The sequence below is a fragment of the Salmo salar genome, chromosome ssa14, assembly GCF_905237065.1.
Source record: "Salmo salar chromosome ssa14, Ssal_v3.1, whole genome shotgun sequence".
Taxonomy (NCBI): Eukaryota; Metazoa; Chordata; class Actinopteri; order Salmoniformes; family Salmonidae; genus Salmo; species Salmo salar.
Genome location: NC_059455.1, coordinates 4,045,763 through 4,117,851, shown reverse-complemented (window position 1 = coordinate 4,117,851; position 72,089 = coordinate 4,045,763). Strand labels below are relative to the sequence as shown.

At 41.0% G+C, this 72,089-nt stretch overlaps 3 protein-coding genes across 5 annotated transcripts in view; 2 read left to right on the top strand and 1 right to left on the bottom strand.

Moving 5' to 3' along the window:
• The window catches only part of ift57 (intraflagellar transport 57 homolog (Chlamydomonas)), a 12,385-nt gene extending 10,986 nt beyond the window's left edge, over positions 1 to 1,399 (top strand). The window contains exons 10-11 of the mRNA XM_014139136.2: positions 1 to 13; positions 779 to 1,399. The exon at positions 1 to 13 is cut by the window's left edge and continues 54 nt beyond it. Coding sequence (XP_013994611.1) covers positions 1 to 13; positions 779 to 957 — 192 coding nt within the window. The 3' untranslated portion in view covers positions 958 to 1,399. The remainder of the gene's footprint in view (positions 14 to 778) is intronic.
• Positions 1,400 to 29,878: 28,479 nt separating this feature from the next.
• Positions 29,879 to 56,424, top strand: tmem71 (transmembrane protein 71). 2 transcript variants are annotated; one of them, XM_014139088.2, is made up of 10 exons: positions 29,879 to 30,045; positions 41,529 to 41,629; positions 49,058 to 49,112; positions 49,502 to 49,717; positions 51,518 to 51,702; positions 52,945 to 53,130; positions 53,313 to 53,379; positions 53,581 to 53,642; positions 53,743 to 53,792; positions 53,897 to 56,072. In XM_014139088.2, the coding sequence occupies exons 2-10, from the start codon at positions 41,599 to 41,601 to the stop codon at positions 53,918 to 53,920; spliced, it is 876 nt and encodes a 291-aa protein (XP_013994563.1). In that variant the 5' UTR covers positions 29,879 to 30,045; positions 41,529 to 41,598; the 3' UTR covers positions 53,921 to 56,072.
• LOC106568640 (zinc finger protein 135) lies at positions 55,563 to 59,794 on the bottom strand. Of its 2 annotated transcripts, none has more exons than XM_014139130.2 (4): positions 59,318 to 59,794; positions 59,084 to 59,187; positions 58,677 to 58,779; positions 55,563 to 58,279 (listed from the first exon to the last, which is right to left on the bottom strand). In XM_014139130.2, exons 1-4 carry the CDS (start codon positions 59,661 to 59,663, stop codon positions 57,372 to 57,374), a joined length of 1,461 nt encoding a protein of 486 aa, XP_013994605.1. In that variant the 5' UTR covers positions 59,664 to 59,794; the 3' UTR covers positions 55,563 to 57,371. The 2 variants fall into 2 exon arrangements, with proteins under 2 accessions (XP_013994605.1, XP_013994604.1); XM_014139129.2 differs by having other exon boundaries at positions 59,306 to 59,792.
• Between the last annotated feature and the right edge of the window lie 12,295 nt (positions 59,795 to 72,089).

Below are 72,089 nucleotides of genomic sequence, written 5' to 3'. Positions count from 1 at the left end.
ATGTCTGATGGAGGTGAGTCTGTAAATGAAAACATACCAGATTAGGGAATCTACACAGCACTATAGCTTTAAGCCTTTTCCACTGCAAGCTGGACAAAATAGTGAATATGACGCAATTCCCACACTAAAAAGTCAGAGGGGACGTCACATCCTATTGCGTTACATGCGTCATTAGGTTGGGCACCTTGCTGTGGCCTGGCTGGTCTAGTAGTAATGCCACAGTCTCCGGCACACACGTCTACGGTGTCGGTATATGTTAGAATCTGGCCTACTGCCCTTTATCTTTCCCCACTGTCATCCTCTGTCATTCAATATAATCGGAAAGTACCTTAAATGTATATTTTTTAAATTGGGCACTTTGCAAACCCATGCATTTTTTGGGGTCTTGATGGGTGAAGCAACAGTTCTTGATTTAAAATACATTATATAGTGACGGTTCTTTTATCATTGAATCTATTGAAGAAAGGTTATAAATCAAGTTGTTAGATCATTAAAAACATGATTTATTTTGGAATCTATTCATGTATAATGATTATGACAAATTGTTTTGAAAATGTTTGATATTATTACTGGTCTCGTGTGGCTCAGTTGGTAGAGCATGGTGTTTGCAACGCCAGGGTTGTGGGTTCGATTCCCATGGGGGACCAGTACAGAGAAAAAATGTATGAAATGTATCCATGCACTACTGTAAGTCGCTCTGGATAAGAGCGTCTGCTAAATGACTAAAATGTCAAATTTAAATTAGTTTTCTTAACCTTTTGAGCTTTTTGAATTACAGCCCCGGTGGTGAAAATCAAGCAGAGTCTGACCAAGCTCAAGCAGGAGATTGTTCAGATGGACATTCGGATAGGAGTGGTGGAGCACACACTACTGCAGGCCAAGCTAAAGGAGAAGTCCAACATGACTCGAGACATGCACGCCACCAATATCCCAGAGCCTGCCATCGGCGCATACTGAGATATACACAGTATGGCATTATCTATCATTAGCTTACTGAACTTTATATACCGATACATTATGCCTGTACAATTATATTATTTACATGGTATGGCACCTGCTATGAGAAGGCAAGCAGTGGATTACATCCTGACTACAGCCAATTTACCAAAGTCCTTAAATTATTCTAAATGGTCTGTTTAAGCAGACACATAGAGAGACATCTGTGTTGTTCTGACTTCAACTGTCATATATTTCGTATCATATTTGATTGCATTCTAAGGCTTTGTTGGTGTGGTTGAATTAAAGTTTCTCAGTATTTACATACATTGGAATTATAAAACACAGATTTGAATGCCCATATGTTTTACATGCAGGGTTAAGTTTTCTAATTGCCATATTTGTAATGGAGATAATTAAACTGAGATTTTTTTTTTTACAAATAAGAAGTTGTATAATACTACTGATGATTATGTGTATTTGATGGGGACATTTATTTAGACTTTTTGATCTGGTATGACTCATGAAATGTCTGGAAAGGTGAAATTAAACATCCATCCAGCCATTTGTAACTAAAAGAATTGTACCATATAGAAAAGTGGAAATACTTAAAGTCTGCTGAGATTGATTGCCAGCAATGTTTGCTATGTCAGGGTACATTATGAAACATTAATATAAACATCCAAAAGTAACTTTGGAATTCATAACTTTGAAGCAGGTTTATTCAGAGGGGTTGGGTTAAATGCAGAAGACACAAACTGTTAGGGCCTACATAAAGCTGTCCCAACAGCAGTCCCAACATCTTACCACTGCTACACCTGCTATCAGCGGAGCCTTGTCTGGCAGCGAAACAGTTAATTCAGCCTAATTTACTGCCTTTAAAAAAACATAGCTGATATGGCTGATTTGCTTAAACAAATGTGGTTTCTACTGACAATTGAGATGTACAAGCTATGGCATAAGGGAACGACAAGCGGATAAGAGGCAATCCGTAATTTTGATTAAGACAATGAGCGAGCTAGGACAGACATTGTATAACTATTTGTTCAGCACTTTTGAAATGTACAGCGACAGAATTCAGAACAGGGGCCATCTTACAGTGTTCTCCCTGTACACCAAGTCAGAACCGTAGGATAAATAAAGGGGATGTATAAGCAGACAATGAATGCTTTTACAATTTTCAATGATTACATTTCTCAAAAACAGGTTTAAGGCTACATGTGTACCACCAAGTCAGAACAGTAGGCGAAATGAAGAGGTGAAAATAGACCAAATTATTAGGGTGATGCACATGGGCTACTAACAGCTTAATACACAACATACACATATGACTTTCTTAGCTACAGTATACGTATTTGCCTGGTATATTACATAATTTATGCAGCAGCATACAAGACATTTTTGGACTGTGCTCACTTGAACAGGAAGGTGGGGCGGCGGTCCTTCATGGGGAAATTTTGTCATCAAAGTCTGGCATTCTCTGGATTTACTGGGAACTCCAACAACAACAAAAAAAGGTTGAATCATGATGACTTCATTGATCTTCAGGTCGTAGGTCTAGAAAGAGGCTCGAGTTCCCGATTTACAATTCCAAGTTGGATGAAGGTTCAAAACGTATTTTCCCAGTCGTAGCTCATTTTTCCCGTGTTCCCAGTTGTCTTGAACTCACAAAAGTCTGATTTTGCAGTTCCGATTTAACAGTTGTTTTGAGCGCGGCACAAATCATGGTTCATTGGCGGCATGGCCAACTCCAATGTATAGCTAATGATTGCTTTGCAAACCACTCATTGTGGAATTTGCGATTTCCAACTTGTTGTGTAATGTTTATGTCCAATGGCTGATGAGCACCGATACGTTTTATCTATAATTTATCGTAATTATTTATCTTCATATGACAAGGATTAAAAAGGATTTGCCAGTAGATTGTCGAGTTGATTCATGATGATGACTGCTAGCTAAGATTTTGAAAGTATGCTGTTGACATGATCAGTCCAATCGAAGCTACTGTAGATATAACGTGATTTGATTTAATTTTATCTGTGTCAAATGACCTGGAGCCTTCTTGGAAGGGCACTTCTAATGTAACTTTATGGCAGCACCCAAGGGGCTACAATTTTAGAGCTCTACCTTTAGAATTGGCGGTGACGTAGTGTTCCCATGAGTGACAGAACACTGAGCCAATCACAGCGCAACGCTCCTTCATTTCTGCTGGCTTGCCCCACCACCACAGAAAGCACTGAGCTAGGCTGAAAAACCTGCATTTTGGAGCTGACTTACTCAGGAAAACAAAACAGAGACCATATTTGTATACGGGATTATTAACTCAATGACAATGGCGGTTCTAGCTTGTATGGCTCCCTGGGTGAACCCCCCCTTCAGACTCCCCGCCCCCCCAAAAATATCACCATTCTGCACTAACTAATTTTTATTCAGACATTTGGAACAACACAAATAAATAATCATAACATTTAAAACTATATAAATGTAAAAACAAATACAAAAATTTGACTCATAAATATCAAAAAGTAACAAATTTGTGTTGATTTGGCACTCGAGCATCAATACATTACCCATTAGTATGATTTGATATGTTTTCTTATTTTTCTTAAAATTTTTATCCTGTTTTAGCATATAAAAAATGCTTGGAAAGATCAGAGGTTGGACCTAAGCAAGTGTTTAAATACTTCCCAGTCCAGGAAACAATTCTATGGTGAAGTGAATATTCAAAATATTCAAAACTCCTTGCACACAGAACACCCAGCTGGTGATGGTGATTTAACTGAGTAGAACAATCCTTCTACACCAGACACTGTCAACCAAGAGTCAAGACTAAACCAATTCACCTTGGTGGTGTGCAAACTGGTTTTATATTATTCTTAACGATTTCTCACAAACCAGAAAAAAATGCAACAATATGTCTGTGAAACTATATGTTCACAGTATTATGAATAAATTGTGGTTTATTTGGTAACATTTCGTAGTGTGACATTTTACTAATTGCACTTGTACTGTACAAAGTTAGAGGTGAGCTATTTGATAGATTGCCCTGCTCCTCCTACCTCGGGCTTCCAGTGGGGAGACCAGTCATTCTTTCCCAATTTGTTCACGGAATTATTTTACACCAACATCATGATATAGTCCTTAATGGCCATATATGGTATATTACCTATCTCTTATCCTCTGTCAATACGCTCATTTGCATGTCACGTCAATGATATCATGTCACCGTGTGGGACTGTGGGTTGGAGTGGGCGCCCTGGGCGGCTGCCCATGTTGCCGATACCTAAATCCGCCACTGCAAATGATATATATTTTTTGTACGTTGTTTGCAAACTGATATGTGGCACGTATTAATGCCAAAATAACATGCAAAAAAGATATATATAATAATTAGTTTGCCTCACCTTGGGCAAATGTAGTGGGTGTTCATGGTGAGTGTCTTTTAGGTTCCAGTTGTTGTAGCTAGTCAACTTTCAGTAGACACCCCCATGAGTGTCTTTCAGAACCCCTCCTAAAACCCCACCTGTTTTCTTGCTGGGGAACATAACAAAATGGGGGCTCGTCCGGGATATTGTTTCCCATGGTAGTCGCTCTAGTCACCTACTCTGAAGCTGCTGTGCCCAGATATTTGAGTGTTGAAAATACACTTTTATCGTAGAGTTTCTGTCACTGACATCCACCTTGAGGGGTTATAACATTGGGGGAATAATTTTGAAAGTTGCAAAAACATTAGATTAAACCCATGGACTTTAATTTGGAAGAATTTGTGGGAATCCTTGCATGGGAGATGCTCGATAAATGTACAAAGGCGAATCTGCTCGTCGTTGCAAAGAATTATGACACCAAGGTGGCATCTGGCGATCCAAAAGCAGTAGTCAAAGAGTTGATCGGTACTGCTTTGGTGGAGGAGGAAATCCTTCCAGAGATGGAGGTTGATGAAAAGGGTCCTACGGGTAGTAGGGTGAGTCCTGTAGACGCGCAACTGCGCGAGTTAGAACTAAAGGCAAAATTGGAGCAACAGAAATTAGAGCTCGAGCACAGGGAGAGAGAACGTGATGAGAGATTGGAGCAACAGAAATTTGAGTTTGAGCACAAGGAAAGGGAACAGGAATGTGAGCCTCCCATTCGATGAAGAGAGATATATCTGGAAGCACTCTGAATCCAGTCAGGCCATCCTGCACCCTCAACCGAGTTTGATCTTGCTCGAAACAGCCGACTTGTACCACCTTTTAATGAAAAAGAGGTGGATGTATATTTTACTCTGTTTGAGCAGATTGCCATATCCATAAAATGGCCACGAGATATTTGGTCACTGCTCCTCCAAAGTGTTCTGTTGGGAAAAGCTTAGAAAGTCTACGCTGCTTTATCTCTTGACCAGAGCTCAAATTATGACACTGTTAAAGCTTCTATCCTTCGGACTTACGAGTTGGTCCCAGAGGCATACAGACAGCAGTTTCATAAATTACAAAAGGCAGAATCACAAAGTCATGTTGAGTTCGCAAGGGAACAAGTATGTATTTTTGATCTGTGCTATGGTTCTCAAGAGGTCAAGGACCTTGAGGATTTAAAGACTTGCTTTCACAAAGGAATTGCAACCTACATTGATGAGCACAAGGATCTCACTCTTGAAAGCTGCAGTTCTTGCAGATGAGTTTGTGTTGACACATAAAACTATCTTCACAGTAGTTATCCTTACGTAAAAAGCAATCCAGAAAAGTCACCTCCTTCTGTGAGGTTTCAGTCCATTTCTACAGCGCCCAAAGATAAAGATCGGGAGAAAACAGTTTTTTCGTATCCACCAGTTTGTCATTACTGCTGTGAAAAAGGACACGTCTTTCAGTGTCCTAAGTTGAAACAGAAACATTTGAGAGAGAAAAAGCTGTTTCTTCTTGTGGGAGCACTCCAGCCCATTAAGTCTCTGGTTGGGACTGGTGTATCTCCTAAACCAGATTTTTGTATCAGATGTGTATGAACCCTTTGTGTATTCCCAGCGTGTGCCGGTACATGTGCTGTGTCTAAGAAGGTTGCTGGGAGCAAGTCTATTGTTGAGGATGTCAGCGATACTACCATGGTCGATCTGAGGTTGGCTCACGATGGTAGTATAGCAGGCCATCTTGGGGTCAACAAGAAGCATGACCATATCTTGATTAACTTATTCTGGCTTGGTCTGAAACAGGATGTTGTGGCTTACTGTATATTTTTTTGCGTTTGCCAGCGGACAGGGTAAACCGAACCAATCTGTACTGGTTGCACCTTTGCAGTTTATTCCTGCTTTTGACTAACCTTTCAGCAGGGTTCTGGTGGACTGTGTTGGTCCTTTGCCCACAGCCAAGAGTGGTAACCAGTTTCTCTTAACCATAATGTGTGCTGCCACTCGTTTCCCTGAGGCCATTCCACTGAGGAAAATCACGGCTCCCAGTATTGTTAAGGTCCTGGTGAAATAATTTTCAACGTTTGGACTTTCGCAGGTAGTGCAGTCGAACCAAGGATCAAATTTCATGTTAAAGGTCTTCCAGCACGTGCTACAACCGTTTGGTGTATCCCATTGCCCCTCTAGTGCCTACCACCCAGAGTTTCTGTGTGCCACTGCCTGTAACACTTTATCAGAAGCACTTGATCAATGATGTCTGAAGCTTTGTTTCGTCAAACAAGCGCCTGATGGGTTTAGTGTTGCTTTGGTAGGAGATAAAAATGCTTTGCTGCGCACGCGGTCCGGGGTGTGGTACATCATCTATAATAATTTGGCTGCTCTAAATCATTTTTACCAGCAGGTGCCACTGTGTTGATCAAAGCCTTGAGTAATTAATCTATAATTTCAACACAGTTGGCTGGAAAACCTCAACGCTTCCATCACTAGTTTAAACTCAAGGTACTCCAGGTGTGCATATTTGTATTCTTTGCTCTCTTTATTAGTGATGGGACGATTGATACTGGAGCTCCGATGCAGTTTTCAAAGCTCTACTTATCCTACACAATGTACCGACGCTTGTTTCAAAGTAACATCATGTGATCAATTACGTCTGAAGCTTCGTTTGATGACTCGGTTTTTCAAACCATGAGTTGCAAAATGCAAGATCCCACTGATTTCGCCTTGGTGCTTTCTTAGATTCCAAATTGCTTTCAAACACCAACCTTTACTGGACACCGTACTTACAATGTAATTAGGATTCTTTTTTCATGTAGCGTCTTCTAATTAACTAAACCTGAATGGTAGCTCAGCAGGTAGAGTCGGGGGTCTCGGGCACCAGAAAACTCAGACAGGGAATGGGGTGGAATCCCGGCGAAGGCATATTATTTAGAAAATCATTTTGACACCACACTTTTTACACATTGTTGTTTAAATAATTATTTTTGAGCAGTATAAGTATAAGCTTCTGTCTTAAGCATCCTAAATAATACCATAGATTCCATTTTGACAGCAAAAAAAAAGGGAAGCATGATGGAAGGTGCGTACCTGCAATGGTAGCTGATTGTAGGCTATGAAGACTTGCAACAAACCACTGTGCCATGGAGAATTGCTGAAAAGTGTGGAAAAAGCATATATTGCAACATCAAAGGCTTTGTTTTATTCCTGTCCAGCAGATGTCACTATTGTGCATTGTGTTAAAAGCTCAGCGTAATGAACTGTTTTTCAGCACAATTTGGTAAAAGTCCGAAAGGCTTCGGTTTCCCATCACTACTCTTCATCACACTTCATCTTCACCAGATATGGAGCTCCTTTTGCTAAATAATATTTGATAGCCTATAGTTCTATTCTATTATAATGATGTAGGTTACAAATCTGTTTTATAATTTGTTGAATAATGAAAATCAAGTAAATGGTCGTGTCCGAATACCCATACTTGCGTCCTAAATAATAGGCTGTTTGAGTATGCGAAAAATTAAGTTTAATAGTTTTGTTAATCAGGCCTTTTGATTAAAACATATGGATTATTTTACTTTTGTAGGCTAGGCTATTTAATTATTTAATTTGTGGATCAAGCCATAGCATTCATTCTGATCTCGTTCCCAATGATCAGTGCTTTGGTTTTTTACACTGAACAAAATATAAACACAACATGTAAAGTGTTTGTCCCATGTTTCATGAGCTGAAATAAAATATCCCAGAAGATTTCCATATGCACAAAAATGTTATTTCTCTCAAATATTGTGCACAAATTTATTTTAATCCCTGTTGGTCAGCATTTCTCCTTTGCCAAGATAATCCATCCACCTGACAGTTGTGGCATATCAAGAAGCTGATTAAACAGCATGATCATTACTCAGGTGCACCTTGTGATGGGGACAATAAAAGGCCACTCTAAAATGTGCAGTTTTGTCACACAACACAATACCACAGATGTATCAAGTTTTGAGGTAGTGTGCAATTGGCATGTTGACTGCAGGAATGTCCACCAGAACTGTTGCCAGAGAACTGAATGTTCATTTCTCTACAGCGTCATTTTAGAGAATTTGGCAGTACGTCCAACCGGCCTCACAACCGCAGACCACGTGTATGGTGTCGTGTGGGTGAGCGGTTCGCTGATGTCAACGTTGTGAACAGAGTACCCCATGGTGGCGGTGGGGTTATGGTATGGGCAAGCATAAGCTACGGACAACAAACACAATTGCATTTTATCAAATCAAATTTTATTGGTCACATATACATATTTAGCAGATGTTATTGCGGGTGTAGCGAAATGCTTGTGTTCCTAACTCCAACAGTGCAGTAATATCTAACAATACACACAAATCTAAAAGTAAAAGAATGGAATTAAGAAATATATAAATATTAGGACGAGCAATGTCTGAGTGGTATTGACTAAAATACAGTAGAATAGAATACAGTATATACATATGAGATGAGTAAAGCAGTATGTAAACATTATTAACGTGACTAGTGTTCCATTATTAAAGTGACCAGTGATTCCATGTCTATGGATATTGGCCAGCAGCCTCTAAGGGGCAGGGTTAAATAACCGGGTGGTAGCCGGCTAGTGATGGCTATTTAACAGTCTGATGGTCTTGAGATAGAAGCTGTTTTTCAGTCTCTCCGTCCCAGCTTTGATGCACCTGTACTGACCTCGCCTTCTGGATGATAGTGGGGTGAACAGGACGTGGTTCAGGTGGTTGATGTCCTTGATGATCTTTTTGGCCTTCCTGTGACATCGGGTACTGTAGGTGTCCTGGAGGGCAGGCAGTGTGTTGTGAATGTATTGTAATGTTTTTAAAATTGTATAAACTGCCTTAATTTTGCTGGACCCCAGGAAGTGTAAATACAAATACTGTCCGCGACGTGGCAGTTTCCCTTTGTAATCCGTGATTGCCTGCAACATACATCTCGTGTCTGAGCCATTGAATTGCGACTCCACTTTGTCTCTGTACTGACGTTTCGCCTGTTTGCTTGCCTTACGGAGGGAATAACTACACTGTTTGTATTCGACCATATTTCCAGTCACTCCGAAGTCCAGCCAGTGGCGTCTTGGAGCAGGCTCTGGGATTAGTTAAATTTCCCTGGGGGGTACGAACTAAGTATCCAATTCGGGAAAGTAGTATTCCTGGTCGTAATGCTGGTGAGTTACCACCGCCCTTATTCCAAAAGTTCTGTATGTAACAACACAAAAAAACATTCTGGGATAATAATGTAAGAAATAACACACAAAAAAACGAAATAATGCAAAGGAGCTACTAGCAGAGCTGCCATGTCTTTCGGCACCTTGCTGCCTGGCAATTTGAATGCACAGAGATACCGTGACAAGAACCTTAGGCCCATTGTTGTGCCATTCATCAACCACCATCACCTCATGTTTCAGCATGTTCATGTTTTTTTGTGGAATTGCCTTTTGATTTGAACATTTGAAAAATGTACTAGGCTATTTGATTGATTTATATACACCCCTTCAAATTAGTGGATTAGACTATTTCAGCCCCCAGCCATGCAATCTCCATAGACAACTATTGGTAGTAGAATGGCCTTACTGAAGAGCTCAGTGACTTTCAACGTGGCGCCGTCACAGGATGCCACCTTTCCAACAAGTCAGTTTGTCAAATTTCTGCCCTGCTTGAGCTGCCCCAGTCAACTGTAAGTGCTGTTATTGTGAAGTGGAAACGTCTAGGAGCAACAACGGCTCAGCCACGAAGTGGTAGGCCACACAAGCTCATAGAATGGGACCACTGAGTGCTGAAGCGCGTAGCGTGTATAAATGGTCTGTGCTCATTTGCAACACTCACACCAAGTTCCAAACTGCCTCTGGAAACAATGTCAGCACAAGAACTGTTTGTCGGGAGCTTCATGGTTTCCATGGCCGAGCAGCCGCACACAAGCCTAAGATCACCATGTGCAATGCCAAGCGTCGGCTGGAGTGGTGTAAAGCTCGCCGCCATTGGACTCTGGAGCAGTGGAAATGCGTTCTCTGGAGTGATGAATCACGCTTCACCATCTGGCAGTCCAAAGAACGAATCTGGGTTTGGAGGATGCCAGGAGAACGCTACCTGCCCGAATGCATAGTGCCAACTTTGAAGTTTAGTGGAGGAGGAATTTACTTCACCTTTATTTAACCAGGTAGGCTAGTTGAGAACAACTTCTTATTTACAACTGCGACCTGGCCAAGATAAAGCAAAGCAGTGCAACACAAACAACAACACAGAATAAACAAACATACAGTCAATATCACAATAGAAAAAGTCTATATACAATATGTGCAAATGAGGTAAGATAAGGGAGGTAAGGCAATAAATAGGCCATACTGTCGAAATAATTACAATTTAGAAATTAAACACTGGAGTGATTAGATGTGCAGAAGATGAATGTGTAAGTAGAGATACTAGGGCGCAAAATAAATAAATAACAGTATGGGGATGAGGTAGTTGGATGGGCTATTTACAGATTGGCTATGTACAGGTGCAGTGATCTGTGAGCTGCTCTGACAGCTGGTGCTTATAGTTAGTGAGGGAGATATGAGTCTCCAGCTTCAGTGATATTTGCAATTAGTCAATCCAGTCATTGGCAACAGAGAACTGGAAGGAAAGGCGGAATTGGCTTTGGGTGCAACCAGTGAAATATACCTGCGTGCTACGGGTGGGTGCTGCTATGGTGACCAGTGAGCTAGCAAAGACTTATAGATGACCTGGAGCCAGTGGGTTTGGCGACGAATATGAAGTGAGGGCCAGCCAACGAGAGAATACAGGTCGCAGTGGTGGATAGTATATGGGGCTTTGGTGACAAAATGGATGGCACTGTGATAGACTACATCCAATTTGCTGAGTAGAGTGTTGGAGGCTATTTTGTAAATGACATTGCCGAAGTCAAGGATCGGTAGGATAGTCAGTTTTACGAGGGTATGTTTGGCAGCATGAGTGAAGGAGGTTTTGTTGCAAAATAGGAAGCTGATTCTAGATTTAATTTTGGATTGGAGATGCTTAATGTGAGTCTGGAAGGAGAGTTTACAGTCTAACCAGACACCTAGGTATTTGTAGTTGTCCACATATTCTAAGTCAGAACCATCCAGAGTAGTGATGCTGGACGGGCGGGCAGGTGCGCGTAACGATCGGTTGAAGAGCATGCATTTAGTTTTACTTGCATTTAAGAGCAGTTAGAGGCCACGGAAGGAGGGATGTATGGCACGGTCCATAGAAGGGCCAGAAGTACACAGAATGGTGTCGTCTGCGTAGAGGTGGATCATAGAATCACCAGCAGCAAGAGCGACATCATTGATGTATACAGAGAAAAGAGTCGGCCCGAGAACTGAACCCTGTGGCACCCCATAGAGACTGCGAGAGGTCCAGACAACAGGCCCTCCGATTTGACACACTGAACTCTGTCTGAGAAGTAGTTGGTGAACCAGGCGAGGCAGTCAATTGAAAAACCAAGGCGGTTGAGTGTGCCGATAAGAATGTGGTGATTGACATAGTCGAAAGCATTGGACTGGACGATGAATACAGCTGCACAGTATCGTCTCTTATCAATGGCGGTTATGATATCGTTTAGGACCTTGAGCGTGGCTGAGGTGCACCCATGACCAGCTCGGAAACCAGATTGCATAGCGGAGAAGGTATGGTGGGATTCTAAATGGTCGGTAATCTGTTTGTTAACTTGGCTTTCGAAGACCTTAGAAAGGCAGGGTAGGATAGATATAGGTCTGTAGCAGTTTGGGTCTAGAGTGTCTCCCCCTTTGAAGAGGGGGATGACCGCGGTAGCTTTCCAATCTTTGGGGATCTCAGACGATACGAAAGAGAGGTTGAACAGGCTAGTAATAGGGGTTGCAACAATTTCGGCGGATAATTTTAGAAAGAGAGGGTCCAGATTGTCTAGCCCGGCTGATTTTGTAGGGATCCAGATTTTGCAGCTCTTTCAGAACATTAGCTATCTGGATTTGGGTGAAGGAGAAATGGGGGAGGCTTGGGCAAGTTGCTGTAGGGGGTGCAGGGCTGTTGACCGAGGTGGAAAGCATGGCCAGCCGTAGAAAAATGCTTATTGAAATTCTCAATTATCACGGATTAATCGGTGGTAACAGTGTTTCCTAGCCTCAGTGCAGTGGGCAGCTGGGAGGAGGTGCTCTTATTCTCCATGGACTTTACAGTGTACCAGAACTTTTTAGAGTTTGTGCTACAGGATGCAAATTTCTGTTTGAAAAAGCTAGCCTTTCCTTTCCTAACTGCCTGTGTATGTTGGTTCCTAGCTTCCCTGAAAAGTTGCATATCGCGGGGGCTATTCGATGCTAATGCAGTATGCCACAGGATGTTTTTGTGCTGGTCAAGGGCAGTCAAGTCTGGAGTGAACCAAAGGCTATATCTGTTCCTAGTTCTGTTTTTTTGAATGGGGCATGCTTATTTAAGATAGTGAGGTAAGCACTTTTAAAGAATAACCTGGCATCCTCTACTGACGGAATGAGGTCTATATCCTTCCAGGATACCCGGGCCAGGTCGATTAGAAAGGCCTGCTTACTGAAGTGTTTTAGGGAGCGTTTGACAGTGATGAGGGGTGGTCGTTTGACCGCAGACCCATTACGGATGCAGGCAATGAGGCCGTGATCGCTGAGATCCTGGTTGAAGACAACAGAGTTGTATTTGGAGGGCAGGTTGGTTAGGATGATATCTATGAGGGTGCCCGTGTTTACGGATTTGGGGTTGTACCTGGTAGGTTCATTGATAATTTGTGTGAGATTGAGGGCATCAAGCTTAGATTATAGGATGGCTGGGGTGTTAAGCATGTCCCAGTTTAGGTCACCTAACAGCACGGGCTCTGAAGATAGATGGGGGGAAATCAATTTACATATAGTGTCCAGGGCACAGCTGGGGGCAGAAGGTGGTCTATAGCAAGCGACAATGGTGAGAAACTTGTTTCTGGAAAGGTGGATTTTTAAAAGTAGAAGCTCGAATTGTTTGGGCACAGACCTGGATAGTAATACAGAACTCTGCAGGCTATCTCTGCAGTAGATTGCAACTCCGCCCCTTTTGGCAGTTCTATCTTGGCGGAATATGTTATAGTTAGGGATGGAAATTTCAGGGGTTTTGGTGGCCTTTCTAAGCCAGGATTCAGACATGGCTAGGACGTCCAGGTTGGCAGAGTGTGCTAAAGCAGTGAATAAAACAAACTTAGGGAGGAGGCTTCTAATGTTAACATGCATGAAACCAAGGCTTTTATGGTTACAGAAGTCAACAAATGAGAACGCTTGGGGAATGGGAGTGGAGCTAGGCACTGCAGGGCCTGGATTAACCTCTACATCACCAGAGGAACAGAGGAGGAGTAGGAGAAGGGTACGATCCAGTGAGTAGCTAGGAGGTCTGGAGACACGGCGATTCAGACAGCTAGCGGGCCGGGGCTAACAGGCTAGCAGAAGGGCCTCAGAGTGACGTCGCGACGGAAGAATTCTGTTGTAGCCTCCTCGTGCGGTTACGTCAGCAGACCAGTCGTGATGGATCAGCAGGGCTCCGTGTAGTAAAAGGGTCCAGGCCAATTGGCAAAACAGGTATAGTAGCCCAAGAAATTGGCTGATGGACATCTTCAGCTAACAGTCCGATATGCTCTAGACAGCTAGCGGGCCGTGGCAGGCAGGCTAGCAGATGGGAATTCAGGGGACGTCGCTACGGAGGAGCCTGTTGAAAAGAAAACCCTCGGACGAATTATGTCTGTAGTCCAGTCATGATGAATCAGCGGGGCTCTGTGTCGGCAGTAAAAAGGGTCCAGGCCAATTGGCAAAATAGGTATTGTAGCCCAAGGAGTGGCTCATGGACCTCTTCAGCTAGCTGGAAGATGGGCCTAACATAGGCTAGCTCACAGCTAATTGGTGCTCGCTTCGGGACAGAGACGTTAGCCAGGAGTAGCCACTCGGATAGCAGCTAGCTAGCTGCAATGATCCAGGTGAAAAGTTCCAGAGCTTGCGGTAGGATTCCGGAGATATGGAGAGAAAGAAGTCCGATATGCTCTGGGTTGAATCACGCTGAGCAGACTGGCAGGTGTTGTCCGGGCTAAAGGTTAGCTGATGACTGCTAGCAGTGGCTAGCTGACTACTAGCTAGTAGCTAGTTAGCTGGCTAGCTTCTGTTGGGGGTTCCGTGTTCTAAAGTAAAGAAAATAGCAGATCCATACCACATTGGGTGAGGAGGGTTGCAGGAGAGTATGTTGAAGTTGAGGCTAATATTTAAAAAATACATGCGAAGAAAAAGATATGAAAAGATATATACACAGGACACGACAAGACGAATAATGGTCTGGGGCTGTTTTTCATGGTTCGGGCTAGGCCCATAAGTTCCAATGAAGGGAAATCTTAACGCTATAGAATACATTGAAATTCTAGATGATTCTGTCTTTCCAACTTTGTGGCAACAGTTTGGGGAAGGCCCTTTCCTGTTTCAGCATGACAATGCCCCTGTGCGCAAAGCAAGGTGCATACAGAAATGGTTTGTCCAGATCGGTGTGGAAGAAGTTGACTGGCCTGCACAGAGCCCTGACGTCAACCCCATCGGAAACCTTTGGGATGAATTGGAACATCGACTGCAAGCCCGACCTCGCTAATGCTCTTGTGGCTGAATGGAAGCAAGTCCCCGCAGCAATGTTCCAACATCTAGTGGAAAGCCTTCCCAGAAGAATAGAGGCTGTTATAGCAGCAAAGGGGATGTTCGACGAGCAGGTGTCCACATACTCTTGGTCATGTAGTGTATGTTGTCAAGGGGGAAGGATAATGACGATAAAAAAATTACATGTACAGAAATATATTAAAAACACTGTCCAGGCTCTGTCCCACTCCCAAAATAATACCACCCAGGAATAAACTGGGTACATACGACACCTCTCCTTCAGCTCTTCTCTCCTTTCCTTCCCTCTCTTATCCTTTCTCAGCTCATCCTCCACTCTTACCCCAATCTAGGTCAACTGACGTTCTTCATTGGCAATGGCATCATCGAATGACCTCTTTCCTCCTTCTGGGTTCTTAACATGCCTGCCTCATCTGGTGTTCGGGGTGCTGGAACAACAACTCTGCGTTCCGGGCCAGACTGGGGAGTTTCTCTGGAATCCACCGGTCAATCTTGGGAAAGTCATTTGTTGCAGCTGGTTGGATGGCAGCAGTAGGTACAGTTGGCCAGGGGGACTTGTTCTGCCCCACCGGTCCGCACTCTGGGAGCACTCCTCCTCAACTGGAGACTCTGAAATAGAGAGACAGGGAGAGTTCAGGACTAGACTTATTGTGATATTGTAAATCAAGGCTCTTTACAAAAATGTTACTAATTTTAGTGTATGAGAACTATCATAGTTCTAGTACCGTAAATTCCGGACTATAAGCCGCAACTTTTTTCCCAGCTTTGAACCTCGCGGCTTAAACAATGACACGGCTAATATATGGATTTTTCCCGCTTTCAATTTTTTTTTCTCCAAAAAAACACATTCTGTGACGTGCTCAGTTTTTTGGCGGCATGAAGCTTTCATTAGACCAATGAAATTGCCGAACGGGTTAACCTCTCTGGGCTAGGCGGGACGAATTCGTCCCACCTACGCAACAGCCAGTCTAATCCAGTGGCGCGATTTTCAAATACCTTAAAAATCCTATTACTTCAATTTCTCAAACATATGACTATTTTACAGCTATTTAAAGACAAGACTCTCGTTAATCTAACCACACTGTCCGATTTCAAAAAGGCTTTACAACGAAAGCAAAACATTAGATTATGTCAGCAGAGTACCCAGCCAGAAATAATCAGACACCCATTTTTCAAGCTAGCATATAATGTCACAAAAACCCAGAAGAAAGCTAAATGCAGCACTAACCTTTGATGATCTTCATCTGATGACAACCCTAGGACATTATGTTATACAATACATGCATGTTTTGTTCAATCAAGTTCATATTTATATCAAAAAACAGCTTTTTACATTAGCATGTGACGTTCAGAACTAGCACTTCCGGGGAATTTACTAACAATTTACTAAATTACTCACGATAAACGTTCACAAAAAGCATAACAATTATTTTAAGAATTATAGATACAGAACTCCTCTATGCACTCGATATGTCCGATTTAAAAATAGCTTTTTGGTGAAAGCACATTTTGCAATATTCTAAGTACATAGCCCAGCCATCACGGGCTAGCTATTTAGACACCCGGCAAGTTTAGCCTTCACCAAAATCAGATTTACAAAAATTTTATTACCTTTGTTGTCTTCGTCAGAATGCACTCCCAGGACTTCTACTTCAATAACAAATGTTGGTTTGGTCCAAAATAATCCATCGTTATATCCGAATAGCGGCGTTTTGTTCGTGTGTTCCAGAAACTATCCGAAATGGTAGATCAGGGTCGTGCGCATGGCGCAATTCGTGACAAAAAAATTCTAAATATTCCATTATCGTACCTCGAAGCATGTCAACCGCTGTTTAAAATCAATTTTTATGCAATTTATCTCGTAAAAAAGCGATAATATTCCGACCGGGAATCTCCTTTTCAGTAAACAAAGGAAAAATCACAAAGACGGGGGCGGCCAGTGCACGCGCCTAAGCCCACAGTCCCTTGATCGGCCACTTGAGAAAGGCGATAATGTGTTTCAGCCTGGGGCTGGAATGACGACATTCAGGTTTTTCCCGGGCTCTGAGAGCCTATTGGAGCCGTGGGAAGTGTCACGTTACCGCAGAGATCCTTTGTAATGGAATGAGATGTCAAAGAAAGACAATAAATGGTCAGACAGGCCACTTCCTGTAAAGGAATCTCTCAGGTTTTGACCTGCCATTTGAGTTCTGTTATAGTCACAGACACCATTCAAACAGTTTTAGAAACTTTGGAGTGTTTTCTATCCAAAGCCAATAGTTATATGCATATTCTAGTTACTGGGCAGGAGTAGTAACCAGATTAAATCGGGTACGTTTTTTATCCAGCCGTGTCAATACTGCCCCCTAGCCCTAACAGGTTTTAAGGTCAAACAACTTTTTTGTTTACTGTTTAGATTTAATCAAGCGCTCTCAAACTTCCCATCATTCTGATTACGGTAGTCATTTTGTCACCCTCATCATGGCAAGGACACGGAGAAATGCATATGATGCAGCTTTCAAGTTGAAGGCGATTGATCTGGCTGTTGGAAAAGGAAATAGAGCTGCTGCACGGGAGCTTGGTCTTAATGAGTTGATGATAAGACGTTGGAAACAGCAGCGTGAGGAATTGACTCAGTGCAAAAAGACAACTAAAGCTTACTGCTATTTTTTTATTTTTTGTTACAAGCCGTGTTTCGTTAAAGCCTATTTATGTTTGTTACAAGCCGTGTTTCGTTAAAGCCTATTTATTTTTGTTACAAGCCGTGTTTCGTTAAAGCCTGTGTAAAGTTAATTTGCTTCAATGTACCGGTAGGCACCTGCGGCTTATAGACATGTGCGGCTTATTTATGTTCAAAATAATACTTTTTTTTTTTAATTCAGTGGGTGACAATATTGCAATATTATTTTTGCACTACTTAAATGTACCTGCACCAAAACACCAGTACTTTTCCTTCATAGCTTGTTCTCCATCATCTTTTTAAATTGGAAGCCAATTCGTGTTCAGCACTTATTTATTTCCATGACTGATCAAAACTTTCTCATGGCTCTCTCTTGTCCCTTTGCAGCAGACATATGGTGAGCAACAGGTTTGGAACATCTAAACCCAATAAAATCACAGTATCGAATGGCAATACAGTTGAAGTCGGAAGTTTACATACACTTAGGTTGGAGTCATTAAAACTTTTTCAACCACTCACAAAACTCTAGTTTTGGCATGTCGGTTAGGACATCTACTTTGTGCATGACAAGACATTTTTCCAACAATTGTTTACAGACAGATTATTTAACTTATAATTGTCAGGGCTTTCGGAAGGATCGGACCAATACGTAGCGTGATCGTAGTTCCACATATTTTATTCAGTCGTGAAACTAATGCAATAAACCATAAACTTGAAATACAAAAAACAAGAAAGCCGTGACGCAGAGCAGCCATACACTACTCACAAAATGAATCACCCACAAAACACCAGTGGGACAAACATCAACTTAAATATGGCCTCCAATTAGAGACAACGACCACCGGCTGCCTCTAATTGGAGGTCATGCCAAACAAAACTAACCTAGAAATACAAAAACTAGAAACTAAACATAGAAATACAAAAACGGACAAACACCCCCTGTCACGCCCTGACCTACTCTACCATAGAAAATAACAACTTACTATGGTCAGGACGTGACAATAATTCACTGTATCACAATTCCAGTGGGTCAGAAGTTTACATACACTAAGTTGACTGTGCCTTTAAACAGCTTGGAAAATTCTAGAAAATGATGTCATGGCTTTGGAAGCTTCTGATAGGCTAATTGACATCATTTGAGTCAATTGGAGGTGTACCTGTGGATGTAGTTCAAGGCCTACCTTCAAACTCAGTGACTCTTTGCTTGACATCATGGGAAAATCAAAAGAAATCAGCCAAGACCTCAGAAAGAAATGTGTAGACCTCCACAAGTCTGGTTCATCCTTGGGAGCAATTTTCAAATGCCTGAAGGTACTACATTCATCTGTACAAACAATAGTATGCAAGTAGAAACACCATGGGACCACGCTGCCGTCATACTGCTGAGGAAGGAGACGCGCTCTGTCTCCTAGAGATGAACGTACTTTGGTGCAAAAAGTGCAAATCAAGAACAACAGCAAAGAACCTTGTGAAGATGCTGGAGGAAACTGGAACAAAAGTATCTATATCCACAGTAAAACGTGTCCTATATTGACATAACCTGAAACGTTGGCTCAAGTTAAACAATTTAAAGGCAATGCTACCAAATACTAATTGAGTGTATGTAAATCGTTCTCTCTACTATTATTCTGACATTTCACATTCTTAAAATAAAGTGGTGTTCCTAACTGACGTAAGACATGGAATTATTACTAGGATTAAATGTCAGGAATTGTGAAAAACTGAGTTTAAGTGTATTTGGCTAAGGTGTATGTAAACTTCCAACTTCAACTGTATTTCCACCAGTCTAATGTCCGTTGCTCGTGTTTCTTGGCCCAAGCAAGTCTCTTCTTATTATTGGTGTCCTTTAGTAGTGGTTTCTTTGCAGCAATTTGACCATGAAGGCCTGATTCACGCGGTCTCCTCTGAACAGTTGATGTTGAGATGTGTCTGTTACTTGAACTCTGTGAAGCATTTATTTGGGCTGCAAGTTGAGGTGCAGTTAGCTCTAATGACCTTATCCTCTGCAGCAGAGATAACTCTGGGTATTCCTTTCCTGTGGCAGTCCTCATGAGAGCCAGTTTCATAATAACGCTTAATAGTTTTTGCAACTGCACTTGAAGAAACTTTCAAAGTTCTTCAAATGTTCCGGATTGACTGACCTTCATGTCTTCAAGTCATGATGGACTGTCGTTTCTCTTTGCTTATTTGAGCTGTTCTTGCCATAATATGGACATGGTATTTTACCAAATAGGGCTATCTTCTCTATACCATCTCTACCTTGTCACAACACAACTGATTGGCTCAAACGCATTAAGAAAGAAAGAAATTCCACAAATTAACTTTTAACAAGGCACACCTGTTAATTGAAATGCATTCCAGGTGACTACGTCATGAAGCTGGTTGAGAGAATTCCAAGAGTGTGCAAAGCTGTCATCAAGGCAAAGGGTGGCTACTTTGAAGAAACTCAAATATAAAATGTAAACACTTTTTTAGTTACTACAAGATTCCATATGTGTTATTTCATAGTTTTGATGTCTTCACTATTATTCTACAATGTAGAAAACAGTAAAAATATAGGAAAACCATGGAATGAGTAGGTGTGTCCAATCTTGACTGGTACTGTATATACATTTGTATATATATATTTTTTGTGTAACGATGTACGCTGAGAGTCGGGAAGCAAGTTCAGGGAGTGAATACATTTAATCAGTAAATAAATGAACAAAACAAGAAATACGAACAGCGCACCGACATGAAAAAGGAACAATGACGACTGGGGAAGAAACCAAAGGGAGTGACATATAAAGGGCAGGTAATCAAGGAGGTGATGGAGTCCAGGTGAGTGTCATTATGCGCGTAACGCTGGTGACAGGTGTGCGCCCTAACGAGCAGCCTGGTGACCTACAGGCCAGAGAGGGAGCACACGTGACACTTTGATTATTTTCCCTAGCCATACCATCCCTCTCCTAATTGGAGTAAATTAATGGACAACAACACTTAGGCTTTTACTTCCAGTCTATACATACAATATACATTTTACAGACACACTATATTTTACATGATTTATCTATTGTTTGTTTTTAGTCCCATCTTTCAGCACCCCTCAAATCTATCTCTGAACACCATCCGGTTTTATTTGCCATATATTTTTCAACTGTGCCGTAATGTTTCAAAAAAGTTCTGAACCTTTCTATTCTCATTGTTTCTACAGATTGGAAAGTAAAGATAAACATATTTGCTAAGAGTATTATATTATTGATTGATTGACTATGACATTTCAGATCACCCAGCAGTGCTATTTCTCCAGGCATAATGTTGCACTTCTTCAGCCATTCCTGAACCTGCGACCAAAAACAAGCTACTGAACATATGGACAGTACCAAAACAAATGATCTAATGATTCTGTCTCTTCGCAGCATAATCTGCAGAGCTGGGATGGTTGTATCCCCCATATATATAACATTCTATTGGTTGCAAGAATTTTGTATAATCATTTAGATATAAAAACTCTAAGTTTTGAATCCGGCATCATTTTGCGTGTCAGTTCATAAACCATGTGCCATGAATTCAGTACATCGAAAATCTCTTCCCAACTATTTTGCAGTCTGTATGACATAGATGTCAATTTTTGGGTCCTTAAATGAAACTGGTACTTTTTTATTTATAACAATTTTCTTTAACCAATTTTGGTCTTTAATGCAGGGCCGACAGACAAGTTCCTTACTTTCCCTCCCTTCCACTTGCCTCTTTGATTTTTGTAGTAATGCAGCAATTAGTTGGTTGCAAGTTTGGATAGAGCAGACATTTTCATTTATTTTTGTTAGCTGCATTTGTGACATAACTCCACCAGTCCTATTTATGATATAATTTACAAAGATTATAAAATTTTTTAGGTTTTTTTCTTCTTCAAAATAATGATATTTTAAAAAATCAATTAGTATATTTGAGTTTAACAATTATATTTGCTGTAATATTTGCTCTGTCTTTTCTGGTGGATTAAACTGAAATTGCAACCAACTTTCTATGGCTTGCTCTAAAAATAGCTATATTTTGGAGAGGATTTCATTTTCAAATAACCGAAAGTGAGAGGTTGTAATTAAATAAAGGGAAAAAGGCCATTCCTGAACACGGGTTGAGCCATTCTTACTAATCTCCTAGAGAACCAATTCGTATTCAAGTATAGCTTTTGTGTGACTGAAGCCTTTAGTGAGAGGTGTAATAATTTCATATCTAATCATTTATGCCCTCCAAATTCATATACATTATATAAATAGGCTGGATTAATTTAGTCTGGCTTGCCATTCCAAATAAAATGGAACATTTTTGGCTCATATAATGAAAAAAAAGTTAGGAGGTGTAGGCAGGGCCATAAGCAGATAGGTAAACTGGGATATGAGTAAAGAGTTAATCAGGGTGATTTTCCCACAAATAGACAGGTATTTTCCTTTCCATGGCAGCAAGATCTTATCTTTTTTTGCCAACTTTTTATAAAAATGTATTGTAGTGACACAATTTCTTTCCTTCAGTATATGAATACCGAGTATGTCAACATCACCGTTAGATAATTTTATTGGTAAACTACACAGTAATGTAAAGTTGTATTTTTCTGTGATCCAATACGTTATATAGTACAATTAACTTGGTTGTAATTCAGCGAGGTTAGAAATATTATCCAGATCATCAATGAAGCTATGGAGGGATCTAAATTGTGGATTTAAAAGAAAACATGAATCATTAGCGTACACTGATACCTTTGTTTTTAAGCCCTGGTTTTCTAGCTCCTTGATATTATTGTTGGATCTGATTTGAATAGCTAACGTATTGATTGTCATATAAAATAGACATACCGATATTGGACAACCTTGTTTTACTCCTCTTGACAGTTTAATACTTTCTGAGAAGTAGCCATTATTTACTATTTTACAGTGCATTCGGAAAGTATTCAGATCCCTTCACTTTTTCCAAATTTTGTTACGTCACAGCCTTATTTTAAAATCGATTAAATAATTTTTTTCCCCTCATAAATCTACATCCAATACCCCATAATGACAAAGCAAAAACAGGTTTTTGACATTTTGCAAATGTATTAAAAATACAAACTGAAATATTATATTTACATAAGTATTCAGACCATTTACTCAGTACTTTGTTGAAGCACCTTTGGCAGCGATTACAGCCTCCAGTCTTCTTGGGTATGACGCCCATTCTTCTCTGCAGATCCTCTCAAGCTATGTCAGGTTGGATGAGGAGCGTCGCTGCAAAGCTATTTTCAGGTCTCTCCAGAGATGTTAGATCGGTTTCATATCCGGGCTCTGGCTGAGGCCACTCAAGGACATTCAGAGACTTGTCCCGAAGCCACTCCTGCGTTGTCTTGGCTGTGTGCTTAGGGTCATTGTCCTGTTGGAAGGTGAACCTTTGCCCCAGTCTGAGCTCCTGAGCGCTCTGGAGCAGGTTTTCATCAAGGATCTCTCTGAACGTTGCTCCATTCATCTTCCCCTTAATCCTGACTAGTCTCCCTGCCACTGACAAACATCCCCACAGCATGCTGCTGCCACCACCATGCTTCACCGTAGGGATGGTGCCAAGGTTTCCTCCAGACGTGACGCTTGGCATTCAGGCCAAAGAGTTTAATCTTGGTTTCATCAGACCAGAGAGTCTTGTTTCTCATGGTCAGAGTCCTTTAGGTGCCTTTTTTAGAAAACTCCAGGAGGTCTATCACGTGCCTTTTACTGTACAGTATTTGTATTTAATATGGATCCCCTACTCTTCCTGGGGTCCAGCAAAATTAAGGCAGTTTATACCATTTTAAAAACATTACAATACATTCACAGATTTCACAACACACTGTGTGCCCTCAGGCCCCTATTCCACCACTACCACATATCTACAGTACTAAATCCATGTGTATGTGTGTGTATAGTACGTGTGTGTGTGTGTGTGTGTGTGTGTGTGTGTGTGTGTGTGTGTGTGTGTGTGTGTGTGTGTGTGTGTGTGTGTGTGTGTGTGTTGCTTCACAGTCCCCGCTGTTCCATAAGGTGTTTTTTAATCTGTTTTTTTTTAATCTAATTTTACCGCTTGCATCATTTACTTGATGTGGAATAGAGGTCCATGTAGTCATAGCTCTATGTAGTACTGTGCACCTCCCATGGTCTGTTCTGGACTTGGGGACTGTGAAGAGACCTCTTGTGGCATGTCTTGTGGGGTACGCATGGGTGTCCGAGCTGTGTGACAGTAGTTCAAACAGGCAGCTCGGTGCATTCAACATGTCAATATCTCTCATAAATCCACTTTGAGCCAGTAGAGATTGACATGCATATTATTAATATTAGCTCTCTGTGTACATCCAAGGGTCAGCTGTGCTGCCCTGTCCTGAGCCAATTGCAATTTTCCTAAGTCCTTTTTTTGGCACCTGAACACACGACTGAACAGTAGTCAAGGTGCGACCAAACTAGGGCCTGTAGGACCTGCCTTGTTGATAGTGTTGTTAAGAAGGCAGAGCAGCGCTTTAATACGGACATACTTCTCCCCATCTTAGCTACTGTTGTATCAATATTATTGCATCAATATGTGGCTTCCGTCTGGCCACTCTACCATAAAGGCCTGATTGGTGGAGTGCTGCAGAGATGGTTGACCTTCTGGAATGCTCTCCCATCTCCACAGAGGAACTCTGGAGCTCTGTCAGAGTGACCATCAGGTTTTTGGTCACCTCCCTGACCAAGGCCCTTCTCCCCCGATTGCTCCGTTTGGCCAGGCGGCCAGCTCTAGGAAGAGTCTTGGTGGTTCCAGACTTCTTCCATTTAAGAATAATGAAGGCCACTGCATTCTTGGGGACCTTCAATGCTGCAGACATTTTTTGGTACCCTTCCCCAGATTTGTGCCTCAACTGAATCCTGTCTCGGATCTCTACGGACAATTCCTTCAACCTCTTGGCTTGGTTTTTGCTCTGTGGGACCTTATATAGACAGGTGTGTGACTTTCCAAATCATGTCCAATCAGTAGAATTTACCACAGGTGGACTCCAATCAAGTTGTAGAAACATCTTAAGGATGATCACTGGAAACAGGATGGAACTGCGCTCAATTCAGCAAAGGGTCTGAATACTTATGTAAATAAGTTATTTCTGTTTTTTATTTCAATAAATTTGTCAAAATTTCAAAAACCTGTTATCGCTTTATCATTATGGGGTATTGTGTGTAGATTGATGAGGGAATTTTTTTATTTCATCCATTTTAGAATAAGGCTGTAACGTACAAAATGTGGAAATATTCAAGGGGTCTGAATACTTTCCGAATGCAATGTACACCTATATTTACCACCTGGGTCCTGTTTAAACAATAGTAGATTTTGTTGACTGTCTGATAATCTACCATTTTTATAGGAGTGTTTATAACATGTAACTAACGGTCCTCTGAGTACATCAAAAAAGGTTTGATATACCTCAACTGGCATTCCATTCAGCCCTGGAGTTTTCTTGGATTTGAAGGCTTTAATTGCATCCACAAGTTACTACTCTGTAATTTGGACTTCACCTGAGTGTTTCTGTGCAGCTGTTAATTTTACATTATTCATAGAAGAAAACAAATCCTTACAATTAACTTTGGTTCGTGGAGATGGAGGAAACTGAAAAGAAAATATATGCTTCAAGTTCTTTGCTTCCTCTTTCAAAATATTGTGTGGTAAATCATGGGTGACTGTCATTTGTTTCAGTTAAAAAAAATTGGTAGCATTTCTATGGTGAAGATTAAAAAATAATTTGGTGCATTTTGCCTAATATTCCATCCAGTTCACTTTATTTTCCATAATAATTATTTCTTGAATAAGATCCACCATTTTTTTTGGTTTTTCCTCTAACTTATTCTGTGCCTCTATGGTTAAGTTGTTATTGGTATCTGCCTGTACTGTTAGTCCCTCTAGTTCCTTTAACTTAAGGATCCGCCCCTTTTTTTAAATGTACGCCTAAAATGACATACTCCTTGCTTCAGGCCTAAAGGGACCTGAAGCAAGGATATGCATATTCTTGATACCATTTGAAAGGAAACACTTTGAAGTTTGTGGAAATGTGAAATGAGTGTCAGAGAATATAACACAATAGATCTGGTCAAAAATATGTTTTTTTTGTACCATCATCTTTGAAATGCAAGAAAAAGGCCATAATGTCTTATTCCAGCCCAGGCACAATTTAGATTGGCCACTAGATGGCCATGTGCAAAGTTTTAGATTGAACAAATGAACCATTGCATATCTGTTCAAAATGTTGTATCAAGACTGCCCAAATGTGCCTAATTGTTTATTAACTTTAAGTTCAAAACTGTGCACTCGCCTCAAATAATAGCATGATATTTTTTCATTGTAATAGCTACTGTAAATTGGACAGTGCAGTTAATATGCCAATGTCCTGGGAAATTCTCGTTACTTACAACCTCATGTTAAACACATTAGCCTGTGTCTCGCGGGGGTTACGCCAATCCTGTAGAGGTCAATAAACTATTTTGACATAAATTGCTGTTGTTTAGAAGAGTATTGAATTGTATGGCCTCTAATGGCACATTTAAAAGTGTCCCATATAATATGGGGGATCTGCTGTACCTATATGTTGGAGAACAAGGTGTCATCCAATAGGTTTTTCTTAAATGTCCAATATCCTCGCCCACGTTGAAATTCTGAGCAATGTATATGCCAATTATTTGATGGTCTGACCGCATTCTGTCCCCTATAAACACTAACTTTTGATACCAGCGAGAATGACATAAGAAAGTTGTCTTTGAGCCTCGGCCATGTCTATCCCACTAGGTCAGGATATTTAAGCCTCCGTACTGTATATTCAATTTATCCATGATTTCCTTAAGTGCATGAGGGTGATAGTTCGTAATTGTAACGAAGACACATGGAGTCAGGAAGCAGGTGCAGTCGGTGAGTTTAATAAGAACAAACAGTGGATACAGGAACAAGAGTAGTGTCTGAACATAACACAGAAATACTGCCTTATGATGGGTTGCTAGTGATGGTGGTTAGTAGACTGGCGACGGCAAGTGCTGGAGAGTGGGAGTAGATGTGACAGAGGATGCCACAGGATGCCGCCGACCAGGAGGACGGCCCCGAGGGCGAGGAGCAGGCCGGTGGGTGAAGGTGGAAATATCAGCGGATGATGTTGGGCTCTAGAATGTCATCCACCGTAACCCAACACTGCTCCTCTGGATCGTGTCCCTCCCAGTCCACCAGGTACTAGAGCCAACCCACACAACGTCTGGTGTCCAGGAGGAATCTGACGGCATAGGCGGGATCTCGCGATGTCGGCATCAGCCAGCGGACCAGGAACCACCGGCCTGAGGGGGGAAACGTGAAGAGGGTGAGATACGATAGTTAGTGGGAAGCTGGTATCGGTAAGTTACCTCATTGACCCTCCGGAGGACTTTGAATGGCCCCAGAAACCAGGGGCTCAGCTTTTGGCAGGGCAGGCAGAGCTGGAGGTTCCTGGTGGAGAGCCAGACAAGATCACCAGGATGGAAAACGGGTGCCTCACTGCGGTGGCAGTTCACCTGCTCCTTCTGATGGTGGACAGCGCATTGGAGCCTCATGTGGCCAGCGTCCCAAACCTCCTCTGCACGCCGGAACCACTCATCCACTGCAGGACACAGTGGAAGGGAGACAACCCAGTGGCGGAGTGATGAAGTGAGTTCTGGGCGTATTCCGCCCAGGGAAGAAACCGGGCCCACTTCCTCTGCCGGTCCTGAGTGTGACTTGTCAGAAACCTCCCCAGCTCCTGGTTGGTCCTCTCCACCTGCCCGTTGGACTAAGGCCGGTGCCCAGATGTGAGGCTGACCGTGACCCCCAGCTTCTCCATGAAGGCTCTCCATACTCGCAGCGTGAATTGGGGACCACGGTCGGAGACGACGTCCTCCAGAAGGCCATTGTGCTGGGAAGACCTGCTTGAACAGTGCCTCGGTGACATGGAGAGTTGTAGGGAGATCAGAGCGGGATAAAAACGGTAGGATTTGGAGAATCTGTCGACAACAACCATAAGTGGTGAAACTATCAGACGGGAATATCAGTAACAATATGTATAGACAGATGGGACCAAGATCACTGAGGCATGGGGAAAGGAAGGAGTTTCCCTGCTGGAGCATGCCGGGGAGACTTGGTTTGAGCACATACGGAGCAGGAGTTGACGTAGCGGGCAAAGTCCTGCGCTAAGGTGGGGCACCAGGACTTAAGAGGTGTGGGTGATACCTGGGAGTCCAGCAGTAAGGGATGTGTGCTCCCAGGTCAATAGACAATCTCTTACCTCTGTGGGAATGTAGCAGGCGCAGGTTCCATCTCCACAGCCTGCCAGATGTCCACGTCTATGTCCCAAAGCATGGAGGCAACGATTCAGGAGGGTGGTATGATGGGCGCACTCAGACCGGAACTTCTCCCCAATCGTGGAGTCGGGACATCGGATTTGATGTTCTTTGAACCTGCGCTGTATGACAGGATGAAGTTGAAACTAGCAAAGAAAAGGATGGCCCCCACGCCCACTTCAGAGTCTTCAACCTCCATGGTCAGCGTAGGATCTGGGTGCTTCAGCAACAGGGCAGCGGTGAAATGCCCCTTCAGTACGTGGAAGGCCTCATCGGCTGCAGGATTCCACAACAAATTACGGAGACCACCTTTGAAGAGAGATGAGAAATGGAGCTGAAGTTCCTAATGAAGCGGCGGTAGAAGTTGGCAAACCCCAAAAAACTTTGGGGTCCGTTTATGGTGGTTGGGACTGGCCATGACCTGACTGCATCTGCCTCCCTCTCCTCCATAACCACTCCCTGCGGACTGATCCGATATCCCAAGAAAGAGATGGCGGTCTGATGGAATTGGCACTTCTCCACTTTCATGTACAGATGGTTCTCCAGGAGGCGTTCGAGGACTAACCGGACGTGGGTGATGTGCTCCTCCAAGGTGGTCTGAGTAGATCAGGATATCGTCGATATACACGACCATCTGACGCCCAAGCATATCCTGAAACACCTCGTTCACGAATGCCTGGAACACTGACGGAGCATTAGCTAATCCATAAGACATCACTAAGTAGCCCAGACATCGTGCTGAAGGCTGTCAACGGGAGGGGCATAGTGGTGCTTGGTGGTGATGGCATTGAGATCTCTGTAGTCAGTATATGGACAAAGATGAGGCGCTTCTTGGCCACGAAGAAGAAACCTTCCGCAGGGGAGGAGAATGGGCAAATGAAAGCATGTTGAAGAGCCTCCTGGATATACTCCTCCATAGTCTTGGTTTCAGCCACCAACAGGGGGTAGATGCGGCTGCGCAGAGTCTGTTAGAAGGTTGATGGCACAGTCTCAGGGGAGATGAGGAGGGAGTCGGGTGGCGTGGGTCTTGGAGAAAACCTCCCGGAGATCCTGGTAAACCTCTGGGATGTCGGCCTGGAGGGCAACCAATAGGACTCTCAACCGACGTGGAACCACAGGGTAAGGGAAAGCAGGTCTTCTGACATCCGGGTGTCCAGGCCGTGATCGCCATCCTCGACCAGGAGATGTTGAGGTCATGGGGTTGGAGCCACGGGAGGCCGACTTTGTGTACGGGTGCCTGGATGGGGAGAGCGGCGATGGGAGTTTATCCAGATGGCTGGCCATCGTGGTGACTGCATCCAATGAGACAACAACAACGGAGTGCTTGATAAAGGGGGAGTAATCAGGGAAGTGACAAAGTCTAGGTGTACCTAATGATGAGGTGCTGGTGTGCGTGATAAAGGTTGCCAGGTGTGCATAATGATGGTTTGATAGGACAGGTGGTTAGTAGACCGGTGACATCGAGTGCCGGAGGGAGGGAGCGGGAGTAGACCTGACAGTAATGTGATTTCCTTTACGATCCATTGATGTATTTAAAACCATATAATCTCCCACCAAAATAATAGTCTTGTATTGCTTGTAGGCTTGATCAATTATTATATATATTTTCAAAGAAGTGTGGATCATAACATATGTGACCAACAGGCTCGATTCGGTTTCACATACAGTACCAATCAAAAGTTTGGACACACCTACTCATTCCAGGGTTTTCTTTATTTTTACTATTTTACAAATCAAAATATATTTTATATTTGAGATTCTTCAAAGTAGCCACCCTTTGCCTTGATGACAGCTTTTCATAAATTACTTTTTGCATTTTCTTGATGGCACAATAAAAGTGGGCATTGATTAAAATTCAATTTCTGTTGAATTAGTTATCCACACTGCAATGTTTTGAAATGCGGGCTTTTATTTTGATGGTTTCCTCCTTACCATACAAACTGACGTCATAAATTGTGCTGCTGGTAGACTACTAGTCAGGCAATATCAACACGGCTTGCATGTTGAATTTCTATCTTAACGTTTAGAATAGATTGATCCTAAATAAAACATATGCAGCTTATGTACAGCCTTCCGCTCTCCGGGACAAACAGAAAGACTTCGATAAGCGAGAGAGTTTGTAAGTAGCCCTATCGCTTTTAACGAAATATTTTATTTTATTCTTCTATCTATTCCACCAAACAGCTATTGTTTTCTCTCTGCTTGACTTTGAACTTGATAGATCTATACTGAAATCTTAGAAGAAATTCAATAGACACACAGTATTTATGTATTTTTGAGTGTTCATTTCAAATCTTGGTTGAAATTAAAACAATATTCATATAGGTGTTATGATGAACGGTATCGTCATAGCCTACTCATTCTTAGCATTCTTCAAGGACAGTAGCCTATAATCAGTGGGCTATTGCTGCAACGCTATTTGCTAGCACCCTGTATCCGCAAATAGCCTCTTCTATGTAGGCCATTTCCTCAAGCAGCATAAGCTCCAGCATCATCAGATCCTGCATCATCAGTCGGGGCCTACCGGTAGTCAACCTGCTACGTTCAGTAAATTACAGACTTTCATTTAGAATTTTTCGGAAGGGGTGAAAGTCCCTTATGCACAATAGGCGATAACCAATTTGTAAGTCGCTCTGGATAAGAGCGTCTGCTAAATGACGTAAATGTAAAAAACAATAGTGAATTTCATAGTATTTTTTTTCTTCAATTGAAACTCAAATGTTAAATTCAGATAAATTCAGACAAATAACCAAGCAATGCCTCAAATGTAACATATGGCATGCAGTCCTGAGGCAAAACTGGGATATATAGTATACGGGTAGGTAGCGATGGGCGCTTAAAGTGAAATGGAATTTGTACTTCTCAGCAGGTCTGAAAGACACCAATTAACGTATGCTTAGTTCAAGCTCTGACCTAATAAAGCAATTACAGTATTTATGGTTACTCATACAGTACCAGTCAAAAGTTTGGACACAGCTACTCATTCCAGGGTTTTCTTTATTTTTACTATTTTCTACATTGTATAATAATAATGAAGACATATAAACTATGAAATAACACACATGGAATCATGTAGTAACCAAAAAAGTGTAAAACAAATCAAAATATTTTATATTTGACATTCTTGAAAGTAGCCACCCTTTGCCTTGATGACAGCTTTGCACACTTTTGGCATTCTCTCAACCAGCTTCATGAGGTAGTCACCTGGAATGCATTTCAATTAACAGGTGTGCCTTGATAAAAGATACTTTGTGGAATTTCTTTCCTTAATGCGTTTGAGCCAATCAGTTGTGTTGTGACAAGGTAGGGGTGATATACAGAAGATAGCCCCATTTGGTAAAAGACCAAGTCCATATTATGGCAAGAACAGCTCAAATAAGGTCAGTCAATCTGGAAAATAACAGAACTTTGAAAATGACAATATATTATTTAACATTAATTTCTATTGGGCACAAAATAATATGGAAACAACCAAAACGAACTGTAAATGCATCCAACAAGTTTCAGTCACAAGCTTGATGTAGTCATCGCGTGCTAGGAATATGGGAACAAATACAAAACTTTTGACAACTTCATAATTTGTCAATAATTTTGACCCCTACCTTTTTGGAAAAAAATACAAATATTACTTGTTAAACAATCTCTTTCTTTGAGCAATTGTATTAGTATAAAGTATAATTTCCCAACGTTTTTTTTTGCATACAACATAGCTCAGTATTTGAATTATTTTATACAGAAGGGTGTCAATCATTTCCAACCCCACTGTATATCATTGACATTATTTGTAGGTAAATGTCTAAAATGCCAGCACTGAATATATATATATATATATATTGTAGACATACAATTAAATAGTAATTAAGATAATGTCACTCATCAATTGTAGTGTAAACATGCCTGTGTTTTTTGTTGTTGTTGCCACCATTTCATTTGTTGTAAACTAATTGCTTTTATGTCTATTACGTAATTTTCCATTTCCTAATGATGGAAGATGGTCAGTGCACAAGCAGTCTTTGGCTTGTGGTGGGATATGTATCTAGCCTTTAAAACCACTTCAAGTACTCAAATATAAATGTATATTATATTGATACATGGCTCATCAAGAGAAACTTTACAGAACATGGAAAAGTGTTGATTAGATTTTACTTGTCACATCACCTATCACTACTTAGCTTTGTGAATTGTTGAACTGCTGTCATTGTAACCAATGATGGTTATTGTGTAAAATCATTATATCACCATGATTCACTTCACTGTTAGGTACTTTGTAAGACTATAATCAAAACCATTAATGTACACTACCAGTCAAAAGTTTTTATTTTTACTATTTTCTACATTGTAGAATAATAGTGAAGACATAAACTATGAAATAACACATATGGAATCATGTAGTAACCAAATAAAGTGTTAAACAAATCAAAATATATTTTATATTTGAGATTCTTCAAATAGCCACCCTTTGCTTTGCACACACATGAATGAGTGTGTTGTAAAACTTTTGACCAATAGTGTATTGCCATTGTATTATACATTTTCATACCCATGTTTGTCTAATGTTGCTCATGCTACATAGTGCCTCTACTTTTACTTTCAAATGAACACACAGGAAGAAAGATAGCTGCCTGTCACTTCCTCAGGAAATCTGCGTTGTGTATGTTGTGGTTGAGCGTTCACTCTTTTAATGGGGTTTAAAAACAATGACAACTTAAGCCACATGACTGAAGAGGCCTGCTGGCTTTTGTCTTCCTTGCACAGCGCAAAAGACACAATCAACTGTCCATGTCAACAGCCCTGGGCTCTCTAGCATTGTTCCGCTGCTGGCTCACACGACATCCATGTATCCCCATTTTTAGTTCTGGGAGATATGCACGGCTCTCAGGATGGGGGGCCTTAAGGGTTGGTTTTACTCTATAGCATAAGGACCAGTGATAGATTTGAGATAAACACGTGACTCGGAACATGGTATGTTGACATCCATATTGCGAAGTAAAATGCCATCCCTGTGCCAGAAGAGACGACACAGAATGTCAGCCTTTTATTTGAATCATATTCAAACCAAAAAAAGGCAACGTACGCTTTTCCGAACGGTCGAGTGCATCAAGGCTGTGGTTTTATACTAGTAACATCAAAAGACACTTCTCAAACGGTCCCTTCAACCTGGCTTCAGAAAGCTACACACCTACACACAAACCATTTCTGTATGGACCTCGCTTTGTGCACGGGGGCATTGCCTTGGTGAAACAGGAAAAGGCCTTCCCCAAACTGTTGCTACAAAGTTGGAAGCTTAAAATCATCTAAAATGTAATTGTATGATGTAGCATTAAGACTTCCCTTCACTGGAACTAAGGTGCCCGAACCATGAAAAACAGCCCCAGACCATTATTCCTCCTCCACTAAACTTTAGTTGGCACTATGCATTCAGGCAGGTAGCATTCTCCTGGCGTCTGCAAAACCTAGATTCATCACTCCAGAGAACGCCTTTCCACTACTCCAGAGTCCAATGGCGGCGAGCTTTACACCATTCCAGCCGACGCTTGGCTTTGCGCATGGTGATCTTAGGCTTGTGTGCAGCTGCTCGGCCATGGAAACCCATTTCATTAAGCTCCCGATGAACAGTTATTGTGCTGGCGTTGCTTCCAGAGGCAGTTTGGAACTCGGTAGTGAGTGATGCAACAGAGGACAAATGATTTATACGCACTACTTGTTCAGCACATGGTGGTCCTGTTCTGTGAGCTTGTGTGGCTTGCCGCTTTGCGGGCTGAGCCGTTGTAGCTCCTAGACGTTACCACAATAACAGCACTTGCAGTTGATCAGGGCAGCTCTAGCAAGGCAGAAATGTTACTAACTTGTTGGAAAGGTGGCATCCTATGACGTTATAGGATGCCACGTTGAAAGTCACTGAGCTCTTCAGTAAGGCCATTCTACTGCCAATGTTTGTCTATGGAGATTGCATGGCTGTGTGCTAGATTGTGTACACCTGTCAGCAACAGGTGTGGCTGAAATAGCCAAATCCATTCATTTGAAGGGGTGTCCACATACTTTGGTGTGTGTATATGTGTGTGTGTGTGTGTATATATATATATATATATATATATATATATACACACACACACACTAGTGTAAGTATTCAACCCCCTGAGTTATTACATGTTAGAATCACCTTTGGGAGCGATTACAAGTCTTGATTACAAGTGCTTTCCACACCTGGATTGTGCAACATTTGCCCATTATTTTCTTAAATTCTTCTATCTCTGTCAAAGTCTTGCCATATATTTTCAAGCAAATTTAAGTCAAAATTGTAACTTGGCCACTCAGGAACATTCACTGTCTTCTTGGTAAGCAACTCCAGGGTAGATTTGGTGTTTATGTTTTAGTTTATTGTCCTGCTGAAAGGTGAATTCATCTTCCAATGTCTGGTGGTAAGCAGACTGAACCAGGTTTTCTTCTAGGATTTTGCCTGTGCTTAGCTCCATTCTGTTTCTTTTTATCCTGAAAAACTCCCCAGTCCTTAACGATTACAAGCATACCCATGACATGATGCAGCCACCACTTTTGCTTGAAAATATGGAGAGTGGTACTCAGTAATGTGTTATATTGGATTTGCCCCAAACATAACACTTTATATTCAGGACAAAAAGTTAATTTACTTTGCCAAATTTTTTGCAGTATTACTTTAGTGCCTTGTTGCAAACAGGATGCATGTTTTGGAATATTTTTATTCTGTACAGTATTGTGGAGTATTTGTATTTATTATGGATCCCCATCTTCCTGAGTACCCTGATGAATACAGCTTGACTGTCAAAACTTTGGTTGTAAAATGTTTGCATCTGAGTTCCTAATGTGAGCAGCTCTCCTTTCTTTTTCTAGTATAGTGGAGTAACTACAATGTTGTTCCATCCTCTGTTTTTTTCCTATCACAGCTATTAAACTAACTGTTTTAAAATCACCATATGCCTCATGGTGAAATCCCTGAGCGTTTTTCCCCCTCTTTGGCACTGAGTTAGGAAGGACGCCTGTATCTTTGTAGTGACTGAGTGTATTGATACATCATCCAAAGTGTAATTAATAACTTTACCATGCTCAAAGGGATATGCAATGTCTGCTTTTTTTTTTACCCATCTACCAATAGGTCCCCTTCTTTGCGAGGCATTGGAAAACCTCCCTAGTCTTTGCTGTTGAATCTGTGTTTGAAATTCAATACTTGACTGAGGAACCATTCAGATAATTGTGTGGAGTACAGAGATGAGGTAGTCATTCAAAAATCATGTTAAACACTATTATTGCACATAGTGAGTCCATGTAACTTATTGTAACTTGTGAAGCAAATGTTTACTTTGAACTTATTCAAGCTTGTCATAACAAAGGGGTTGAATACTTATTGACTAAAGATATTTCAGTTCTATTTTTAATTAATAATAAAATGAAAAACACAATTTGTCCACTTTGACATTATGGGATATTTAATCCATTTTAAATAACAAACAGCGTGTCAAAAAAGGCAAGGGGTGTGAATACTTTCTGAAGGCACTGTAGAAAGCCAGTTTCCAGACACACTTCACATGCCAACCGTTGTGCTATTCCCCTCAGGCCCTCTCGGTCTACTGAAACACTGGGCCTCTGTTCCACTCGTTTACTGCTATAGTACCCTCTCCTGTGTCAGCAGACAGAGACTGTTACCACGGCGGAAAGTCTGACCCACATAGTCTTATGCATCGGGTGTCACAGAGCCATCCCATAATGTCTCTCATTTGGAAGAAAGCCCCAGGAAGACAGATGTACAGAAACAAACAAGTCTGGCGGACAATTGAGCGTCTGGCACCTGAAAAGACCAAACAAGCATACAGAGAGGATTTTTAGAACAACAAATAGCCTCTATGAACATAACGTACTGTACTGCTAATAAGGTTGAATGCGAGAATATATGAATGTTTTTAATTTTGTCTTATTTCTTTGCAGTATCCCAGATAATCTTTTTTTTTAGCTAGATTTGGATAACTATCATCTATCAAGAACAGAAAAGGACACATTGGCATTATCTTGCAATGTTGAATAGCTTCTAGTCAGGATAGAGTTAACAGGAAATGTGACATCAACTTATTTTTTGTCCTCTGGTTTTCTGCAGCTGTTTTTCTCAGGGTGTCAGAGAATGAACAAGATTTTGGACTGCATGAGAACGAAGTCCTCAATAAACAAATACAATTTGAGTTAAACTAGATTTGAAGTAACTAGGTAAACACGCATCGTTCCACAAAATATATTAGGGGTGTTGCAAATTCCGTTTATTTCAAGCGGAACTGTTTGGGTAAGACTGATCAACTGAGTTTCACATACTTTGTGAAATGTCTTAAAAAATGTGAATGTGTGTAATATGCAAACCTCAGATTTTTGTCTCTAAACGCAATAGCAGTACTTAAATCAGTAGTACTTAGTAAACTAGAAGTACCAGTGTTGAAATTGGCATTTTGGTTATGTATGTTAGAGTCAACTTTGATACCTCAAAGATATACAAAATCCCTGTCTACTTAGATTCCCATGCTGCCTTGAATTTCAGCAGTCTACCATGTAGTCAGTCAGCAGTGTTTTGATTGGAACGCCCATCAGAAGCCGAGAGAAGGACTGGTCTGATATCTCGGGGAGGATTACCAGGGCAGAGTAATCTTGGTAACAACTAGAGGGGTTAAGCTAAGGATTTTAAAGTAACTGCCCACTGTTTCCAGATTTCTAGGAAATATGACCTAGAATTACTTAAGTTACAGTATGAGTGAAATAGTTTTCCTTCCTAAAAATGGTAATTAAGTGTGTTAAAAAGCAGCTTTTCTGTGTTGGAATGGTGTGGGTGTACCCCAACAATAGAATGGTGTGGGCGTATACTGGTCATAAAAAATATTCATGCAGGTAGACCGCTAATTTGGCAGCTCATCCTCAGGGACATGACATCATGTTCTATGAGGAAATGGCAAGCATTTTTTTGTGTTTTTTTTCAAAAGTGTTGTTCCTCAATTTATGCTTTGGCCACAAACGAGTATAGGACGACTCAACATTTTGGATATGGGTTAACAGAATATGAATTTTTAGGAGTGAGATTTTCACTGGGCAGTTACTTTAACCTGTTGGGGCTACAGGTTAGCAATGAACCCCGAGACGGGATTGCTAACAAGGCTGGAAATTCCAAACATCAAAAATCTTATAATTTCAATTTCTCAAACAATCAACTATTTTACACAATTTAAAAGATAAACATCTCCTTAATCTAACCACATTGTTCGATTTTCAAAGAGGCTTTACGGCAAAAGCATAAAGTTAGATTATGTTAGGACAGTACATAGCCACAAAAGTACAAACATCCAGTTTCAATTCAAGGTCAGGCGTCACCAAAAGCAGAAACCAGCTAAAATTATGCACCAACCTTTGACAATCTCCATCAGATGACACTCCTAGGACATTATGTTATACAATACATGCATTTTTTGTTCCATCAAGTTCATATTTATATCCAAAAACAGCATTTTACAGTAGCGTGAAATTCAGATTTTTTCTTCTCTGAAATGCTTCCGGTGAACATAACAAAATTACTATTCGAAAACATTGGTAAATTATAATATTGTCATTCAAAGAATAATATATTATCATCTCGTAATTGCTACCGAATGGCCAGATCTCAAAATAACTTTACTGGGAAATCACATTTTGCAATAAACGGGGTGCTATGCTAAGAACAATAGGCTATGCTATACAGTTAGCATCATCTAATATCGATAATAACATTGTAAATATCCCCTTACCTTTGATTATCTCCATCAGAAGGCACTGCCAGGAATCCCAGGTCCAGAACAAATGTGGTTTCTTTTGACAAAGTTCATAATTTATGTCCAAATAACACCAAGTAGTTAGCGTTCAGTATGCTCCCACAAAACGTGGTGGGGGGTGTAAAATCACGCCGAAAAGCAAAAAAAACCTAGTAAATAATCTATTTACGTTCGTTCAAACATGTCAAACGTTGTTTAGCATTAATCTTTTGGTCCATTTTTAACGTTAAACATCAGTAATATTTTCACACAACCTATCCTATGTCTAGATAAACAATTATGACAAACTCACGCTTCTCAGATTTATGCGCAGGCGCAAAAAAATGAAGTGACGACATGTCAACTTCCCTGCATTCTAATTTGCTCTCTGTTTATCATAGACGCTTCAAACAACTTTATAAAGATCGTTGACATCTAGTGGAAGCCGTAGGAGTTGCGAAATGAATCCTTTCTCACTATGGTATCTATAAAACAATGACACTAAATAGTACAGTCACAAAATTCACATTTTTTAAAAATCTATTTTTCACAGGTTTTTGCAATATGAGTTTTGTTATACTTACAGACACCATTCAAACTGTTTTAGAAAATTCAGAGTGTTTTCTATACGAATGTGTTAATAATATGCATATCCTAGCTTCTGAGTTGGTGTAGGAGGCAGTTAAAAATGGGCACATATTTTTTTCAAAATTTCTCAATACTGCCCCCTAGCCCCAACAGGTTTTAAGGCAGTGTTTCCCAAACTTGGTCCTCGGTACAACCAAGGGGTGCACGTTTTGGTTTTTGCCCTAGCACCACAGCTGATTCAAATTGTCAAAGTATGATGATTATTTGAATCAGCTGTGTACAGTCGTGGCCAAACGTTTTGAGAATGACACAAATATTAATTTCCACAAAGTTTGCTGCTTCAGTGTCTTTAGATATTTTTGTCAGATGTTACTATGGAATACTGAAGTATAATTACAAGCATTTCATAAGTGTCAAAGGCTTTTATTGACAGTACATGAAGTTGATGCAAAGAGTCAACATTTGCAGTGTTGACCCTTCTTTTTCAAGACCTCTGCAATCCGCCCTGGCATGCTGTCAATTAACTTCTGGGCCACATCCTGACTGATGGCAGCTCATTCTTGCATAATCAATGCTTGGAGTTTGTCAGAATTTGGGGGGGTTTGTTTGTCCATCCGCCTCTTGAGGATTGACCACAAGTTCTCAATGGGATTAAGGTCTGGGGAGTTTCCTGGCCATGGACCCAAAATATCGATGTTTTGTTCCCCGAGCCACTTAGTTATCACTTTTGCCTTATGGCAAGGTGCTCCATCATGCTGGAAAAGGCATTGTTCGTCACCAAACTGTTCTTGGATGGTTGGGAGAAGTTGCTCTCAGAGGATGTGTTGGTACCATTCTTTATTCATGGCTGTGTTCTTAGGCAAAATTGTGAGTGAGCCCACTCCCTTGGCTGAGAAGCAACCCCACACATGAATGGTCTCAGGATGCTTTACTGTTGGCATGACACAGGACTGATGTTAGCGCTCACCTTGTCTTCTCCGGACAAGCTTTTTTCCGGATGCCCCAAACAATCGGAAAAGGGATTCATCAGAGAAAATGACTTTACCCCAGTCCTCAGCAGTCCAATCCCTGTACCTTTTGCAGAGTATCAGTCTGACCCTGGTGTTTTTCCTGGAGAGAAGTGGCTTCTTTGCTGCTCTTCTTGAACACCAGGCCATCCTCTAAAAGTCTTCGCCTCACTGTGCGTGCAGATGCACTCACACCCACCTGCTGCCATTCCTGAGCAAGCTCTGTACTGGTGGTGCCCCGATCCCGCCGCTGAATCAACTTTAGGAGACGGTCCTGGCACTTGCTGGACTTTCTTGGGTGCCCTGAAGCCTTCTTCACAACAATTGAACCGCTCTCCTTGAAGTTCTTGATGATCCGATAAATGGTTGATTTAGGTGCAATCTTACTGGTATCATTATCCTTGCCTGTGAAGCCCTTTTTGTGCAAAGCAATGATGACGGCATGTGTTTCCTTGCAGGTAACCATGGTTGACAGAGGAATAACAATGATTCCAAGCACCACCCTCCTTTTGAAGCTTCCAGTCTGTTATTTGAACCCAATCAGCATGACAGATTGATTTCCAGCCTTGTCCTCGTCAACACTCACACCTGTGTTAACGAGAGAATCACTGACATGATGTCAGCTGGTCCTTTTGTGGCAGAGATGAAATGCAGTGGAAATGTTTTTTAGGGATTCAGTTAATTTGCATGGCAAAGAGGGACTTTGCAATTAATTGCAATTCATCTGATCACTCTTCATAACATTCTGGAGTATATGCAAATTGCCATCATAGAAACTGAGGCAGCAGACTTTGTGAAAATTAATATTTGTGTCATTCTCAAAACTTTTGCCCACGACTGTAGTGATAGGAATTGATGGTAAATGGAGTGTATTGGAATGCATTATATATAAAAGTATGTGGACAGCCCTTCAAATGAGTGGATTTGGCTATTTCAGCCACATCCATTGCTGACAAGTGTAAACAATTCAAGCACACAGCCATGCAATCTTCATAGACAAACATTGGCAGTAGAATAGCCTTACTGAAGAGCTCAGTGAATTTCAACGTGGCACCGTCATAAGATGCCACTTTTCCAACAAGTCAGTTTGTCAAATTTCTGCCCTGCTAGAGCTGCCCTGGTCAACTGTAAGTGCAGTTACTGTGGAAACGTCTAGGAGCAACAACGGCTCAGCCGTGAAGTGGTAGGTCTAACAAGCTCAAAGAACGGGACCGCCGAGTGCTGAAGCGCATCCTCGGTTGTAACACTCACTACCAAGTTCCAAACTGCCTCTGGAAGCAACTTAGGCACAAGAACTGTTCGTCAGGAGCTTCATAAAATGGGTTTCCATGGTCAAGCAGCCGCACACAAGCCTAAGATCGCAATGCCAAGCGTCGGCTGGAGTGGTGTAAAGCTCGCCGCCATTGGACTCTAGAGCGTGGAAATGTGTTCTCTGGAGTGATGAATCACTCTGGCAGTCAAATGGACAAATCTGGGTTTGGAGGATGCCAGGAGAACGCTACCTGCCGCAATGCATAGTGCCAACTGAAGTTTAGTGGAGGAGGAATAATGGTCTGGGGCTGTTTTCATGGTTCAGGCCCCTTAGTTCCAGTGAAGGGAAATCTTAACGCTACAGCATACAACGACATTCTAGAAGATTCTGTGCTTCCAACTTTGTGGCAACAGTTTGTGGCAACAGTTTGTTTTAGCATGACAATGCCCCTGTGCACAAAGTGAGGTCCATACAGAAATGGTTTGTCGAGATCGGTGTGGAAGAACTTGACTGGCCTGCACAGAGGCCTGATCTCAACCCCATCGAACACCTTTGGGATGAATTGGAGCAACGACTGCGAGCCAGGCCTAATCGCCCAACGTCAGTGCCCATCCGCACTAATGCTCTTGTGGCTGAATGGAAGCAAGTCCCCGCAGCAATGTTCCAACATCTAGTGGAAAGCCTTCCCAGAAGAGTGGAGGCTGTAATAGCAGCAAAAGGGGGGACCAACTCCATATTAATGCCCATGATTTTGGAATGAGATGTTTGATGAGCAGGTGTCCATATACTTTTAGTAATATATTGTACTTTAGTGAGAATTCAGCAACATGTTTCTATTTTTCCATTTGGTTCGATCGTTTCTTATAATTGTCATTTCAGGCATTTATTTTCTATGCAGTAGTCCTATGTGTTATTACTGCTTTCTGTCTGGCTTTGTCTTATCAAGACTGTTTTCTTATGTGTTTTCCAGATTGAGACAACCAGGACCTTTCGACCGGGAACGCTCCCCCCGAGACACTGCTGTGTGTGTACAGGCAGATATGGCTCTGCCTTTCAATGGGGCTGTTACAAGTACGTCAACTCCGTTTCTAGATTTTGTATTTTTTGTGTTTTTATTTATTGTGCTTAGAATTTAAAGACAGAAATACCCATCTGAACAAGACGGTTCTATATATGTTATCCTTTTGTCTATAGAGTCAACCATTCTATATGGTTTAACAAAACCAACAAATACCTTTTTTAGGTTATTCATCTTGAAGTTTCCAATGCAGCAGTCAGGCTATTATTTAACATGCTGAACTGCTTGTGAGTTTGTTAACATGTTGTTATTGTACTCAACTGGTTTCAACACCAAGTACTGGAATGTTGGTCCTGGCTGTGGCTGACCCCTTACTTTGTTTACTAGATGATGATTTATTGACTGTTACCTCACCTGTGGTTTTCAGCTCCTGATCAAGGAAGGGTAAAATAAGGACTGCACTTAGGGTAGAATCCTAACTTGATATCTGTGCTCTTTACCTCTGACATTAATGTACATCATGCAGATCTTCACTAAACTTCAAGTTACGCACATTGATCTCAAGTAAGGATCCAGCCCTTAAAGGGTGACTGCACTTCCTGAAATGGCATCGTTTTATATTTGGATCATTAAAAAATGCTAGAGGCTATGGCTGAATTCAAACGTAAGTTGGTTTCGAGTGTGGTTTGTTCGCAGGTGGGAAGAGTTAAACAAATTATTTAGCCGATATGCTGGTGTGTGACCGTGGCAAAGTTGATTTGAGTTAGGATAGCTGGGCCTGGTTAGGGATCTTCAATAAATTACACAATGTAAATGAGACAATATTTTCATGTTTTGTATTTATTTAGGATCCCCATTAGCTGCTGGCAAGGCAGATACTCTTCTTGGGGTACAGCAACATTAAGGCAGTTATATAAAATATTACATTTCACAACACATTAAGTGTGTGCCCTCAGGCCACTACTCTACCACCACATATCTACAATACAAAATACATGTGTACATGTGTTTAGCATGTGTATGCCTGTGTGTCTCTTTACAGTCCCTCTGTTCCATTAGGTTAATTTTTGTCAATTGTTTTAAATCTAATTCTACTGCTTGCATCAGTTCCCTGATGTGGAAAAGAGTTCCATATAGCTATGCCTCCATATAGTACTGTGTGCCTCCCATAGTCTGTTCTGGACTTTGGGGTTGTGAAGAGACCTCTGGTAGCATGTCTTGTGGGGTATGCATGGGTGTCTGAGCTGTGTGCTAGTAGTTTAAACAGACAGCTTGGTGCATTCAGCATCTCAAAGCTTCTTACAAAAACAAGTAGTGATGAAGTCAATTTCTTCTCTACTTTGAGCCATGAGAGATTGGCATGCATATTATTGTTAGCTCCCCATGTACATTTAAGGGCCAGCCATGTTGCCCTGTTCTGAGCCAATTGTAATCTCTTAGTCTCTCTTTGTGGCACCTGACCACACGACTGGACAGTAGTCCATGTGTGACAAAATTAAAGCCTGTAGGACATGCCTTGTTAATAGTGTTGTTGAGAAGGCAGAGCAACGCTTTATTATGGACAGACATTTCCCCATCTTAGCTACTATTGCATCAACATTTTTTGACCATGATAGTTTACAATCCAGGGTTACTCCAAGCAGTTTGGTCACCTCAGCTTGCTCAATTTCCACATTATTCATTAAAATATTTTGTTGAGGTTTAGGGATTAGTTAATGATTTGTCCCAAATACAATGCTTTCAGTTTTAGAAATATATAGGACTAACTTATTTCTTGCCATCCATTCTGAAACTAACTGCAGCTCTTTGTTAAGTATTGCAGTGATTTCAGTCGCTGTAGTAGCTGACGTGTACAGCGTTGAGTCATCCGCATACATACAAAGTGGCATGTCATTAGTAAAGGGGCCTAGACAGCTGCCCTGGGGAATGCCTGATTCTACCGGAATTATGACTTCCATTAAAGAAAACCCTCTGTGTTCTGTAACACAGGTAACTCTTTATCCACAATATTGCAGGGGGTGTAAAGTCATAACACATTTTTCCAGCAGCAGACTATGATCAATAATGTCAAAAGCCACACTGAAGTCTAACAAAACAGCTCCCACAATGATATTTTTTTTCAGTAATTTGTGTAAGTCCCATGCATGTTGAATGCCCTTCCCTAAAAGCGTGCTGAAAGTCTGTCAATTTGTTTAATATAAAATAGCATTGTATCTGGTCAAACAATTTTTTCAAAAAGTTTACTAAGGGTTGGTAACAGGCTGATTGGTCGGCTATTTGAGCCAGTAAAGGGTTTTTTACTGTTCTTGGGTAGCGGAATGATTTTTGCTTCCCTCCAGGCCTGAGGGTACACACTTTCTTGTAGGCTTAGATTGACGACATAGCAAATAGTAGTGGCAATATCGTCCCCTATTATCCTCAGTAATTTTCCATCCTAGTTGTCAGATCCAGGTGGCTCGTCATTGTTGATAAACAACTTTTTCAACTCTTCCATGCTCAATTTACAATGCTTTTTCTTCATAATTTGGTCAGTTATACTTGGATGTGTACGGTCAACGTTTGTTGCTGGCATGTCATGCATAAGTTTGCTAATCTTGCCAATATAAAAATCATTAAAGTAGTTGGAAATATCAGTGGGTTTATGATGAATGAGCTGTCTGATTCAATGATGATGGAGCGGAGATTATTTTTGCCCAAAATTTCATTTAAGATGCTCCAAAGCTTTTTACTATCATTCTTTATATAATTTATATTTGTTTCATAGTATAGTATCATCTTTTTATTCAGTTTAGTCACGATTTCTCAATGTGCGGTTCTTTTGCCAATCGGTTGTGCGGCCAGACTTACACTACATGGCCAGAAGTATGTGGACACCTGCCTTGTCTCGTACCAAAATCATGGTCATTAATATGGAGTTGGTCCCGTCTTTGCTGCTATAACAGCCTCCACTCTTCTAGGGAGGCTTTCCACTAGATGTTGGAACATTGCTGCGGGGACTAGCTTCCATTCAGCCACACGCATTAGTGAGGTCGGGCACTGATATTGGGCGATTAGGCCTGGCTCGCAGTTGGCATTCCAATTCATCCTAAAGCTGTTCAATGTCGTTGAGGTCAGGGGTCTGTGCAGGCCAGTCAAGTTCTTCCACACTGATCTCGACAAACCATTTCTGTATGGACTTCACTTTATGCATGGGGGCATTGTCATTCTGAAACAGGATAGGGCCTTCCACAAATTGAAAACACAGAATCGTCTAGAATGTCATTGTATGCTGTAGTATTAAGATTTCCTTCACTGGAACTAAGGGGCCTAGCCCAAACCATAAAAAACAGCCCCAGACCATTATTCCTCCTCCACCAAACTTTACAGTTGGCACGATGCATTCGGGCAGGTAGCGTTCTCCTGTCATCCACCATACCCAGATTTGTTTGGCTTCTCAGTCCAGAGAACGCATTTCCACTGCTCCAGAGTCCAATGGCCTCGAGTTTTATACCACTCCAGCCGACTCTTGCTATTGCGCATGATGATCTTAGGCTTGTGTGCAGCTGCTCGGCCATGGAAACCCATTTCATGAAGCTCCCAACGAACAGTTATTGTGCTGGCGTTGCTTCCAGAGGCAGTTTGGAACTCGGTAGTGAGTGTTGCAACAGAGGACAAACGATTTAAACACGCTACTTGTTCAGCACACTGCGGCCCCGTTCTGTGAGTTTTTGTGGCTTACCACTTCATGTATCAGCCGTTTTTGCGCCTAGACGTTTCCACTTCACAATAACCGCACTTACCGGGGCAGCTCTAGCAGTGCCCCGTCGCCATGTTGAAAGTCACAGAGCGCTTCAATATGGGCCATTTTACTGCTAATGTTTGTCTATGGAGATTGCATGACTGTGTTCCTCGATTTTGTAAACCTGTCAGCAACGGGTGTGGCTGAAATTTCAAAATCCACTTATTTGAAGGGGTGTCCACAACACTTTTGGTTACTACATGATGCCATATGTGTTATTTCATAGTTTTGATGTCTTCACTATTATTTTACAATGTAGAAAATAGTAAAAATAACGAAAAACCCTTGAATGAGTAGGTGTGTCAACTTTTGACTGGTACTGTACATTATCAAACATTTCACATGTTCTCCAGATACTAACTGGTAGCACTTGGTGGTCTATAGCAGCTTCCTTTAGGTGAGGCAGATGAACCTGTAGCCATATTTCTTCAACAGTATTTAACATGATATCTTCTCTAAGCTTTACAGGAATGTGGTTATGAATATAGACCGCACCACCACCATTGACATTTGTCTTTTCTGTAGATGTTATAACCATGTATTGCTACCACTGTATCATGTTGTACACCTTTTTAGTTCTCATTAAATTATTTCAATATTTGTACGTGAATTCCTACAATTTATAGTTGGTTTGAGCTTTTATGTCTTGAAAATTTGGAGCTAATGGAATTTTAACATTTTCCCATGTACATTGTGTAATTTACTGATGGTCCCTGACTATCCCCATAGTGATGTCCAAAGTCAACCCAAATTTTCCACATGCATTACGATTGGGTCGCATGCATCTGCACTCGGAATTGATTACTTTTCAGCTGACAGCTGTGGGCAGGTTTGAAACAAACCCAACCTGAATTTACATTGTGATGCAGTCACGACCTCAAGTCTCACAGAACTCCAAAATTATCCTATTTACACATAGTATATTTTCACAGTAGAATAAATGTTTGGCTCATATTGATGTCACATAGGCTGTTTTCATCGTTTTTTAAAAGTCTTAAGCCATTTGGGGGGGATACTAAGTTAACATATGGAATTGTTTGAAGATGTTTTCTTTATTTCTTTAACCCATATTTTACCAGGTAAGTTGACTGAGAACACGTTCTCATTTACAGGAACAGCCTGGGGAATAGTTACAGGAGAGATGAATGAGCCAATTGTAAGCTGGGGATGATTAGGTGACTGTGATGGTCAGATTGGGAATTTAGCTAGGACACCGGGGTTAACACCCCTACTCTTACAATAAGTGCCATGGGATCTTTAGTGACCACAGAGAGTCAAGACACCCATTTAACGTCCCATCCGAAAGACAGCACCCTACACAGGGCAATATCCCCAATCACTGCCCTGGGGCATTGGGATATTTTTTTCAACCAGAGGAAAGGGTGCCTACTGGAGGCCCTTCAGCACCACTTCCAGCAGCATCTGGTCTTCCAAACAGGACCAACCCTGCTTAGCTTCAGAAGCAAGCCAGCAGTGGGAGGCAGGGTGGTATGCTGCTGGCTATACCATGGCCATTCCATAGATCATTTATCTATTTGATTTGGAATTTTACGACCTCTTTAAGGTATGCCCCCAAAATATTTACTACTATAGCCAATAGAAATGCACTGAATAACACATGCATAAATTGGGAAAAAATAATAAGGGTTGAAAGGTCTGTCCTATATCTAGGAGATTTTTTAAAAAAGCTCAGGAAATATACAGTGCATTTGGAAAGTATTCAGACCCCTTCCCCTTTTCCACGTTTCATTACGTTATAGCCTTATTCTAAAATGGATTAAATGAAATATTCTTAATCTACACACAATACCCCAAAATGACAAGGTGAAAACAGGTTCACATTTTTTGCATATTTAAAAAAAGAAAAACAGATACCTTATTTACATAAGTATTCAGACCCTTTGCTATGAGACTCGAAATTTAACTCCAGTGCATCCTGTTTCCATTGATCATCCTTGAGATGTTTCTACAACTTCATTGGAGTCCACCTGTGGTAAATTCAATTGATTGGACATGATTTGGAAAGGCACACCCCTATCTATATAAGGTCCCACAGTTGACAGTGCATGTCTGAGTAAAAACCAAGCCATGAGGTCGAAGGAATTGTCTGTAGAGCTCCGAGACAGGATTGTGTCAAGGCATAGATCTGGATAGGGTACCAAAAAATGTCTGCAGCATGGAAGTTCCTCAAGAACACAATGGCCTCCATCATTTTCAATAGAAGAAGTTTGGAACCACCAAGACTCTTCCTAGAGCTGGCCACCCGGCTAAACTGAGCTATCGGGGAGAAGGAAGGGCCTTGGTCAGGGAGGTGACCAAGAACCCAATGATCACTCTGACAGGAGCTCCAGAGTTCCTCTGTGGAGATGGGAGAACCTTCCAGAAGGACAACCATCTCGGCAGCACTCCACCTATCAGGCCTTTTGGTAGAGTGGCCAGACGGAAGCCACTCCTCAGTAAAAGGCACGACATCCCACTTTGAGTTTGCCAAAAGGAACCTGAAGACTCTTAGACCATGAGAAACAAGATTCTCTTGACTCATGAAACCAAGATTGAACTCTTTGGCCTGAATACCAAGCGTCACGTCTGGAAAAAACCTTGGCACCATCCCTACATTAAACCGTGGTGGCTGCTGTGGGGATGTTTTTCAGTGGCAGGGACTGGAAGACTAGTCAGGATCGAAAGAAAGATGAATGGTGCAAAGTACAGAGAGATCCTTGATGAAAACCTGCTCCAGAGCACTCAGGACCTCAGACTAGGGCGATGGTTCAACTTCCAACTGGACATCGACTCTAAGCACACAGCCAAGACAACACAGGAGTGGCTTCGGGAATGTCCATGAGTGGCCCAGCCAGAGCCCGGACTTGAACCCGATCAAAATTCTCTTAAGAGGCCTGAAAATAGCTGTGCAGCAAAGCTCCCCATCCAACCTGACAAAGCTTGAGAGGATCTGCAGAGAAGAATGACCGTCATTATAGGCCATCATTGTAAATAAGAATTTGTTCTTAACCTTTATTTAACTAGGCAAGTCAGTTAAGTAAAATCAAAATGGGAGAAACATCCCAAGTACAGGTGTGCCAAGCTTTTAGTGTCATACCCAAGAAGACTCAGGCCTGTAATCGCTGCCAAAGGTGCTTCAACAAAGTACTGAGTAAAGGGTCGGAATACTTATGTAAATGTGCAGTTTTTTATTTTAAATACTTTTGCAAAAATGTCAATCTGTTTTTGCTTTGTCATTATGGGCTATTGTGTGTGTGTGTGACTTTTTGAAATCCATTTTAGGCTGTAGTGTAAAAAATGTGGGAAAAGTCAAGGGGTTGAATACTTTACAAATGCACTGTATATATTTTTTGGGACGCATATTCAAGCCCTTATTTTTGTATTAGTTTGTTGGCCAAACGTTTTTGTGAGAAGACCGACTTTCGGGCTGTCTCATGGTCTGACAAACACCGCTGTAGCTCAGCCACCTCCCACAGCAGATGCGGAAGGCCAACAATGGCGGATGCGGTGGATTGAGATGCAGCCCATGCATATCTCTGGCTTAAACTGCTGGATTTTGATGTGGATTTTTTTTAAATGATGTTACTTAGATTGACGCACGGGTACATCAAGACTCTCTTAAGGATTTTAATGAATTAGGCTAGCCAACAAACTTGTGAAGTCTTAGAAGTCATAATCTGTCAATATTTTTGTATATCAACAGGTTCACCTATAAAGAGAAAGAGAGAAAAAACATTGGCTAACGAGTCATGTCAAAGGTAAAACTGGTCATATGTTTGATGGCAATATGTAGGCTTTGAGGTGCATGGATTCAATGTAGCGTTGCTTCGAGTAGAATTACAATTACCTAAAAAAAAAAAAGAACTATGTATGCAATGGGTGACCAGCCCTCCTGGAGAGATATTGAATATGCAGGCTTATGCTCCAACCCCATTGTTACACACCTGTTTCAACTAATCAAGGTCTTGGGGAACATCTAACTAGTCAAATCAGGTGTGCTAGGTTGTAGCGGAAGCCTGCTGAACGGTACCCGTCCAGAAGGAAAGTTGGTCAACGCTGTTGTAAGCTTTGAAACACATATTTGAAGTTGTGTTGAATAACTCTGACATCTATCCTTCTGTCTTGGTTCTCTTTGTGTACTCTGTAGCCTGGGCCTGTCCCTTCTGTCATCTCCAGATTCATCATATGAGTGTTACTCCGTGAACCCAGTGACGGGATCCCCCAGCTCCTGCCGCCGGAGCCCCCGCCTCCTCAACAACGGCTACTACGTTCTGACTGAGGACAGCTACACCTGGGATGACGAGGGCAATGTCTCTCTCACCCCCTCCAAAATCAAACTGTCCTACAAAGAGAATCTAGTCAGGTCAGTTGTTCCAAAGAGGCATGCCACGTTGAATCCAGAACTGAGAAAACTATTATGTCAAATACTTTTTCTGTGCAAATACTTGGTTTGCCAGATGCAATGGAACCAATAGAATAGTCCCAGAAGTGCAAACTTTGAGCTAAATCAAGTATACCTCAGTATTTGACCTAGGTCTGGTTGAATGTCAGTCACTAATAGACATCGTTTAGCTAGCATTCATGAATAAGTATGAAAGCTCAACTCTGAGGTGTATATAGCTTAAAATGTAGAACGACTATGGGTATTAAATAACAGTGAATATAATTGAAAAGGCAAACATAAGTCCTAACTCCAACATGCTGTTGCAGGTTTTGTCAACATGTGCCTTTGCTCTGAACTGTAGCAAACCACATTGGTGTCATGGTCGGAAATGTTCTCCCCATCGTTATGCAGCTCTTGACAGTGGGTTCAGATTTCTGTTTGGGGGTGGATAACCATGCCGGTCTGTGTTCAAACACAAGCCCTGTTTATAGGGATGAGGTCATGGATTAGCCTATTTGAGAGAGCTGCACGGAAAATGTGAGGCTGGTTCGTCCTATAAATTGGAGCTCGTAAGTCAAGTCAACCGTTTGCGTTGCTAAGAGATTCTAGTCAGTGCCATTTTGCTCTTAAAATGAAAAACATCAATGCCTTGCAGGCATTTGGTTAAAAGACTTAACATTTATACATTTGACTGCATAATCATGCTGTCATTTTATTTGAAAGCCTATGATACACTAAATAATTTATTGGTGTTCCCGTGGAATTATGTAATAGAGATTTGTTCAGAGATACATTTTCACATGGCATGGTTAAGCCACTGGTTTGGTGGGCTTTTTATTATTACTACTGTGACAATACAGTATCACGATACCCAATGGTCCTTTCAGAACCTGCTTTTGGTAAAATATTGTATTATGTGCCATTTAGCAGAAAAGATGATCCCAACCAACATTGTGTGCTCTATAACTTCAAAAACAAACCACTTTGGTGTCATGGTCGGAAGGCTAGGGATAATATGAGATACCACGCGAGCTTTGGTGTCGTGGTCGGAAGGCTAGGGATAGTATGAGATACCACGCCAGCTTTGGTGTCGTGGTCGGAAGGCTAGGGATAGTATGAGATACCACGCCAGCTTTGGTGTCGTGGTCGGAAGGCTAGGGATAGTATGAGATACCACGCCAGCTTTGGTGTCGTGGTCGGAAGGCTAGGGATAGTATGAGATACCACGCCAGCTTTGGTGTCGTGGTCGGAAGGCTAGGGATAGTATGAGATACCACGCCAGCTTTGGTGTCGTGGTCGGAAGGCTAGGGATAGTATGAGATACCACGCCAGCTTTGGTGTCGTGGTCGGAAGGCTAGGGATAGTATGAGATACCACGCGAGCTTTGGTGTCGTGGTCGCAAGGCTAGGGATAGTATGAGATACCACGCAAGCTTTGGCAGCTCTCATATTCAATACATATAGGACATCAGCCAATTGATAAGAACCTTGCTCAAAGGGACAATAACAATACCCTTTACAAGTCACTACGCAAACATGACAAGTTACATGAAATAAGTACATGAAACATAAGGCAGTTTTAGTTAGGATATGTCTACAGAATTTTTTGTTGAGTCTGTCATACTAAGTGTCGTGACAACATTATTTATTATTACTGTGATCACAGATGCAATATAAAGAAACACATTAGGAATATTATTAAGAACATTAGTCTTTTACACATTTGTTGACATTGTCCTGATAAAAAAGTATGACGTATGTTATGTTTTCCTCCCCTTAGAATCTTCAGACGCAGGCGGAAGGCCCGCCGCTCTCTAGCTAGTCTGTTTAGTGACATGACTGAGACGTGTCAGTCATGGCTGGATGAGAAAGTGTTCGGAGGGGTGCGTCTCCCACCACTTGCAGAGTCCTCCTGGATGGAGCATAGCACCACCGATTTGGACACCAGCTGCAGCTTCACTTATGGTAAGGCCTGCTATGCTATGTCTGTGTGGGAGGCACTTGACGGCCAACTGTTGTGAAACTTAAGCAATGTTGCACTTATTTCATGTAATTTTGGCCATGTTTATGCATGGACTTGTTGTTGTCCCCTTAAGCAAGGTTCTCATCAATTGGCTGCTGTCTTATACAGTGCCTTCGGAAAGTATTCAGACCCCTTGACTTTTTCAAGATTTTGTTACGTTTCAGCCTTGTTCTAAAATTGATTTATTTTTATTTTTATCCTCAGCAATCTACATACAATACCCCATAATGACAAAGCGAACAGTTGAAAAAAAAAAGTTTTTTTGCAAATGTATTAAACAGATACCTTATTGAGAAATAAGATTCTCTTTTCTAATGAAACCAAGATTGAATTCTTTGCCTTGAATGCCAAGCGTCACATCTGGAGGACACTTGGCACTATCCCTACGGTGAAGCGTGGTGGAAGAATCATGCTGTGGGGATGTTTTTCAGTGGCAGGGACTGGGAGACTAGTCAGGATCGAGGGAAAGATGAACGGAGCAAAGTACAGAGAGATCCTTGATGAAAACCTGCTCCAGAGAGCGCTGGGCCAGAGAGCGCTGGGCCAAAGGTTCACCTTCCAACAGGACAATGACCCTAAACACACAGCCAGACAACGCAAGAGTGGCTTCGGGAAAAGTCTCGGAAGGTCCTTAAGTGTCCCAGCCAGAGCCCGGACTTGAACCCAATCAAACATGTCTGGAGAGACCTGAAAATAGCTGTGCAGCAACCTGACAGAGCTTGAGAGGATCTGCATAGAAGAATGGGAGAAACTCTCCAAATACAGGTGTGCCAAGCTTGTAGCGTCATACCTAAGAAGACTCAATGCTGTAATCGCTGCTGAAGGTGCTTCAACAAAGTACTGAGTAAAGGGTCTGAATACTTTGTAAATGTGTTTTTATTTTTCATAATTTAGTAACAATTTATAAACCTGTTTTGGCTTTGTCATTACAGGATAGTGTGTAGATTGATGAGGACAAAACAATTTAATCAATTTTAGAATTGTAACAAAATGTGGAAAAAGTGAAGGGGTCTGAATACTTTCGAAGGCACTGTATGTATACAATATGAGCGCTGCCAAAGCTCACATGGTATCTCATATTATCATCCCTAGACTGCTTCGAGGGTATACCACACCAACCTTGAATAGATGCGTGAAGCTAACAACCTTCCTCTGCTTTAGTCGTGTCTCCTTTGCCATTCCAGATGACAGTGAGATCATTTCCATGTCCACGAAGTTGGCTCACGAGCCCATGCTACAGGAGGAGATCGTCACGGAGACCTGCGTCCACCAGGAGCATTTCGGCCAACCCCTGGGTGGCCTTCTGGATGTCCCGCCCCCCTCAGCCTTCCTCTCCAATAGCTGTTGTCCCCCTAAACCCCAGCCAGCAGGTGAGCTGCAGTCCATTGTTATCTCATTATCTACTCTCTTCTGTGTATTCTCAAATGTTTAACTGTTGTGTATATCATTATAGATCAAGCTCCCCCTCTCACCTCAACAATACTAGATGAATAGAGGAGAGGAGGTTCCATTGGGTTTCTGTCAGTTTTGTTAAAATATTTATGCATTTCAGATTTTCCCATGGTGAAAGCTCTCCTCATCATTCTCATGGTCTTTATCTTCTCTGCTGTATTTTCAAGGTAAGCCATCAGTATAAAGGTGTATGGGGTGGCATTAACTTTTTAACCGAATATTGAAATAACCAGCATAAAATATTTGGACAATTTAGGAAAGTAAACAGTATATACCTCCTTCATTGTGAATTATTTGATGAAAGCACCCTTAAAGATGTTCTCTTGTATAGAATACCTGCTAACCTAAACTATTTCATTCTTTTTCAGGTGTCTGTTGTGGGGACTGATGATGGCATTCACCACATTTATATTGATAATGATATATCTATGTAAGTATACCTCTAGTGTATTCAGTGTGGCTTTTGAAACAAATTTCAATGGTGTTTTAAAAAATTTGACCATTAATTTAATGCATTGCCTTTTCTCCAGTCGTCTCACAGTCTGGGCCCATGGGCAAGTGGAGAAAAGCGAAGACCGAGGTGAGTCATATTCTCAAATATTAAATTACATTTCTTTTGACCTCAGGCAACCACATGTTTTATATTAACGTGGTCAATAACTTTGTTCTTAATTTTTGTTCCAGGATATTACATCAAAAAATGAGTAGATGAAAGCTGTGTGTACACACACACACACTTCTGTTTACTCATGAAATGAATCTATGATAATGAAAAGGGTGGATGTGGACCACAAGAAAAAGACTAATGGAGATTCTTACATTTCATTAGATAAATGCGTGTAGATTGCACGTGCACATAATGTAACATGAGTTCCATTAATCTGGTCATAAAAACAGGTAATTGGGCTCAATTGAGCAGGTATAGGGTGACACTGGTCATGCAAAAATGAGCACAGATCAGTGGAATTAAATACAATAAAACGCATAATCAAAAGCAATTTCGTTTGAAACTCCAAAGATGTGCGTTAGGAGAAGATCATTTAACTGTATTTTTGTAAGCTACGATGCACGTGGCGATGCATTGCGTATTTGGAACTTGTATTGGATAATATGCCGTCCAGACTATTTGAAATGCTAGTTATTTTGCTCACTGATCACTGCCATTTGCTTGTCCAAGATGTTTCCCATAATCCTGAATATAAAAATAAGTCAGTAATATTTACATCATATATTATGCACACACCGTTTTTAATATATTCTTCAAATACCTGAATTGATATTGTTGATCTTGGGTTTTTTAGGGCTGTCCAATGTTACTTATTTTCTAGCTTCCAGTATTTTGAATACAATTGCAGGGCCATTAAAGTAGCAGTGGCTTGCAGTCTGAGACCTGTTTTTTCCTCACAAAAATGACAGCTGCAACTTTTAATCTGAATAGAAGCAAATGGAAATACAACATGCTAAGTGCCTTCTTTAGCTTAGCCTAGCTTAGCTAATAGCATGCTGTGCCTGCTAAACAAAACAGGGCTACATATCAGTAGGCAGTAGACTGCGGAATCCTTAAGCGCAATCAGATATAGTTAAAATACAGGGAAGTGACAGAAAATGCTGCTGGAAAAGAAAACTGTGTGAGGATGCCTTTCCGCTCATGGTAGTGCCGAAATGTGTATTTAAATGTTTGTATTCAAGGAATATGGGGAGGAGGTGGTCATTTTCATAATACTCATAATATTAGCTGCCTCTTTGTGGTTATCCACAACCACTTATCTGCGGATCGAAATAATGGAATGTGAATGTTGCGATTGAGTATAATGACGGCGGCAAAGAATAAAACAATCGCCCCCTCCCTTTATTTGGCTCATTAAATGGTACAATGTTGAGTATGTAATGGCATTGAAGGTTGAGTAATTATGGTTGTTTATCAACCCAGAAGGAAAGTGTGTTTTCTGTCAGGAAAAGGAACAGGGCACAGCAAGTAGCTGAATAAAGTTAATATTGTATAGCTTTATAAAGTTGAAATATGAGTCATGTTTGGACCTCAAACTACAGCAAGATGTTTTGAGAATCTAAAGAAAATAGGTGATTTGTACTTTAATAATTAGTTAATTTTGTACTGTACATCTCAACTCGCCATTCTTTGTATAAATTGGATGTTGTTGGTCCTTTAGAAAAGCTGTATTTGATTGTCTCCATATATGTACTGTTTGTCCAGACGAAAGTGACTTGAGAAGTATTGCTGTATTTATTCACTCCAAATGCCAAATCTGAATGATTACTCCAAATGAGACAATTCTCTGACCAGAAAGTGTTAAATCACCAATACTTCATCAATAAGCCAAAATGAATATGAAAAAAGGTTTTGCCGGTAGACACCATTTTATTGATAGTTTATTGTAAACAAAAGCTAATGTACATACTACAGTATATGTAGACAACATGGCTGTTATTTCTTTGTAATATTCATGATTTATTGGCATATACTGAATGTACTTTACAAGACCTTGAGATTTAAGTAATTTCCTATTGTGTGCATAAAACATGTTTGGTCACCTTTACATAAACCAGTTTGACATGTGACTTTTTTTTAAACAATTTTTATTGCTTTGATACTCAATTAGTTTCCACATTTTCAAAGAAGTGTGGTTCTTGTATGCATGTTTGTCTTTTGCACTCACATTGAATGCATTCTAACAAATGGATGTAACTGAAAATGTAATCAATGTCTGTTGTACTGTTTTTATATTCTTTAATAGTTAATGAGCTATGTTGCACTGAAATGTTCATCTTTTCTAACAGATTTGTAAAATAGTTCAACCCAATTGGCTTATACAACTTTTATTAAATGTAATTTTTTATAGTTGTCCAAGTATGTGACTTTTATTTTTAAGATTCGATATTTTCAGTGCATTTTCAGGATCTATGGAAATATTCTGTTTCTGATGCGAGTCTATAACGTGACCGTGAAATGTATCGTGAATGACTTGTCAGTGTTCAAACCACTGAACACTTTCTGCACCAGCTGAGGAGTAGAGACTTAGATTGATAGGGGAGTAAATATTTCATTGACTGTAAGAGGCCTTCATGTAGCAGTGAGCCTGTGCAACATCCATCCATTCAATTTGACTGGCTCTTTTAGGAACCCTATTAATCATGACTACACCATGCTCGTATTATTGTCAAAAATAAATAATAACTGTCTGGTTAATACACTATTACAAAATTTGCACCATGAAAGTTATTTGTTTGACAATACCACTTACACGTCTACAAACCACTTACATCTACAAACTATCACTATTTTCCTCAAATGAGGCACTGTCATGTCAGAGGATGAGTGACTAACAACAACGATAGTTACAAAAACACAAGTGTAAGGAATCATTTTTGGACTATAAAGTCCCTCAGTCAAACACCTGATTCCTTTGCAGGTTGACGATTATTGGGATGACTGTTGTCCTGGAGGCACAGTTAAGCAATTTCCACTAGACGGGCCAGCTGCAAAATCAAAATTGGCTATATACAGTGCATTCGGGAAGTATTCAGACCCCTTCCCTTTTTTCACAGTTTGTTAAGTGACAGCCTTATTCTAAAATGGATTAAAATAAAATTGTCCCTCAATCTACACACAATACCCCATAATGACAAAGGTGAACAGGTTTTTAGACATTTTTGCAAATAAGAAATGGCTTATTTACATAATTATTCAGACCCTTTGCTATGAGACTCAAAATTGAGCTCAGGTGCATCCTGTCTCCACTGATCATCCTTGATGTTTCTACAACTTGCAAACATTTCTAAAAACCTGTTTATGCTTTGTCATTATTGGGTATTGTGTGTAGATCGAGGGGGGGGGACAATTTAATCGAATTTAGAATATGGCTAATGTAACAATGTGGAAAAAGTCAAGGGGTCTGAAGACTTTCCGAATGCACTGTATATTGTACAAATTGTTTTTGTTTTAGCTTTTTGGTCTTAATTTAAGTTTAGTGTTTGGTTTAAAAAGCTGATTTTATGACTGTGGCTGACTACCCTGCAGAGCTGCCTCCAGTACATGAGTCCTCCCAATAAATGCCAACCTCTGAGTCCCTTTTCTGTTCAAGCTTGGCTGAAGCACGTTTAGGTATGCTTTCACTCATTGAAAAGTTGTTGGTAAAAGTATTTATCCATCGTGAACACTGATGTGTCTGTTGAGGTGATTGGCCGATATGAAAGTCTTCCCACAGTGCAGGCATCTGAACTGCTTACATCCCGTGTGTACGCTCATGTGGACTTTGAGTGAGCCCGACTGTGCGAAGCGCTTGCCGCAGTGGCTGCAGCCGTAGCGTCTCTCCCCCGTGTGAACGCTCTGGTGTCGCTTGAGGTTGCTGGAGTCAGAGAAGCGCTTCCCGCACTGTGCGCAGCTGAACGGCTTCTCCCCGGTATGAACCCTCAGGTGTGTCTTGAGATTCTTCAGACAAGCCAAAGTTTTACCGCAGAAACTACAAATTAACAGCTTACCTGCTGAGACGTCACCATTGTTACTCCCATCATTGTTATGACTGTCATGGGAGACCAAACCATCCGTCATTACCAAAGCATTGGATCCCGTTTCCATGCCTTTTCCTACAGTCCTGTGAGGCTCTAAGGGCAACAGCGCCCTCTGTCTACCGTCCTGGTAAGCTACAGGTTTTTTGTGCTCAGTTATGGAGGGACTCACTTTGTTCATTTCATAGGAAAATCCATTCTCTGAATCCGATTGAGTAGATACAACATCCACATGAGAGTAAGAGCACTCGGGAAGATCAGCCCCAGGACCCTGTGAGCTAAGGGTCCCAAGTTGTCTGTGGGGCTCAAACATCATACAATCAAAGCCCACACTGTTAAGTATTCCATCACCATTTTCCAGTCCTGGGTTTAGAGATCTTTTGTTCACACTCAGGTTATTTGATCCTGGCAGGAGGCTGTTGTCCGTTTCACCACTCACCCATAAACAAGAGCTGGCGTTCTCCTGTTTGCTGATTGGTTGAGCAGCCTCTGTGTCGACGTTGGATTGCCTTTCTCCTCCATCAGCACTGTGATTTAAAGCTCCTATAAAATCAACAAGGCCGTGTGTGAATCACTATAAACTGGATGCTCATCATGAAGTTAATCATCAAAAATCACATCAGTTGAAGGATATGAGCAATTTTAGAGAGATATTGGTATACATTATACAGTATAGTCTATATGAAAGCCAAAACTGACATGAATTCAGTTGTTCTTAAATAAATGTATTAAATTTTATGCCGTATGTAGTTTAACATTGTTGCAATCACTTTACATGACAGTATTCATTTGTCAAGTTATTGGGTCAATAGAAAGGTTCATTCCTTCATATTTATGGGAAAAGGCATAACTGAAAGCATCAGTGTAATGAAGTGTGTATGAAAACACTTTTCCAAAAGGTATAATGAAAACACTTAAGCTTGTCTACCATTTTACTTACCGCTACTCAGTCTCTCCCATTGGTCATGATTCTCCCAGGATTCTTCCCACATCTCCTTTTTGATGGTAGGTGATTTGGGGTTTCTCTCTTCCAACCCTGCAGGCTGTGTAAAATCAGTTGGGATGCCAGATATAACTGGGAATAATCCACTTACTGTGCACAAACTGTGAGAAAATGGTACACCTTACACAGTCAAAGAAAACTGAAAAGATACAACAAGAGCACTAACAGCACAGTAAACAGGTAAAACAACATCGCTTTACTGCAAGATGACCACTAAGCCTAGCTAGGCTAGGTCATTTTTGCTTTCAGACCTAGGTGGTGTTGACAACCATTGTGAAATATTAGGCTGCCTTTTTGAAATATTGTGGGAAAATGAGGCACACCGAGGCAAACGTAAAGCTTACCTTTCTCTGTGTTGTCGTTTGTCCAGTGTCACCTGAGGACTCTCTGTGCCTAAACATGCTGGTAACCAACTGGGAATCAATTGCTCTCTGACATCGTACCTCGCCTAAAATGAGTAGAGGGGAATAGCATGCATCCAGACACAATAGACTTTATTAATGCTGTCTTAAAACCACTCGTTTCTACAATGATGTAACCAATGAATGTAAATGAATTGTTATAACCAGTAAATGTACTGTTTGATGTCCTTTTCGATTCCATGCCAAGGTGAGCTCGACTGTGCGGAAGGACGGAGTTCCCCATTCCCTCTCTCAGAGCACTCGCACTAGACACTTTCATCTCCATCAGCCGTAGTTTTCTCCTCAAAGCTTCATTCTCCTTCTGGCCTCGAGATATCTCCACATGCAGGACGGCATAGCCATTGTCAACAAGCTCGCAGATTTCAGCCACGGCCGCATTAGCCAAAACCTCCATGATGGAGGCTAGCTGAGTGTGAAAAGCAACGGAATTTGCCATTACTAGAGAAAATACTTTCGGGATTGTTAATACGAAGTGTAGAAGAAATAGGCTGTAGAAAAGCATAGATGCCGACGCCTCGAAATCAAATGTAGTTCAGCATCAATAAAATGTAAACAGAGTGCCTATGTTGACCAGGAAGTGTTTTGGATACCTCTCACACTGCGCGTGCGTGGAAATTTCACCTAGTCCTCCTACTTCTTCTTCTTCTTCTTCTTCGTCTTCTTCTTCTTCTTTGTCTTCTTCTTCTTTGTCTTCTTCTTCTTCTTCTTCTTTGTCTTCTTCTTCTATGATATCATGGCGGTCCGCAAACAATCGTTTAAGCGCATGCCGCTGGCTATTGTGCTGGAATGTACGATCAATCATGAACAGTGGTGGAAAAAAGTATCCAATTGTCATGCTTGAGTAAAAGTACAGATACCTTAATAAATCCTGTTGGGGCTAGGGGGCAGTATTGAGAAATTTTGAAAAAAATATGTGCCCATTTTTAACTGCCTCCTACACCAACTCAGAATCTAGGATATGCATATTATTAACACATTCGGATAGAAAACACTCTGAATTTTCTAAAACAGTTTGAATGGTGTCTGTAAGTATAACAAAACTCATATTGCAGGCAAAAACCTGTGAAAAATAGATAAAAAAAAAATGTGAATTTTGTGACTGTACTATTTAGTGTCATTGTTTTATAGATACCATAGTGAGAAAGGATTCATTTCGCAACTCCTACGGCTTCCACTAGATGTCAACGATCTTTATAAAGTTGTTTGAAGCGTCTATGATAAACAGAGAGCAAATTAGAATCCAAGGAAGTTGACATGTCATCACTTCATTTTTTTGCGCCTGAGCATAAATCTGAGAAGCGTGAGTTTGTCATAATTGTTTATCTAGACATAGGATAGGTTGTGTGAAAATATTACTGATGTTTAACGTTAAAAATGGACCAAAAGATTAATGCTAAACAACGTTTGACATGTTTGAACGAACGTAAATAGATTATTTACTAGGTTTTTTTAGCTTTTCGGCGTGATTTTACACCCCCCCCCCCCACCACGTTTTGTGGGAGCATAATGAACGCTAACTACTTGGTGTTATTTGGACATAAATTATGAACTTTGTCAAAAGAAACCACATTTGTTCTGGACCTGGGATTCCTGGCAGTGCCTTCTGATGGAGATAATCAAAGGTAAGGGGATATGTACAATGTTATTATCGATATTAGATGATGCTAACTGTATAGCATAGCTTATTGTTCTTAGCATAGCACCCCGTTTATTGCAAAATGTGATTTCCCAGTAAAGTTATTTTGAGATCTGGCCATTCGGTAGCAATTACGAGATGATAATATATTATTCTTTGAATGACAATATTATAATTTACCAATGTTTTCGAATAGTAATTTTGTTATGTTCACCGGAAGCATTTCAGAGAAGAAAAAAATCTGAATTTCACGCTACTGTAAAATGCTGTTTTTGGATATAAATATGAACTTGATGGAACAAAAAATGCATGTATTGTATAACATAATGTCCTAGGAGTGTCATCTGATGGAGATTGTCAAAGGTTGGTGCATAATTTTAGCTGGTTTCTGCTTTTGGTGACGCCTGACCTTGAATTGAAACTGGATGTTTGTACTTTTGTGGCTATTCACTGTCCTAACATAATCTAACTTTATGCTTTTGCCGTAAAGCCTCTTTGAAAATCGAACAATGTGGTTAGATTAAGGAGATGTTTATCTTTTAAATTGTGTAAAATAGTTGATTGTTTGAGAAATTGAAATTATTAGATTTTTGATGTTTTGAATTTCCAGCCTTGTTAGCAATCCCGTCTCGGGGTTCATTGCTAACCTGTAGCCCCAACAGGTTCATAGAAAGTTACTCAAGTAAAAGTGAAAGACAGCCAGTAAAATACTACTTTAGTAAAAGTCTAAGTGTTTTGGATTTAAATATACTTAAGTATCAAAAGTGAATGTAATTGCTAAAAAATACTTAAGTATCAAAAGTAAAAGTATAAATCATTTCAAATTCCTTATATTAATCAAATCAAAATTAATTTGGCACATGGGCGGAAAAAAAACAGGTGTAGACCTCACCGTGAAATGCTTACTTAAGAACCCTTAATCAACACTGCAGTTTTAAGAAAAATAGAGTTACAGAAATAATTTACTAAATAAACTAAAGTAAAAAGAAGTTACAATAACATAACAAAAACGAGGCTGCAGTATGTACAGGGGGTCAATGTGCTGGGGTACGGGATAGTTGAGGAAATTGATGTAATAGTTCCTAAGGAAGTATTCAGACCCCCTTGACTTTTTCCACATTTTGTTAGGTTACAGCTTTATTCTAAAATTGATTACAAAAATAATAAATCTGCCAGGCGACACAACAGTGGTAGGCCTGATCACCGACAACAACGAGACAGCCTATAGGGAGGAAGTCAGAGACCTGGCCGGGGGGTGCCAGAATAACAACCTATCCCTCAACGTAACCAAGACTACAAGAAAAGGAGGACCGAGCACGCCCCCATTCTCATCGACGGGGCTGTAGGGGAGCAGGTTGAGAGCTTGAAGTTCATTGGTGTCCACATCAACAACAAAGACAGTCGTGAAGAGGGCACGACAAAGCCTATTCCTCCTCAGGAAACCCTAATCTATGGATTTCACATGACTGGGAATACAGATATGCATCTGTTGGTCACAGATATCTTTTTTTAAAGTAGGGCGTGGATCAGAAAACCAGTCAGTATCTGGTGTGACCACCATTTGCATCATGCAGCGCAAAACATCTCCTTCGCTGTTGATTGTGGCCTGTGGAATGTTGTCCCACTCCTTTTCAATGGCTGTGCGAAGTTTCTGGATATTGGCCGGAACTGGTACACGCTGTCATACGTGTCGATCCAGAGCATCCCAAACATGCTCAATGGGTGACATGTCTGGTGCGTATGCAGGCCATGGAAGAACTGGGACATTTTCAGCTTCCAGGAATTGTGTACAGATCCTTCCGAAACGGGGCCGTGCTTTATCATGCTGAAACATCAGGTGATGGCGGCGGATGAATGGCACGACAATGGACCTCAGGATCTCATCACGGTATATCTGTGCATTCAAATTGCCATTGATAAAATGTGGCCGTTGACAGGCTGATAGGATGGTCTACAGCCCACCCACTTACCCAGATGAACAGTCATTGGTCTATTATAATCAGATCACATTGTGACCTCATGATGTGGGCCAAAAGTTCAATCCCATCTGAACAGGGTACCTCATCATTTGGAAATATCATTAAACAAAACAGAATATCACACTCTTTACTGCACTGAATAGATGTTTATTTGTGTCTGCCTTTACTTCATACTGCCTGCTAAACACAGATCCTAGAGCCTGGTGCCTTTTCCCCAATGTGACATATACATGAAGGAAACTGGTGTTGTCACTATGAGAGTAACTGACAGTCATTCTCATACATTAAATTGTGACAATGTCACATAGATATGATGTATTTAAATGGTATCAGATCATGTTTTACAAATGTGTCTGCTTGTGTTTGCCTGTTTTCAAAGGAACATTGTGGTGTGTGCGCTGCAGGTGGGAAGCACGGTCACAGTCTGAGGATGCTGCATGTTTCGTCTAGGCACTATTTTAAAACATTTTCAAAGGTAATATAGACGTGATATTTGCAGTAGGCCTATGTTTAATTCCATTTGTCTTAACACCAAAAAGTGTTATTGTGTACATATTTACCTTTATTTAGACAGTCAGAATTCAAATAAATGTTTTAGTTCATCTAAAGCCACATATTTCTCCTTGTGTATTCATTCAATTTTTCACAACAGTGCACATTATGCATGGAGTGTACTCTAATCACTTAAAGTCCCTGAATAGGCCAAGGCCGGACATCCAGATCTTATGTTGCTTATTATAACATTGTGATATGCTGTTTGTTGTCTCCTTACGGTAGCGCACATCCAACCCTAAAAACACATGCGTCAACTTGGGTGAATGACAAAGCCTCCTTAAATTTTTGTATTAATTTTCAACTAAAAGATATTCTCTCCATAGGTTCATCTTATTGCAAAATACCGTCAAGAAAGATCATTACGGTAACAGAAGAGAAGCTCCTGGACTTGGGGAGATCGAGGCAAAAAAGGCGGTAACTGTTGCCCACTAGTTTTCAATTTGTAACAAATATACATTTTATTCTTTATTCCTATCCTTATATCCATTGATTTTTTTTATTTATTTTTTTAGTCATTTTAGCAGACGCTCTTATCCAGAGCGACTTACAGTAGTGAATGCATACATTTCATACAATTATATACATTTTTTTTTTTTTTTTCCTGTGCTGGCCCCCCGTGGGAATCGAACCCACAACCCTGGTGTTGCAAACACCATGCTCTACCAACTGAGCTACAGGGAAGGCTATTGATATGACTGGTTTGCATATATTGTTAATAGAAATGCACCTGCCTCATGTCCAAGACTCCTTAAAGTGTAGGGCTATTGTAAGTACATTTTAAACATATTTCTAAAGGAAAGGATTTATCAGCCAATAGGCATTACCCTATGGACAATACGATGTCCTATCTAAGGTCTGGACTTGATTTTATCAATACTAATTCTAGATGTTGCCCTGTGTCTCAATTTTCGGTTGGAGGAAGTGGGGTTGCTGCGGGGAAGAAGACTCCTCTTCGCTAGAGAGGGTGCAGAGCAAGATTGAGGAGGTGGTTCTTGCTGCTGACTCCTGCAGTGATGGCCTCTGTGCAGCAGCTAACCCGGCTCCACCAGCAAATCCTTCAGCAGCAGGTGCCTAACTCCAAGCCCCTGCTAGATGGGCCGAGGGTCTTCAATTGTCCCTTCACAGTGCGGCACCAGGTGGTCTTTGGCATTACGGCATTCTTGGCAATGGAATTAGGTTCCATCCTCAGAACTTGTCCGAGACAAGGAGTGTTCTTTGAGATATGTCTCTTATACATCTGAACTGGTCTTGTAGAGGTCCTGGTTTGAGACCTTGTTAGGCCTTTGGAAATGGTTGTGGATAGGGAGTTCATGTCAGTCTCCATGGTTCTCCAGTTTTAGCTGTTGTTCAGTAGGACTGATTTCCCATTGTTGTTGTAGATGTCTTTGGGCTGTATCCCTCCAGTGGTGTGGAGGCTGTGCTTTGGCAAAGTGGGTGGGGTTATATCCTACCTGTTTGGCCCTGTACGGGTGTTTCATCGGATGGGGCCACAGTGTCTCCTGTCCCCTCCTGTCTCAGCCTCCAGTATTTATGCTGCAGTAGTTTATGTGTCGGGGGGCTAGGGTCAGTCTGTCATATGACTCCTTGCTGTCCCCAGTTCACCTGGCCGTGCTGCTGCTCCAGTTCCAACTGTTCTGCCTGCAGCTATGGAACCCTGACCTGTTCACCGGACGTGCTACCTGTCCCAGACCTGTTGTCCCAGACCTGCTGGAACCCTGACCTATTCACCGGACGTGCTACCTGTCCCAGACCTGCTGTTTTCAACTCTCTAGAGACAGCAGGAGCGGTAGAGATGCTCTCAAAGATCGGCTATGAAAAAGCCAACTGACACTTACTCTTGTATTACTGACTTGTTGCACCCTCGACAACTACTATGATTATTATTATTTGACAATGCTGGTAATTTATGAACATTTGAACATCTAGGCCATGTGCTGTTATAATCTCCACCTGGCACAGCCAGAAGAGGACTGGCCACCCCTCATAGCCTGGTTCCTCTCTAGGTTTCTTCCTAGGTTTTGGCCTTTCTTGGGGGTTTTTCCTAGCCACCGTGCTTCTACACCTGCATTGCTTGCTGTTTGGGGTTTTAGGCTGGGTTTCTGTACAGCACTTTGAGATATCAGCTGATGTAAGAAAGGCTATATAAATAAATTTGATTTGATGTTGATACATTTATACATGTCCCAGATGTTGTGAGGAGTGTCTTGCTTTGTGTAGTCTGTGCTCGATGTCTTTTTAGAGGTGGAGTTTTCTTTGCAAGGTATGTAAAAGCAGTTATAGCAGGTTTTTCCATTCCAAGCATTACTCCATGATGTTTCTTAATGTAAATATGTGGTCCATAAAGCCTCTCCAGATTCTGAAGCCAGCTTGTGCTTTACACAGGGTCTGTTCAAAGGTACTGTTGATCCCAATAGAAGTACAGTAACCACTTATTCAGCAGTGATTCAAAACGGAACACGCTACCTTTATAGATGACTTTAGAACAAAACAGTGTCCCTCTTTAAAATGCAGTGCATAGTAAAATATAATTTGTGGTTGAATCAGAGCTAGGGGGTTGAAGTTTAAAGGTTGTGCAACATCAAAACCATGTTGTCCAGGTTATTAAGTCCTATTTGGTAAAGGCCAGTTGAAAGTAGGCTCAGCAAAGTATTCTATTGAAAAAACTGATCACACAGACATTTAGTCTGCAGGCTTGGGTAAACTGCTTTAACCTCAAACATCTAAGAAAATTTAACATGAAGAAAATAATAAAACGAATCCACTAAAAGCGTGATTGACTGTAAAGTGTAGCATTGCAGGTCTTTGTGTATTATAAATAGTGATCAGCATTGTTAATCTAGGAGTTCCAGTGTCTAGTCGCTTGTAGGCCTACAACACCCCTATAGTATAGGATTCATCAAGGCTTTTAAACACAAAGAGTGTATAGTTCAGTTGTTTGTTAATGAATCAAACATACTACCATGTCATTTAAATCAACCCCGGAGCCCTTAAAAGCCATTCAATTTGACTCTGGCCTAAATATACTTATATGGATATTTCTCCCTTTTTTTGTTGATACAGCAACAATGAAAGAAACAGTCCTGGGCCAATTCTGCAAGACAATCATCGGATGCAAGGCCTGCGTGGAGCAATGGCTCTTCCCATCTAACCAGTGCTTAAAATGTAGGGGGCTTTTATACACAGACACATTGATTAATGTAGTTGGGCTCCAGGAAGCCTTGGAGCATCTCAAAAATGTATCTGACTAAAAGGGTGTCGTTTTTTTTAACATGGAACTATGTTTGTCTGTACGTTATTCCATATGTAAATTAGTCACAGGCGATATCTCTGACAAGGCAAACTGAACATTCTTCCGCATCTCTATGTTCGCTACATACTTCAGTCTGACACCATGCCCAAAGTCCGCAAATTGATTTTGTCCCCCCACACCAAACGCGATCACGACATGCAGGTTGAAGTATCAAAACAAACTCTGAACCAATTATATTAATTTGGGGACAGGTCAAAAAGCATTAAACATTTATGGCAATTTAGCTAGCTAGCTTGCAGTTGCTAGTTAATGTGTCATATTTAGCTAGCTAGCTTGCTGTTGCTAGTTAATTTGTCTTGGGATATAAACATTGACTTGTTATTTTTCTTGAAATGCACAAGGTCCTCTACTCCGACCATTAATCCACACATAAAATGGTAAACCGAATCGTTTCTAGTCATCTCTCCTCCTTCCAGGCTTCTTTTTCTTTTTCGGACTTTATATGGCGATTGGCAACTTACTTTCTTAATAAGGTGCATTACCACAACCGACCTCAGTTCATCTTTCAATCACCCACGTGGGTATATGCTTCTAATAACCAATGAGGAGATGGCACGTGGGTATATGTTCCTAAAAACCAATGAGAAGATGGCACGTGGGTATATGCTTCTAAAAACCAATGAGGAGATGGCACGTGGGTATATGCTTCTAAAAACCAATGAGAAGATGGCACGTGGGTATATGCTTCTAAAAACCAATGAGAAGAAGGCACGTGGGTATATGCTTCTAAAAACCAATGAGGAGATGGCACGTGGGTATATGCTTCTAAAAACCAATGAGGAGATGGCACGTGGGTATATGCTTCTAAAAACCAATGAGAAGATGGCACGTGGGTATATGCTTCTAAAAACCAATGAGAAGATGGCACGTGGGTATATGCTTCTAAAAACCAATGAGGAGATGGGAGAGGCAAGACTTGCAGTGCGTTCTGCATCACAAATAGAACCTCTATTTTAGCGCCTGGCAATGCAGATGCTCGTTGGGACGCGCAAGCAGTGTGGGTGCAATGATAGCATGTATGTGTACATTTATTTTGCAACGCTCGCTCACGTGACGTGACCGGTGTGGTCAGCATGTGAGACTGCCATCGTTGAAGTCGATTGTGGTGACGTCAAAATGAGGGATGTTGTACAACAACAAAAAATCGGCAATTGTTTGTTTTCTTGATATTTAAAATGTTTGTTTATGTTAAATTTGTTTATAGGTTGTTATATGTTTATGTTACACAATAAAACTATTTTCTGGTTTTTAAATGCATTGCGTTATGTAAGTTCAATCTTTTTCAGCTGTCAGTGATGCGAAAGACACATTTAGGTTAAATGCATTATGTTGTGCAACTGACTAGGTATCCCCTTTCCCCCTTTCCTTCTTCTGATTTAATTCATTTATATGTGTTGGGAGTATACATGACAATATCCGTAGGAAAACAGGGCAGCAAAGTTATCCAAACAATAGCATTACGTTCATTTATAACTTTTTTCTTACAAATGTATGGGGTGAACAGAAGCAAAGTAGCAGTTATAAATCAAATAAAGCATGGAAAATATACAAGACAAGAAAAATATATTTTATTTTCTTCACACCAACTGACAGAACTGTAACTCTTGCAATTACCATATCAACAGAGTTGATTTGAATTTGTTTCAGTGCAGCTCATACCAACAAAACCAGTAGACAGTGAAATAAAAAAATCCATTCAAGCGTTCATATTTTATCTTGAGTGCTAACCAGAAGAGTTTTGTCCTCAAAGTGCCCATGAGAGGAAGGTACAACAATATTGAGACTCAGCCACTGTGAGTGTCCTCAAGGTGAGGAGGTGTTGAAGGTACCCCCCGGGGGGTCGGCGGGAGGCAAAGGGGGAGTAGTCCTCATGGGCGAACATGAAGACGTCGCTCGTAACAGGAGGTGCAAGAAGTCGTATATCATGGCGCGGAGCTCCATGGTAGGCTATTTGTGATATGCAATTGTTGTCATGTGCTGTTTGCATCAGGGGCGTAGACATGGATGGGCCTGGCCCTAACAGGCCTTCCCAATCAGATTCATGTGGTTTAAGCATTGTTGTGGACTTACACCATCCCATTTTTGAGAGTGAAAATCTGAAAAACCTATATATATATATAAATATTTTTCACACAAGCCTTCCCTGAGGACCTAAGCCTTTCCTTAGCTGGGCAGGCCGTTTGGGAACTTTTGGGGAAAAAATGTGTATACCCACTACACCACTGCATAGGGCCGATGGAAAGACAGCAGTCATACACAGCATGATGTTAAAGGATAAGTAGTCCATTCACTCGGACATGATAAGCCACTGGGTCCCAATCATAAGAACACAAAAACACAACCATTAAGCATTTCCCAATCTAAATGTACAGCTATTACTTCCCATTGAAATAAAGACATTTCATGTTTAGCATACAAAGTAACCGGTGACCTAATGTTTAATGTGGAACTGACAGTGTTTTAACTACTATGCAGATATGAAACAAACAGACAATCATAACATCAGTAAAAAATACCAAATTCCCAGTTCATGCTACAAAACCAACTTCATAAGAGGTTTTAATAGGTTCTATTTGACTCAACATTCCATGATGTACACTAAGGCATTGTTGGTAGAATAGATGGATGCAGTTCAATGCATGATTTATATAATTCACCAATACATTTCTTGATAGTCCAAACTGTTTCAGCTTCAATGACTCAATATTCTGGACAAAAAAGTAGGAATTTAACTAAGGCTGGGAATTTCAATACAATCAAACTAGCAAAGGCAGTGATCACAAGTCAGTCATAACGTGGCTAATAGGCTAAGGTATCCATTTACGTAGCAGGCTAAAAACACAGAGCCTCACATTAGCTAGCTAGCTAGCTTCTTCCAGGATGTCATGCCATTGGAGGAGTGGGTGAGTGACTTTTTTCCCTTCATATCGTTCTTTGGTGGCTATACACAGCTAAACATGCAGGTGTCCTTTGGTTAGCTAGGAAGAACTTGCACGACTGTTAACCAGTTAGCATATCTCTTGCATTCGCAAATTCACTCTGGCTATCTACTCCGATTTCAGAGCACTCTCGCCTGAGTCTGCCAGGGTGCAGAACTGAGGAATTTATGAACGTGCAACACCCGCTGAATATGACCGGTGTCAGTAAACACAGGCAAAAAAAGGAATAGGTAGTCAAGAACGCTCTAGATAACCAGCTTTGCTATGGTGAGGAAAATGGTCAGAGTGAGGTGTTCTCTCGTTTGTGTCTGGAAGTAGCTAGCAAGGCAAGCTGCAGAAGGACGAGGAGGCTACAATTCCCCATCGTTTATCAGTGCAATTTTTACTGCCAACTAGCTGAAAAAGTTTGAGAGGGTTTATCTAATGTTCCTTTGTTAGATTTAAGCTCATATTGCTCTGGCTAGCATTATTTGCTGTTGTTGATGTGCATAACTGATGGAGAGAGAGACAACCTTTTCATGGTTGTTTGATCAATAGGACTGTAAAGTTCCCAAATGTAAGAGGACTCCCGTGGTATTTACATATTTGCAGAAATCCATCCAGGTGTATTTTGTGGCTTTTGGCGAATGCGTTCTAATGATCTAAAGTCGCGCTGTTGCTACTGACTGTAAACACACAGTCCAGTTCAAAGTGAATGATGACAGGCCCGTGTGACAAATAGCATGTTTCTATGAAGGCCTACTGTTGCTCTGATTGGCTATAGCGCACCGGACCTGGACAAAACAGTTTTTATTTTATTTACTGCAGTGTTTATTAATTGTCCAAATGCATGGCCGCTTTCTCTCTATATATTGCTCCAGAATTTTTCACAAATTCCTTAGTGTAACCGATGTGAAATGGCTAGTTAGTTAGCGGTGGTGCGCACTAATAGCGTTTCAATCGGTGACGTCACTCGCTCTGCGACCTTAAGCAGTTGTTCCCCTTGCTCTGTCAGGGCCGCGGCTTTTGTGGCGCGATGGGTAACGATGCTTCGTGGGGTGGTGTCAGTTGTTGATGTGTGCATAGGGTCCCTGGTTCGGGCGGGGAGAGGGACGGAAGTTTTACAGTTACATTTAGTATAAGTGATTCCCAAACCTAAGAATTTATGAAAACGTCAAAATTGCAGAGCTCCTATTTAAATTGAAAGCAATGGTAAGTTTTGTAATTAACTTACCATATGTATATCCTTACATCCTGGAAGTAGTCTATAGATGAACCTTTTTTTCTCTGTTGCAGATCCAACCGGAAGAGGAATAGATCGTCTGCGGCAGAATTGTACCTTTGCTATAGACACGGAATGACTGTTTAATAGGCTATGCTGTACTTGGCAGCTTATTGTTTCTTTATCAGTTTCTGAATTTTATTGAGGCCATAACACGTGCCATGAAAGGGGCACCTGGCACATGCATAAGACTGTTTGCTGTTTTATGATTTCACAGCGATACAATATCACACCCGTCTAGGTAGGCAATTATATTGCTTGCCTATAAATTGTAACAATGTCAGACTGATGTCAGACAGATCCAACCGGAAGAGGAATAGATGGCCTGCGGCAGAATTTTTGGGCCCAATAATCTGATATTATTATGCTGTAAACCGTCATCCTGGAACATGCCATAACTAGGACACTTTATATTCCCCTTTTTTCCGGAATCGTCATAATAATTAGGGGAAAAAAACATGTAAAGTACAATAAAAAAAGCATTTGGACAAAAATATATAATTTGTCCAATTTGTGTTATTTTGCCATACATTTTAATGTAAAATATATTTCTTACACATGTATTTAAATGCATTTAATAATTATTCTAACATAAATTCTACCCTGCATTTCAAAATGTGTTTGAAATGTATTCTTAAAGATACCCTATGCAGAAAACGCTTCGCCGTTTCCTGGTTGCAAAAATTCGAATAGTTCCCCTAATTTCAGTTTATGTGACAAAACAAGCAAGTATTGTGCAGAGAATCATTGTACCATTTCAACCGCTGTGAAATATATTTTCCAGAACCCAAAATATTGCATTTTCAGCTGTTTGAAGCTGGTGTAGATAAAGTTAGATGCAAAAATGAAACTTTAGAATGGGAAGCATGGAAAGAGCACACAGAACAGATCTAATGCTTCTTAGACTTGTTTTCAATGAGAATGACAGATCTATAACACACATTTAATTTCTTTGGAGCTTTAAAATGTATAAAAATACATTTTCATATACATTTATGAATACATTTTCAGATACATTTCAAATACATCTTGCAATATATGCCAAAATGTATTACCTATATAGTACCAGTCAAAAGTTTGGGACACACCTACTCCTTCAAGGGTTTTTCTTTATTTTTACTATTTTCTACGTTGTAGTGAAGACATCAAAACAATGAAATAACACACATGGAATCATGTAGTAACCAAAAAAAGTGTTAAACAAATCAAAATATATTTTAGATATTAGATTCTTCAAAGTGGCAACCC

Bases quoted from the DNA above. Each gene is read 5' to 3' on its own strand.
- LOC106568640 (XM_014139129.2), bottom strand. From the start codon at position 59,663: ATGCTTTTCTACAGCCTATTTCTTCTACACTTCGTATTAACAATCCCG. The intron at 58,780-59,083 runs GTAAGCTTTACG...GATTTTACACAG, and splicing joins AAACGACAACACAGAGAAAG to CCTGCAGGGTTGGAAGAGAG. The intron at 58,280-58,676 runs GTAAGTAAAATG...TTGATTTTATAG, and splicing joins ATGGGAGAGACTGAGTAGCG to GAGCTTTAAATCACAGTGCT.
- tmem71 (XM_014139088.2), top strand. From the start codon at position 41,599: ATGGCTCTGCCTTTCAATGGGGCTGTTACAA. The intron at 49,718-51,517 runs GTCAGTTGTTCC...TCCTCCCCTTAG, and splicing joins TACAAAGAGAATCTAGTCAG to AATCTTCAGACGCAGGCGGA. The intron at 53,380-53,580 runs GTAAGCCATCAG...ATTCTTTTTCAG, and splicing joins TTCTCTGCTGTATTTTCAAG to GTGTCTGTTGTGGGGACTGA.